Here is a 72,089-nt window from a genome sequence, read left to right as displayed (position 1 = left end):
TGCAAGGCCTGCTACCGCCAACTCGATCGCTTCCTTTCAGTTATACGAACCGAATAACATCGGTTCCTAAGATTCCCGAAGCGCCGGATGTATTCCGTCACCGTTTCCCCGCGCTTCGACGTAGTTGTGCTAGATCGGCAATGCCGGACTCGGAAGCTTCGAATGGTATTGCATATGGAACTGCTCTTCCAATTGCTTCCAAGACTCGGATGGAGTTTGCCGGCAAAGAGGTGTACCATCCAAAAGCCGATCCCGTGAGGGACCGTGAAAAGAGCCTCACGCGTAGCTGATCCGACACCGAAGCCGGTCCTAGTTGAGCCAAATATCGGCCGACGTGCTCGATGGAGCCGGAGCCATCTCGATCCACCGAATTTGGAGAAGTCGTGGAGCCGATATTTAGGTGGCAGCGGGATCATCTCGTAATCGTCGGGTACGGCTTGGAATAGCCGATCGCCTCTTCTTTTCGGCATCATGCCGAACCGGTCTCTCGCATGGTACCGATCTGATCCGCCGTGCTGGCCGTAGGAGTTGCACTCCGAAGATTCGCCGGGGTGGCGTACTTGGCCTGCCATGTTTGCTTTTCCAGCTCCGAGCCGCCTGCAGGAGCCGGGCTCGGGAGTTTCGTCGGTGTGGCGTATTTAGTTAGCCACGTCTCGCTCTGTCGCCGACGTTCCTCCCGTCTTCGCCGGAGTCCCCGATGTTGTGGCCTGGTTTGTGAGTGCCCGAGTCACCACAATCCGGCACATACATGCACGCGTATCCATGCGGGATCTCCTTAGGCGCCTCCATTAAGAACTGGTAGTCACTGGGGTCGCCACCAATTCTGTAGACGAGGAATGCCGGTGTAGTCGGCACTTCAGCAGGTGCTGCCAACGCAAATGGCAGCGGTGGACGGGACGGGAATGGCAACTCTCCTTGATGAGTCCCGAGAGCTGGTCCTGACGGCGAGTACTGGTGGCTCATGATCTCCGGATCACGCGCGAGCGACACGCTCCAAGCACGTTGACCAAGTTCTCGCAGTGGCGGTGTAGCGAGTGAGCCACCGGGTAGTTGATCTCCTCGCCGCGTACCCCCGGTGCGTTCCTCCGACGAGGTAGAGAGGTCTATCCCATCGAGTGCACCTTCCGGTGAGAACCCCTTCCATCCGATGCCACCGGAACGGGTTCTCCGAAAAGAGCCGATGAGGTCGGCTTCGAGGGTAGCCTTGATCTCGTTGTATTGCTTCTTGAGGTCGTCGAGCGGATCCTCGTAGGTGACCGGCGTGCCGTCCGCCATCTCGGATGTAGATGGCGATGTGGTTGATGTAGACGATTGTCCCACCGGGCGTGCCAGAATGTGTTGACCGCCAAAACCCACCGGCGGGCAGCGGCCTTGTCAACACCGTAGAGCCGGGGGAGCCTAGAGCTGCGGCTGGCCGAGACCCCTCCGAGCGACGGCCCGCAATGCTCTTCTCGGTCACACGCGGCGTTGCGAAGTGCAAGGGCGTGCCACCTGACCTATACCCGGTCGGGAAGGTGATGAGGATGCCTCGCTTAGTTTCCTCGCAGGGCATACATGTAAACGTTAAATACGAGCCTCGATCGGCTCTCGAGTTATCCTGTGAATCGGCTCAAAGAGCCGATCCACCCATGATCCGTACGGGGTGCACGAATACTTGGTGGTCCTGCTTGGTCAAGATGAAGCTAATGAGATCTACGACGATTTAGGGTTTTCACCGCATAACCGGATCATCCTACTCCAGGTTGGGCCTTGCGGCCACGCACGGTGCTCGTAAGCCGATCCTAAACAAGGCCAAAAAACCAACATGAAGTTGATCCTAGGAACATCCCGTTTAGGACTTGCGAACGCCACCCTACGTGCCACCGGATCCTCCCCCCATTGTAAGGCCAAACTATTGCAGATATTAAACTAATCCTTGTAGAACAAGGAGCAATCGTAACGGATCAGATCTACTAAATAATGATCAAGCGGGTGCCGCCCCCACACCCGAGATAGGCGTGAGGGCGGCTAGATATGCAAGGGTTGCACTACGTAAGCATGCTTAAACGAAGAACAATGCTAACCCTAACACATCTAATGATAACTACGTTGCTCGCCATCAAAAACGCTTCAAGTACGAGCAACGCATGAACAACGTGGGGCTTGTGCTGCCTAGATCGCAAGATGCGATCTAGGCAGCATGTCGCTTACCCGATAGAAACCCTCGAGACGAAGGAGTTGGCGATGCGCCGAGATTGGTTTGTTTTTGGGGTTGAACGTGAGTTGTTGTTTATTCCATAAACCCTAGGTACATATTTATAGTCCAGGGGACTTTCTAATGTGGGCATGCACTAAACCGTGCACGACTAAGATTCTATCTCTAAACTAAAATAGATCTAATATGTTACTGATACACGGGCAATTAAGCCCAACAGGCCGATTCATATAATTCTCCACGTATATTTCCTTAAGCCCATCTTGACTGCGGCCCACCTCCGACTCGGTCAAATCTTGGTGATAACAACTTTGCACCCATTAATGAAGAAACACCTAGAGCTTGCTAAATTTGGTTTGCATATTTGGTCTCTCTAAAGTCTAGATAATTTCTAGTATTGAGTTTTGAACAACAAGGAAGACGGTGTAGAGTCTTATAATGTTTACAATATGTCTTTTATGTGAGTTCTGCTGCACCGGTTCATCCTTGTGTTTGTTTCAAATAAACCTTGCTAGCCTAAACCTTGTATCGAGAGGGAATACTTCTCATGCATCCAAAATCCTTGAGCCAACCACTATGCCATTTGTGTCCACCATACCTACCTACTACATGGTATTTCTCCGCCATTCCAAAGTAAATTGCTTGAGTGCTACCTTTAAAATTTCCATTCTTTACCTTTGCAATATATAGCTCATGGGACAAATAGCTTAAAAACTATTGTGGTATTGAATATGTACTTATGCACTTTATCTCTTATTAAGTTGCTTGTTGTGCGATAACCATGCTTCGGGGACGCCATCAACTACCCTTTGTTGAATATCATGTGAGTTGCTATGCATGTCCGTCTTGTCTCGAAGTAAGAGAGATCTACCACTTTAATGGTTAGAGCATGCATATTGTTAGAGAAGAACATTGGGCCGCTAACTAAAGCCATGAATCATGGTGGAAGTTTCAGTTTTGGACATATATCCTCAATCTCATATGAGAACACTAATTGTTGCTACATGCTTATGCATTTAAGAGGAGTCCATTATCTGTTGTCCATGTTGTCCCGGTATGGATGTCTAAGTTGAGAATAATCAAAAGCGAGAAATCCAAAATGCGAGCTTTCTCCTTAGACCTATGTACAGGCGGCATGGAGGTACCCCTTTGTGACACTTGGTTAAAACATGTGTATTGCGATGATCCCGGTAGTCCAAGATAATTAGGACAAGGTGCGGGCACTATTAGTATACTATGCATGAGGCTTGCAACTTGTAAGATATAACTTACATAATACATGTGCTTTATTACTACCGTTGACAAAATTGTTTCTTGTTTTCAAAATAAAAGCTCTAGCACAAATATAGCAATCAATGCTTCCCTCTGCGAAGGGCCATTCTTTTACTTTTTATGTTGAGTCAGTTCACCTATCTCTCTCCACCTCAAGAAGCAAACACTTGTGTTAACTGTGCATTGATTCTTACATTCTTGCATATTGTACTTGTTATATTGCTTTGCATTGACAAACTATCATTGAGATATACATGTTACAAATTGAAAGCAACCGCTAAAACTTAATCTTCCATTGTGTTGCTTCAATGCCTTTACTATGAATTTATTGCTTTATGAGTTAACTCTTATGCAAGACTTATTGATGCTTATCTTCAAAGTACTATTCATGAAAAGTCTTTGCTTTATGATTCATTTGTTTACTCATGTCATTACCATTGTTTTGATCGCTGCATTCATTACATATGTTTACAATAGTATGATCAAGGTTATGATGGCATGTCACTCCAGAAATTATCTTTGTTATCGTTTACCTGCTCGGGACGAGCAGGAACTAAGCTTGGGGATGCCGATACGTCTCCGACGTATCGATAATTTCTTATGTTCCATGCCACATTATTGATGATATCTACATGTTTTATGCATACTTTATGTCATATTTATGCGTTTTCCGGAACTAACCTATTGACGAGATGCCGAAGGGCCGGTTCTCGTTTTCTGCTGTTTTTGGTTCCGAAATCCTAGTAAGGAAATATTCTCGGAATCGGACGAAATCAAGGCCCAGCATCCTATTTTTCCACGAAGCTTCCAGAACACCCGAGAGTCGCCAGAGGGGGGCCACTGGGCCCCCAGACGATAGCCCAGCGCGGCCTAGGGGGGGCGCGCCCCCCTAGTGTGTCGTCGCCTCGTCGCCCTTCCGACTCCGCCTCTTCGCCTATATAAAGGTCCCTGACCTAAAACTTCGATACGAAAAAGCCACGGTACGAGAAACCTTCCAGAGCCGCCGCCATCGCGAAGCCAAGATCTGGGGGACAGGAGTCTCCGTTCCGGCACGCCGCCGGGACGGGGAAGTGCCCCCGGAAGGCTCCTCCATCGACACCACCGCCATCTTCATCAACGCTGCTTGTCTCCCATGAGGAGGGAGTAGTTCTCCATCGAGGCTCGGGGCTGTACCGGTAGCTATGTGGTTAATCTCTCTCCTATGTGCTTCAATACAATAATCTCATGAGCTGCCTTACATGATTGAGATTCATATGATGATGCTTGTAATCTAGATGTCATTATGCTAGTCAAGTGGGTTTTACTTATGTGATCTCCGGAGACTCCTTGTCCCACGTGTGTAAAGGTGACGAGTGTGTGCACCGTGTGGGTCTCTTAGGCTATATTTCACGTGAATACTTATTCACCGTTATGAATGGCGTAGTGAAGTGCTTATTTATTTCTCTTTATGATTGCAATGTGTTTTGTATCACTATTCATCTATGTGCTACTCTAGTGATGTTATTAAAGTAGTTTATTCCTCCCGCACGGTGTAATGGTGACAGGTGTGTGCATCGTGTAGTACTTGGCGTGGGCTATGATTGTGATCTCTTGTAGATTATGAAGTTAACTATTGCTATGATAGTATTGATGTGATCTATTCCTCCTTTCGTAGTGTGAAGGTGACAGAGTGTGCATGCTATGTTAGTACTTGGTTTGGTTATGTTGATCTGTCATGCACTCTAAGGTTATTTAAATATGAACATCGAATATTGTGGAGCTTGTTAACTCCGGCATTGAGGGTTCGTGTAATCCTACACGGTTAGTGGTGTTCATCATCCAACAAGAGGGTGTAGAGTCTAGCATCTATCTATTTATTCTGTTATGTGATCAATGTTGAGAGTGTCCACTAGTGAAAGTATGATCCCTACCTAAATATCGCTATCGCTGCTTGTTTACTCGTTTTACTGCATCTTTACTTCCTGCAATATTACTACCATCAATCGCACGCCGAGCAAGCACTTTTCCGGCGCCGTTACTACTGCTCGCATTTGTTCATACCACCTGTATTTCACTATCTCTTCGCCGAACTAGTGCACCTATTAGGTGTGTTGGGTACACAAGAGACTTCTTGCTTTGTGGTTGCAGGGTTGCTTGAGAGGGATATCTTTGACCTCTTCCTCCCTGAGATCGATAAACCTTGGGTGATCCACTCAAGGGAAACTTGCTGCTGTTCTACAAACCTCTGCTCTTGGAGACCCAACACTGTCTACAAGAATAGAAGCTCCCGTAGACATCAGCAAGCCAGTCGGAAACCAACCTTGGGCAACTGACTGTTGCTTCTTCAGATCCGCGTTTTCCTTCTTAAACATTTGAATTTTCTCCCCTGGCTCAAAGTAACACGGCGCTGCAGGGCAATGTTCTTATGTAGCTCGTAATGCAGAGCCTGTTGTTCCTGTAAGTAGAAACAGAGCAGGAGTAAATTCCGGATATTCTACAAGTAAGTCCTTCTGAAGCATTGTGCCGGAAACGTTTCCGCCATAATGCTTGGGGGCTACTACAACATTTTAAAAATCTTCTTCAGTTTGAGTTTTCTCTAAGTATTTAGGTGCTAACTAATGACTAGTTTCCGCCTATATACTTGGGGGCTACTGGGAAGTACCTTCGGCTTGCAGAGGAGCTTGTCGCAGAACTGACCAATCTCCTTCTTGAAGTCCTGAATTTCCGACGTCTCGGCATCAGGCTTTCCCCAGGCATTGTTCAGCATGGCGTTAAGCAGATCTTGTTCAAGATCCCACTTTTCCGCCTCACTAAGCTTGTTAAAAAACTTAGTGGCATAGGCTTTGGGGGTGGAGGTAAGATCAGTCGGATCTCCGAAGTTCTTCGGAAAAACGACAATGTCACTGCTTGCAGCTTCAGCTTTTTCCGAAGAGTTGACTTCCGCCTTCTCTCGGCCTTGTACTTCAGCTTCTTCTTGGGCATGTTGCTTTGCCCCGGAGCTTTCTCCCCCACATTTTCGCTACTCACCGGAATTATTTCCACGGGAGTTCCGGTAGCAGGAGGGGGAGATCGCTCAGCTTGAGGTGGAGATGGTTGGGGAGTCGCGTGTGAGGTGCTTGGCGGAGCTGGTGTTGTAGGGCCGATGGTCGGAGACTTCTTCATGTACTTGGTGATGGGCCCTTGGACGTTGGTCCGCGTGGTGGCGGTAGTCGGATTCTTGCAAACAAACGAGGAAATGAATAAATAACAAGTTCTATCAAAGCAAAGATGCGCCGTACTCGGAGACTCACGTGGCGCCGGGAATGATAGGGCGCGAGCGCTTTCCTGCTGTTGACATCAGTTTAATGCGCTCACGCTCCGCCTTCTTGGAATCCAGTGGGGGGGGGGCTTCACTGTCTTGGCCTTCTTGGCGGAGGCCTCGCCGCTAGCTCCGGCTTCGGAGCCGGAAGCTTTGGCGCGGGGATGCTTGGTAGGTCGAGGGGTAGCCTTGCGGGGTACACGCTCCTCTTCCTCGTCATCGTCCTCCGGATCCTCCTCCGCCGCTTCGCCGCTGACGGGAACACGGTGTATGGCGCGGAAATTCTCCTCCGCCAAAGTATCGAGCTGGAAGAGGAATTAAAAGTAAGTTAGAACACATACAAAATATGTGAAGTTAAGAATGACAAAGGAACTAGAGCTTACCGGAGGACATTGGTCGTTTGTCTGGATATCCTTGATTAACTCCGGGACCGGTTGGCCCCGGCCAATCTTCACGAGCGTTTTGATTCTCCTCTTAAGGGAATTAGCCGGAAGGTCGTGGCGGGTTACTCGGAGAAGGTCGTCCGCCCCGGTGTATGCGCAGATTAAACGCGCGTTGTACCGAAGTGGCTGGATCCGCCGAGTGAACCAGCTTAGAGTGAGATGAGTTCCGGTTAGCCCATCGTGGACTAACTAAGAAATTCTTCGCGTTGCTTTCTCCAGTATCGGAAACTGGGCAAGCGTGGGAACAAAGCTCCAGCTGTCGCGCTCTTCCGGGGGCTCGTTGACGAACTTGGGCAGTCCCTCGTGGACACCCGGAACTGTGATGTTCTTCTCGTAGAACCATCCGGCGTTCCAGTACCGGACGGATTCATGGGAGTCATGGGGTGGATACATGCGACCAGGTCGGAGCATAAAATTCATGCTCCCGCAGTTCACCATGGCCTTGTCCTTCGTTTCTTTCTTCACCCGGAAGAAAAACTGCCATAATCGGACATCTGGTCGGATTCCGAGGTGCCCTTCGCAGAGCGTGGCAAAGTTGAAAAGAAGGAGCTATGAGTTTGGGCAGATGTTGTGGGGCTGAAGTTCGTATGTGTTGAGGATGGAAAGGAAGAATTCCGAACAGGGGAGCGATAGACCGCACTCGACCCAGGATTTTGTCAGGACCCTTTCGTCCGCGTCTGGTTTGGGGACGTCGGAGTCACGCATGAAGCTCCAATGTGAGGAGATCATGCCCTCGTTCTGGAGATCCCTAAGCTCCGCATCCGTGGTTTCATAGGGCCACCACTGACCCCTCTCGCCTTCACGGTTCCGGGCCTTGGAAGCCTTCTTCGTTTCCGCCTCCTGCACCTTCGCAGCCATCCTAGCTTGTCCCTCGAGTTCTTCTTGAATTTCTTTTACGGTGGGGATCCGGCCTAATGCGGTGCTGGAAGAGGCGGAGAATGGTTGAGCTAGTCCGATGTCGGAAACATATGGTGGCAAGTATGCAAGGGGTTCCGGGCAGCTTGGTTCTAATGTGCTGGGTTCCGTGCTATTCGGAGAACTACCAGTACAATTTGGTGAACCATGTGACATGCTTCCGCCTGCACCCATGCAAAACTAAATTGAGTAACTGGATCTACGCTAGACTAGTCTTTCTTCTACAAGGCCGGCGCACATACCGTTAATGGCGCGGTGGTCCTGCGGTACTCCGGCGAAATCGAGGTCGCCGAACTTGAAGAAAACTCCACCACTTGACCACGAATCGGCGGCGGGGTGAATTTCCCGCTCAACTGTGATGATCTTGGTGTGAGGGGAGGCTTGGAACGGTGGCAAATGGAGCTTCCTGCGGGTGAGCTCGCCGGAGTTAAGATCCGATCGGCAGCGCGGTCGAAGGAAGAAGATGAAGTTGGTGAGATGGTGAAAGAATGAAGAAGTTACCGCGTGCGGGGGTATTTATAGACCTCGCGCGGAGATTCGCGTTTCGGATCCGACGGTGGAAACGGAACAGTCACGCCGTTGGATGCGTGACACGTGTCTTAGGTTAAAAGCGGTGAAACGACGTGGATGTAACTTGACTGCGCGCTCCCGAAATTTACGGCTAAAGATTCGCATCTCCGAAAATTTAGCGCGGGAAAATAGGAAGTTGTGCGCGAGAAAGGTGGAAATATGCTACGTCGCCATTACTGAAGAACAGATGATTTCCGAGAAGATGACATTGGAAACGAGTAAAGTTTAGAAGCTCTTCGAGATTCTCTTCGGAACCGAGTTGATTAAAGTCGGAGGAATGATGAATCTCGGAGAATTTCGGGGGCTACTGTTGTGGGTATACTTTATGTGTAATATCAACGGCATGGCTTAGATCCGACAAGCCCGGGTGGCCCACAGATGGTGATGAGGCATGTGGCCCATCGGGCGGCCCAGTTGCTGTAGATCCTGAAGGATGAAGTCCAGCCCAGGAACGAGGAGCCGGATCCCAACGACCTACAAAGGAGGCCGGATCCGTGGAGGCCCATGAAGTATCCGGATCCAGCAGTACATAGATGGAAGGCGGATCCTTGACGTACACGGCAAGACATTGTACCGTAGTTAGGCAACTTGTATTCCGGCTAGGACTCTCCATGTAAACCCTAGATCTGTGCGCCTTTATAAGCCGGATCCCGGGAGCCCTAGAGGCACAACCACAACTCATTGTAACATCGCGAAAGCGCCCAGATAATACCAGACAAGCAGAAGTAGGCCCTGTCTTCGAGCAGGTGTTCCGAAGCTGGGTAAATCGCGTACCACCGTCCCGAGGACTCGCCCTATGGCCCCTACTTCTTCTCCCCTCCATGAGGATCCCTCCTCTGGAGTACCGTCGAATAGGCAACGACACTTAGCGCTCCACTAGTAGGCATGTTAGAGTGGCGCACATGTCAGCAGTGCGCCACCACTATGGCTCTGCTAGACCCACCCCCTCCCACAAGCTTACCAGTGGCGCACAACTTCCTGGTGTGCCACTGCTATTTAACATAGCAGTTGTCGAGGGTACTCCTCGGCAATGCCCACCTTTTGGGGCTTAGGATTGACGGAACCCTGCAGGCTAACACGAGACATCAGATACCAAACAAACAGGGAGAGAGATTTACCCAGGTTCGGGGTCCTCGGTGAGTTAAAACCCTTACTTCCTGCTTGTCTGATCTTGATTATTGAGAATATCGTGTTCCAATGCGGTGCCGAATGTTTCGACTATGATCTCGGCAAGAGGCTAAGGTTTTGTATGTCCTAGCTCTAGACTTACGGTGGTTATGGCTAAATTGATTGTCCCTCCCTCGGCAGACCCTCTCCTGGCCCTTATATTGCGAGCCAGGTCTCGAGAGGTTCGTCCGGGTACGACTAGGTTACAAAGAATCCTATGTCTAAACTTTCCTTCTTTATTCGTCTTCTTGCCTTGTTCTTCAAGAATCCTTCTCTGGAACCGACATAATGGCCCACCTCGGTCGATGAATAATCTTCATAGGCCCCTGATCGGGCTGTAAGAGGTAGCATTATACTAGTTACCTAGTTGTGGTGCGCCAATGGTAGTTGTACACCCATAGTTATATTGCATTGGTACTGATGCGCCATCGCCGCTCGTTCTAAAATACAGAACAAAACAACCCCTATGCAGCAACCGGCGGTGGACACGTACATTGCAACCCCCGGTCATCGGTCGACACGTACCCTGCAAACCCTAATCCCAACCGCGCGTCCACTTCTCTCTCCCTCTCTGCGTTCCAACTGCCGCCGTTGCCCTCCACTTCTCTCTCCCTCTCCGCGTCGTCCAAGTCCTCCACTTCTCGCTTCCTATCCCTCTCCTCCACTTCTCTCTCCACGTCGTTCAAGTCCAACCCTCTCCCCCCCCTCCACTTCTCCCTGGGGAGCTCTCGACCCGCGCCGTTGCGTGAGGGCTTAGGGAGGAAGTGGAACTGGTCGTGGGACGAGCACGCCAAATTGACCGTCGCCAGGAGAACTCCGTCACATGGGAGGAAGGGGCTATGGTCGTGGGACGAGTACGCCATCGCCGCACCACTGCCGAAGCTGATGGTGACCGCGCCCAGGCGTGCCTCACGGAATTGGTCGGCGGGCCCCTCCACGCTGTTCCCGGATTCGCCCGGCTGCCGCAGTCCCTCTGGGCTCAACGCCACCTCCATGTTGAACGGCGCGAGCATGGTGGATCCCGAGCCGAAGCCTCGTCGGCGCGTGGTGCAGAGGTGGCGCGTGGTGAAGAACTAAACGCCACCGAGCACCACTGCCGGCGTGGAGGATTACGACTGCCTCCAACACGCACCAGGAGATTATGCAGGTCGAGATCTGGCCCAATATCTTCCTCTCCAACACGCTGTCGAGCACCTCGCGTTCAACGCCATTGAGCACCACCGCCAGCGTAGAGGATTTGATCCGATCTGGATCTAACTTCTTGCATCCAGGCCCTGTAATTTTGAGATTAGATTAGAGTTGAACTGATGTATTAGCATCCAGGCTCTTGTAATAATTAAGATATGGATTAGATATGGATCTCACATTTTTACACGTAGACCCTGTAATATTTGAAATCAACCCGCAGTTCATAGGACGTGGTGGCCAGCATATATTTTTTTAGTGAAAAAAAGTACCACGCTGAAGTAATGCGCCATTGTAGTTAAAACTTACCTATAGCACATGTTGGATGCAGTGAGCCACTGTTAGCAACTACTAGTGGCCCACCACCTAGTGTGCCATTTGTGTGTCACATATGAGTGGCGCACTAGTGCTGTTAGCAGTGGCCACTGATAGCCAAAACCAGTGTGCCACTAATAAGTTTTTTTTAGTAGTGCGCAACATCGTTGTTTAGAGCCAGGCCCCTCCGGTGGCGGAGAAGGCCCCTCCTGTAACAGAGTAGGCGCCTCACATGGCGGAGCAAGCGCCTCCAGTGACCGAGGAGGAGCGATCTTTCCAACTGACATACAACCAAGACAATGAAGAAGGACAAATGAATTCAGAGGACATGGAAGAGCGCGTGGAGATGGGCGGAAATTCTGCAGCTGCCAAATATGTGCACGATGAAATATCGCGAACGGTTTGTTCAAAGAGAATCGTACGCGGAGGAAGGTATCGCAAACAATGTCAGCTATACTGTGCAAACAGTTTTTGTCTGCAAAATCGTTTGCGAATACTTTGGTCGCGAAATGTTCATGCAAGTTCACTGATTGTGTTCGATGCGAAATCAAAATCTTCGCGTCGTTTAGCTCCTTGCCTATAAAATGTGTCGCTCACTCTTCGGTCCAGCGGCTTACCCACCTTTGCACCATGCCTCCCTGCGAATCCACTCTAGGTTGCATCGATCTTGCGCCGTCAGATGCGGAGGAGGAGTATTCCTCACAGCACAATGGTGTTGGGGGAAGCCTCATCGACCTCATGAGGTGTGATTTGGAGGAGGAGCATGCTCCAGAGCAGGAGGAGCACGCTACAGAGGATGATGATCTAGTTGGGGGTGGAGGACTTGGAGGAACACATGGTGTTGCAGCAGTCCATCAAGTTGGGGCGACATGAGGAAGAAGACGTGCTTCGCATGGTGGATGAATCCTTCGAGACTCTCCGCGAGGACCGGCTGCGTGGATTGCTGCGCACCAGGAAGAAATGTAAGAAGGTCGGCCGCACAACGCGTGTTCCTCTATTTCCTGCTGAAGAGCTTGCTGAGCTGTGGATGACCGCGCTGGCAAGGCGCAGGGCCACCTTTGAAGAAGAAGCATCAGACACTAGCGGCCTGTGCGTCGATGATGGTGAGGCATCAGGCTCCGGATAGGGCATAGTCGTCGATGATGGTGAGGCATCAGGCTCCGGATAGGGCATAGTCGTCGATGGTGGACATCCATCAGGCAGCATCGTCTCGAAGATGAATTATGAACTCTTCTTAAAAGATAAATTGTGTGTGATCTAAACTTATGTGGGTGCAAACGTATAGCAAACGATTCAGTTTAAATAAATCGTGTGTGAAGCATCTGGAGGTGCAGGTGTAAAGCAATCGTGTGCGAAGAACGCATATGACCTTGCGCAATATGGTCGTGTGCGAAGGTACATAGCGCACACAACTTTCCTTGTGCAAACCGGGTACGATTAGGGGCCAATTTGGGCCCATCAATCGCAGCCCTACCATCTTTTTGGGATATATAAGGATCACTAGGGCCCCGTCCGGACTCACTCACGATAGCCGCCACTCCAGATTTAGGAAAATGTAGATCACCTTGCTCCCCTTGAGCATATGGTCGGCGTGGCAGAAGCTGCTACCTAGCTTATGTAGTCCTGCCTCGCCGAAATGGAGATGCCGTCGCCGGGGGTTTGTTCATCGATTTCGCAGGCCGAACCTCACCGTCGAACTCCAATACTGCCGATCAAGCTGTCTCGTCCTCGGTAGCTCCACCATCTCCTGGAGGTATATGTTCTTTCTCATAATTTTTTTTGTTTAAGTTGACCCCAAATCTGATGTGTAACACATTTAGCAAGGACGCACTCATTAGAATATTGTGTTAGTATCGGTGAGTTTCGGTTTTTTAATCACTACCACAGTTAGCAAGGATGGTTTCATTAGAATATTGTTAAACCTGGATGCTGGGTCATCTGATGTGTAAGGTACCATGTTCTATATGTTATGTTGTATGCAGTGCCGGATCTACTCTTAGCTAGGGGATGCACCATGTTCTAACTAAATTAAAATAATTTGTTAAATAGTAATATTTTTCACCACTTATGTCATTTGTGTATTGTTTAATCTATGTGTTCATGTGTATAGCATAGGTTCACTGGATCCATTTTGTAAGCACAATTAGTTTTATGTGTTAGATCTACACATTACTATTTTTCACTCAATTTCCTAGTTAACTATAGCTATCATCGTATAACAGGGATTGTATTTTGGTGACAGTGCATAAGAAGTCAATTAGTTGATTAGGGCCAATGGTGTCTCATGTTTCACTCTGACTCAGTAAGACCTCAAATCATTTTTTCGTAGCCAGTTTAAGTCTAGCTATCATGTGTTTGGTATGTTCATATTTTAATTGAAAGATTTGTTTGTGCAGTTTGTTTAGGATAAGATACTGACATCGTGTCATAAGGACTGCAAACCGTCGCTATTGCGATGTTTTGGTGCACTGCATAAGATATTTTTTTTAGTTAAAAGTGCCTTATGCAGTGTTGTCATAATATCAGAAAGGTGACGAGAAGACTACTAAAGGATCTCAATGTAGGTTGATCATTTGTAGCAGAACCTTCTGTTGCATGAAAACAACGGCGTAACCAAGAACTATTTCTTAGAACCTTCTCTCTCGTTTCCGCGGTTTGTGAATTAACTGTCTCGGAGAACGAAAGAAAGAGAGGCGAAGCGATTTGAGAATTAACTCATCATGCATGTCGGTGTAGGACACGGATACGAGCGAAGCCGGCTGTCTCCGGCTCAGACTCCAAAATATCGAGCCCCCGCGCTGCCTGTATGTATATATGTACATACACGGGCCTCCCTTCCAGATCCCAAACACCACCGCCAGCCATCCAATATTTGTACACCGGCGATGATTCCCGTGCGTGCCGTATGTGTTGGCAGTCTACTTCTTGTTTTCCTGTACGCGCGCCTGCTTTGCTATTTCGATATACTTCGGCGGGTCCTCGACGTCGTCTGCTCCTCCTGGCACGCCGGGGATGCCTGGTTCCGCAGCCCCGCCAAGCCGTGCCTACTGCACGCCCAAGCCGACGACCAACGGGACTGGTCGGGCCTGCCGGAGCACCTGCTGCTGGCTGCCATGGCTTCCATGGAGGCCCTAGACGTCGTTAACTCCGGTGCCGTCTGCTCTTCCTGGCGCTCAACATACGTCCGGTGCCGCCGCCCCAGTCTCCCTCTCCCTGCTCCACATCCGTCGTTATGCGCCGCTGACATACATCTACTCCCTGACCCGATGACTTCAGCAAATGCTACATGGAGACGCAGAGAAAGGGTTTGGAGTATTACGAAAGCTGAAGTACCGGGTGATTATTTAGTACTCACTCACTCAGATCGGTGTATAAATAGATATATGAGGTTTATCTAAATCAGATGTATCTAGACATGAAATATTTTTTGAAACAAGGCAAGACTTGCCATTTTCATTGATAAAGAAGAAGACGGCCGATTTATTAGCGGGAAAACCGGCCAAAAATCGATACAAATGCACCAATATCATCATGGGAGATGACAATATTGGGCACAAACCCCCGACCGACCTGGCCAAATGCCAACAGTCGGACACACACGCCAACGAGAGACAGCTCCGACTTGGCCGTCGAGCATCACAAGAGAACTATGCTGGGCTTGCGCCGACCGAATCATCCACCACACCACCGGTTGCTGGTCATCGTTGCCGCAGGGGCACCCTCCACCGCAGCTCCGACTCCACAGCTCCACAGCGAGGCACGGGAAGACCCGTCGGCTATCGAAGCCCAAGCCGCGACCCAAACTCTTCTTGACGCCTCATCGTTGCCAAACTGCCCGTAGCGCCCCCAGCAAGGCAACTCAGCAACCATCCATCCTCGAGTCCCCCGGACGAAGCCCACTCCGAGACGATGCCCTCAACAGGGAGAGAGACGCAGAAGCGCCTCCATCATCCGATCCCAAGAATCTGAGGTTTCCCTCCGGGAGGCAGAACTCCGAGGTGACGAGAGGAGCCCTGGACGACGCTTCCAAGAAAGTCAACGGCACCCACAGGTGTCGCCGTCGCCAATCCGAACCAAATCCCGGACAAGGATTTCTCCCAGGATCCTTCACCTCGAACCACCCGAGCTGCCAGGCGACGACCTGCAACCGCACATCCGCAACCAAGAGCGCCACAGCACCGCCTCCCTGCCGCTGTCAAGCACCAACGGATCCAAGATGGATCGAACTGGGGCCAGCATGCAGCACAACCACCCAATCCACCACCTCTCCAACCGACGACGCCGCAGCCGCCGCACCGCCGACCTGGCCAAGCGCAGGGATTGGAGCCTGGGGCTCCAGATCCGCCACGATGGAGGCTCCCTGGGCCAGCCGGCAGCGACGCCACCCCCGTGGCCGAAGATGCCGGGCCCCATCCGCGGGGACGCGCCGCAGCACATCACCGCGGCCACCACCCGAGCTCCCGCCACCGAAGCGCCGTCGGCCCGTCCGGGGCCGCCGGCCCGGCCTCCACTCGCCGGACAGCCCGCCGCCGCCTCACCCGGCAGAGCCAGCCACCAGCGCCGCGCAGGAGAGAGAACCCCCCACAACCTTCGGCGGCGGGGCCCGCCGCCGCCGCGGCAGAGGCCGGCGGCAGCGGCGGCGGAGGGACACGGAGGGGGGCGCGGGGTTGGGGGCTAGGGTTTCCCCCTGGCGCCGCGTGAGGAGCGACGCGAGGGGGTCGTAGAGCTTCAATCCTCTAGACATGAAATAGATTCAGAAGTTAAAATAAAGTACTCCTCTCTATCCTTGCTTTTGTCGAGTTGTGCGCCCTGCAGATCCGGATCTGATTGGTTTTTGTTTTTATTAGTGTAGTTTCATATTAGTCTCTTTTCATATCTATTTTTATTATTATTGGTGATGGTTGTTACTCTGGTGGGAAAAAAATAAAAGGAAAATCCTTGTGTGAAAAAAATCAGTGTCCTCGTGGCAACCAGACCTCGATAGGGAAAAGGCAAGACAAACATACACAACCCATTTCTGCTCGCACGGACTGCCAGAAAACAAAACAACGTAAACACATGCAGTCAACCCAACAATTTCCAACATATCTAACGGTTGTGCAGTTAGCTTCTTTTTTTTTTTTGAGCGGGGAAAACGGCCTTTATTAATCAGAGGTAATCGATACATGGAATCCCTCTGGCGGCCTAACTAGCCACACCCGGCGGCCTGGTTCATCATAAACCGTGACTTCTAGCTAAACAGTGTGCTTCTTTATTTGAAATCCTAGCTTCGTGGCGGAACTCAAGAGCATCAAAATCACCCTTAGACTCCTTGATCTCTCTCACAATGTGAGCGTAACTTCCGAGTGTCCCCTCGTCCAGGCTAGTGACAACATTCTTACAGTCCGTTGCCACCATAACCCTGCTGCCGTGTATGTCTTTGGCTAGGGCGCATGCCTCCCTGCACGCCAACGCCTCCAGGATCTCAACGCTAGACTTTCCAGGGAACACGAGCGTCGATGCCCCAGCGAACACTCCATCCTCCGTTCTGGCTATCGCCGCCACCGTGCTGTAGCCTCCATTCTTGCCCACCGCAGCGTCAACATTGATCTTGATCATCCCCCTTGGTGGCGGGATCCATCCCAGCGCCCGCTGCTCAGTGACGGTAGCTGGTTCCTTCTTCCTAAGTTCCTTGCACTGTTTCAGGTCCGTTACAAACCTCTCCACGAACAAGTGAACCGACACAGGGCTCTGAAAAATCTGCTCGTGGATCGCCTTCCTTCTGGCGTGCCAGATGGCCCATAGCATAACCAGCACCGTCGTGAGATCATCATGCTTCAAGGTTTTGATCAATCCTGCAATCCACGCCCTTGCATTGCCATCGTCCGAACTGCTGACGTGCTCCGTCACTTCTTCATCTAACAATGCCCACACACATCGGGACATAGAATAATCCAGCAGAGCGTGCCTCCAAGAGTCACAGGCGCCACACAGCTGGCAGCGGTCATCGTCCGCCATACCCCGTCTATGCCTCAACACATTCGACGGCAAAGACTGCTTGGCTAGTCTCCAAAGAAAGACCCTAATTTTAGACGGAACTTGGGTTTTCCAAATCGAGCTCCATTCCTTCGTTATTCCCGCCTCATTCGAGTTCGTGGCCCTGCTATCCAGCCACGCCTCTCGCTTCTCCCGTGTATCGACCAACATGCGATATGCCGAACGCACGGAGAATACGCCCTTTTGCTCGTAGTGCCAAGCCCAGAAGTCATCGTGTCTCCTGCTGGATATAGGAATCTCCTTGATCATGTCAACATCCATCGGTAAGAAGCATTCCCTGAGCTTCTCCTCGTTCCAAGTTGCAGAGCTCGAGTTGATAAATTCGGCCACTGCGTGAGGCGGATTCCTGGCCAGACAAGCCATAGGTTTTTTTTTATGTAACCATATATTTCATTAGACAATCTTTTTACAGAGATTACACATATGGTCACCACACAAGACAAACATTTGCATCAAGCAACTTTGCACAAGAAAACTCACAAGAAGTAAAACTACAAGTACACCCTTGGAGAAACATGTGCCTCGCCGAAACATCGTCCATCTTCCTCCACTGCCATCATGGTAGTGCTGGAAAAAGAGGCGAACAACCACCGCACCTAGATCTGGGAGAGCACCATCGTATTCAATGATGCTTTTTGAGCCGATGAACCGGGTCGTCGCAGAGAACGAGCCTGAGACTTTGTGGCCCGTCGGCCGAGGATCTTCCCCGTGGTCACCAGATCCCAGCACCGTCATCTTCTTCAGACTCAGTCGAAGAAGACAAACGCTGCCGCCTGCCATCATCCTCACACCCAACTGCAAGACGCCAGACATAACTGCAGCAGCCAACGCAACCGTCACCCGCGAGAGTGCCGAACGCCAACCGCCAGACACGAATCTCACCAGATTCGAAGAACGGCGAGAAGACCAGGCCACCTGCCCTCCGACATCACCGGTTAGAGCAACGCCGAGATGGAGAAAGCGCAAATGCAAATTATTCCGACGCGACGCAATCTTCACCATAGAACGGCGCTCCAAGAAAACACTTGCCAACCCTAACTACTGGCCGGAGCCGATACTCCGGGGTCCTCACCCCCTCCCGTCGCCGGAACGGCCGACGGAGGAAGCAGGGATCAGCGGCTGGCCGGTGTAGTTTGCCGGCAAAGATCGCCCGCTGTCTTTTCGTGGGAGCGGTTCCTGGTTTCGTGTGGGAGCGTTTGCAGACAAGCCATAGGTTGTGCAGTTAGCTGACATAAGAAAACCTGATGGTTGCCTCGTTGCCTTTCTTCGCGTTAAAAGACGGGAGGTGTTGTACACCGACCCGATCAGTGGATATCGGTTGCCGCACACCCTTTGGTAGGTATTGGGCTGGCCCAACGATTTTTTTTTTTGCCTATTTCGAATTTTCGTAATTTCCTGCTGTTTCTTTTCTGTTTTTTTTTGTGTTTTTAAGTTTTGAATATTTTAAAATTCTGAACTTTTTTCAAACTTGATTTTTTCAGAATTTGAACATTTTTCAGATTGGAACAATTTTCAAATTGGAACAACTTTTAAATTTGAATAAATTTTGAACATTTTTTAGAATGAACAATTTTTTCAAAAATTCGATTTTTCCAAAATTTGAACATTTTAGAAAATGAACATATTTTAAATGTGAACATTTTTCGATTATGAACATTTTTTGGATATGAACAATTCTTAGCTTTGAACACTTTTCAAAATTTGAATTTATTCGAATTTGAACTATTTTCAAATTTGAACTTTTTTGGTTTTGAAAAAAAATAAACAGAAAAGAAAAATAAAAGGAAACAAAAAAGAAAATAGAAAAAAAGGAAAAAAGAAATAGAAACAGAACAGAAAACGAAAAAATAAAGAAAAAAAAGTTAAACTAGGCCAGGCCCAATACCCGACCAGGATGGGTGTGCTGTGCCTGGTAGGCACCGACCTAGTCGGTGTATAGGATTTTCCTAAAAGACTAGCCCGGTCTTTCGGTTCAAGGACACGGGCTGGGCCGCTTGTAATCCATATTTTCTGTGAATTTTACATGGAATGTACAGGTACTACGTGGGCTAAGACCTAGCCCGGGCTGCCCGGGCCCAGATCCACCCCTGATTAGAGACGTAAATATAATTATAATTTCTAATATAATCAACAGTCAAAATTCAAATAAATTAAATGAAATATTTAGAATCATTACCCACAAAAATCAGTACAATTACTGTTATGAGTTCGTGACCGAACTCTCGAGCTCGAGAGTATCTCTTCTTTTTAATAAAATAGAAAACATATTTATAGTTCAATTTTTTTTAAAAAAGGGACATAGTCAATGATGCAACCTACAAGTATGCAAATTTTGAGTACCAAATTCTTTGGATTGTGGGCTCCAAAAACTGACAAAAGCTGATAAAAAAATAAAGATTTGAAAACATATGTACTCAGATCCACGGCTTGTCATTTTGTGTAGCTAAAATGCAACATACTTGAAATTCATATTTTACATGTTTTTGAGATAAACCATTGGCTACATCCGGATTTTTGTCAATTTTTATAAACTCGTAAATGTGATTTTCGAATTTTTTAAACAAGGATTCACTGGTGTTCCACCTTTTTTTAAGGGAAAGGTGTTCCATCCGTTCGTAAGGGCATCTCCAACGAGGCGACGCAAACGGGCGCTGAGCGACCGTTTGTGTCCGCCGTGACCGAAAATACGCCTGACCCTTCTCCAGCGTGGCGACGCAAAGTGACCGGGCTGTCGCAGCGACGCAAACCTGTCCCAAATATGCGCCAGGTTTGCGTTTCCGCGGACGCTCCGCGGTCGCGCCGAGCGTCCTGCTTTTCTTACCCGGTCCCGCAAGTCAGGGATAGCGAAATCGACCTCTTCGATTTGCTTCTTTTTCCTATTCTTTGCTGCCCTAGTGCGACACCACCACCCTAACCCTCCCCGCCGTTGTCCCGCCCCAGCGAGGTACTCGTCGTTGGCTCGGTTCTCACCGCGCGGGAGAGCAGGATCGTACTCGGGGTTGGCTAGGGCGCGTACCTGCCAGCAATTTTGGGGCCAAACGTTGCTGGTTGCGCCGCCCTTGCGCGCCGCCCACGACCTGTTCGGTCAATTGCGCCGGTAGGTGTCTTCTCCTGTTTTCGGCGCTATTGTGCACGGCCATTGATCCATAGTTCGTACCCACGCAGATGGACATGTGGCAGATGCTGGAGAAGTTCCACGCGAAGATCGTTGACTCCTCTTCCGATGAGGAGTTCGATCAGTCAACGCAGACATTGGCAACTACTGCGGCCTCCATGATCCACGAGTTCAATTCAAACCAGAGGCTGGTGCACCGGGGCTCTGTCAAGGGCCGCTTAAAAAACCTGTCGCGCAACAGAGTGGAAGGGCAGCTTCGGCTCCACAAGACTACTTCTCACCGATCCGGTGTTCAAGGAAAAAATGTTCTGGTGCCGGTACAGGATGTCAAGGGAGCTGTTCATGGTCATTCTCCGGGCCGTTAGACACTACGATCCCTACTTCCAATGTAGGCCCGATGCAAACAGGTGCGCAGGCTTCACCTCTACCAAAAATGCTCCGCGGCTATTCGCATGCTATCATATGGAATGGCTGTTGATATATTCGATGAGTATCTACATGTTTTGCCGAGCTGTGATTGCCGTGTTCGGATAGCATTACTGTAGGGAGCCAAATGTTGAGGATACAAGGCGGATGTTGTCTATCAACGAGTTTAGAGGGTTCCCAGAAATGATTGTCATCATAGATTGTATACACTGGGAGTGGAAGAACTGTCCATTTGGATGGCAGGGTCAGTACAACGGGCATGCGGAGGGACGAACTATCATTCTTGAAGCTGTCATATCTCAAGATTTATGGATTTGACATTCATTCTTTGGCATGGCCTGTTCCAACAATGGCATCACTGTGTTGCACCGATCACCGGTTTTCAACAGACTCATGCAAGGCAAAACTCCCCGGGTGAGCTACGAGGTCAATGGAAATGAATATGACAAGCTATATTATCTTGCTGATGGCATCTACCTTGACTGGGTCACACTAGTGAAGACTGTCTGTAATCCAAACTCCAAGCAGATGGGGAGGTTTGCCAAGATGTAAGAGGCTTGCAGAAAAGATGTGGAGCGTGGATTTGGTGTGCTCCAAGCTCGGTGGGCAATTGTCCGTCACCCGGCAAGAACATGGTCGCTGAAGACCATGCATGCGGTGATGACATGCTGCGTGATTATGCACAACATGATCGTTGAGAACGAGCGTCCTGATGGCCGCAATAAGAACCACTGAGAATTCCAAGGTGAGCTGATTGCGCCACTCCCTGGAACTTTATCTTGGGAGAACTATCTGCATATAAATGTAGAAGTCACTGACGAGAACGTGCGCAAACGGCTGCAGACGGATCTGATTGAGCATCAGTGGGCATTGGCTGGCCATAAAGACCATGTCTAGAGGAATACCATCTTATTTTCATGTAGCCTTTTTAAAATTTGGATGTAGAGTAATAACTTTGATTTCGTTAAAACTCTTTATTTTGTTGTTTTCAAACTTCATAATTCATGCCCACGTGAAAATATGTCGGACCGCTGGAGGTACCCCAGGCGCAAACGGAGGCGTAGACAAAAAACGATCTTTCTGGCTTCCGTCGCGCGGCGCAAACGGATCCTCGCGGACACTAATTTGCGGCGATGCCCTAACAATGCATTGGGCCAGGACAATCTTGGGCCAGTGTTGATGGAAAGCCGGGCCAGAACCGTGGCCATAGACCATCGTCGCGCTGCCTCGATCGCGGCGGCCGGCGGGTGGCCGAGTCGCGGCGCAACAGGCATGGACCAGGCAGCTGAAACGAGAGCGAGCTGCCTGCCTGCCGGTGCCGGCGGTGCTCGTTTGCGTCTCCACCCCACCATTCCTTGGGATGAACTTGGCGATAAGGAAGGTATAAAATAGCACCGCGCAAAAGCCGAGATTCCCTGACTCCCCAGCCATGCCATGCCACACCCCACTCGGTTCCTGCCACCGGTGGGCTTGGAATCTCCCGTCGCTTTCGCCCTATACAAGCTACTCCTCCTCCTCCTCCCCTGCCCCAGCCCTTGCGCGCACCATCTGCTCGATGCATTGCCCGCATGGGTCTCCCACACACTGCTGTCCTGATCTTTGGCTTACTTTGGGTGCTCCAGCTGTCACACTCGTCATCAGGTCAGAATTTACCCCGCCCCATGTGATCTATCTTGCCGTCATGGTGGTGCTTAAGAAGTTGCGTGCTTATCTTTGCAGACAACGACTTCACCAAGGTCAGGGCGGTGAACCTGGGAGGCTGGTTGGTCGTCGAGGGGTGGATCAAGCCTTCCCTGTTTGATGGCATCCCGAATGGGGACATGCTGGTAGGTCATCTCTGGTTCTCAATCGGAGCTACTCATGCTTTGTACGCTGCTGCGTGTTTTGCTTTCTTGTCATGTGGCTAGTGTTTTGCTTTCAGGATGGCACGCAGGTGCAGCTCAAGTCTGTTGCACTCCAGAAATACGTGAGTGCAGCTGGTGGTGGTGGCGGGAGCGTGGCTGTGGATCAGGATGCTGCTTCATCATGGGAGACTTTCAAGGTGAACTATCTAAGAAAACTGTTTTTACATGAAGAATTCGAAAAGTGAGTTGATAATTGGTGCCTATACGGGAAGCTGAATGGTTGGACAAAACAACAATAAATAGACGCATTGGGATCACTATTTAGGCCTTCATTGTTTTTTGAAAGCCACCATTTTCTGTTCTAAAGAGTTGAGGTAAAAACTGCACACAAAGTTGCATTTGCTTCAACAATATAAGGCTCTATTTCATTCCTGGTCTACAGTCCTGAAGTTCATCAGGCCTTTAAGTCACTCATGTGACTCGGGACGCCCTAGTTAATTTAGAACTGCCACAATGTTTAAGGGCCATTGTATAGTACCCATGGACTTGAGGGAAATATTATTCTGTTTTTTACACAGGTTAGAGAGAAATATCGCTTCACAATGTGCACATGAGACAGTTCTAATTTGTATGTGAATGTGAGTTTCTCAGTGGCAGAAACTACACTTCAGTATATTGAACAAGTGCACTACTTTTTTTCCATTCATTGTGTTCCGCAGCTGTCTTCCGTCTTCATAATTGACAAATAATTATTGTATTCGAGGCTAAATAAACACAATTGAAACAAATAATATTTTATAGTGGAGACTGGGTAAAGGCTAAAGTTATTCATATGTTAGTTTGATCCTAATTGCATTTGTATTGGCGTTATTATCAGCTATGGAGAGTTTCTGACAGTGAATTTCAATTCCGGAGCTTGAGCGGCCAGTTCTTAACAAGAAGTAATGATGATGTAATCTCAGCAACTACAGATTCACCAGGAGACTCGGAAACATTTTTTATTGAAAGGAATAATTCATTGCTTCATATCAAACTTTTAAATGGGAGCTATTTGCAGGTATTGATTGTGCTCTCAATATAGTCTTGAGATGTCAGCAGTCATGCGCTCTCATCAGATTTCTTTTATGAAATGAAACAAATCAGCTTAAGCATCAGCATTTCCACCAGGATAGTTGACATATACTCCATTGTTCAGGTCACAAACAATAATCAGCTTACTTCGAATTATCGTTCCCAACCAGGATGGGGTGATGACATGGCAACATTTGAAATGACAATAGTTGCCAACTACTTGCATGGAGATTACCAGCTTGCTAATGGGTATGGACCTGTGCAGGCAAAATCTGTGTTGACGGTAAGTTTCATAGTTTCAGAGCTGTGTCATCTCCTCCCCAGTTTGTACTGCAGAGTTTCTATCCCATGTGTCTTGGCATGCTCTGCTAATTTGCTGTATTACACAATTTACAGGAACACCGAAAGAACTTTGTTACTGTAAAAGATTTCCATCTCCTGTCACAAAGCAAAATAAATGCAGTCAGGATTCCAGTTGGATGGTGGATTGCATATGATCCTGATCCACCTGCTCCATTTGTCGGTGGCTCCCTCGATAACCTTGATAGAGCATTCCACTGGGCACAGTAGGTCTAGCCTCTGAACTGTTCTTGATTTTTGTGCAAATAGTTATCCTGCTTTTTATGGTTTTGAGACTGCATTGTATGGTGGGTCTGATTTTTGGATCAGGATTTTTGGTTTAAAGTGCATCATCGATCTTCATGCGGCTCCTGGATCTCAAAACGGAATGGAACACAGTGCTAGCAGGGATGGTTCAGTAGATTGGCCTTCAGAGGCTAACATACAAAAATCATTGGATGTCATTAATTTTTTAGCTCAAAGGTAACATGAACTGTTTCACTCTTTTTTCTTGTTTGTTATAGGAGACATTTTTTCTTTGTGTACACGAAATATTTCTTGATGCGTCCATTTGTAACATAAGGTGCATCAGCAAGTGGAAAAAGATTTTGAGTTCTCATTCTCAATATTGTGAAGGATTTATTTCTTTCATGCTTGACAGATCTTACAAATAAAAAGGCGGTGGACAATGAGCAGTGATAGACACTACATTTCACACGTCCTGGATTTGTCCCTTTCACCAGTATGCACTCTTGGTCACTAGAATAATATGCAAAAGGCAACTTCAAACATACGTTAACAATGTATGATCTGTTCACTAATCAGGAGATGCATGAAAGTAAAGAGCCGTGTTTTTTGAGTCACTGACATTTTTATAACATTAACAACTAGATTCCACCTATCATTACTTTCTCAGTTTTACAGGACGCATTGTGTCTTTATCTGCAGGTATGCAGACAATCCCTCTCTCCTAGGTATTGAGCTTCTCAATGAGCCTTCCGCAGGAGGAGTCCCACTAGACATTCTAGTTTCGTATTACAAAAGAGGATACAAAATTGTACGAAGTTATTCAGAGACAGCTTATGTTATATTCTGCCAGAGGATCGGAAATGCAGACCCAATGGAGCTTTATCAGGCTGATCTGGGTCCAACTAACACTGTTGTGGACTTGCATTACTACAATCTGTTTGATCCTTATTATGAGAAGCTTAATGCAACAGAGAACATACGGGTCGTTTACAAGAACAGACTGCCTCAAGTGCAGGCTTTGAATAGTGCAAATGGACCTCTTGTTTTCATCGGTAGGTTCTGCAATGTAAATTGTAATTGTTCTTTTATATGTAATACATCTTATATCTACTTTAAAATAATCCAGACATGTCATTTGGTTTTATGTATCATTAAACGGTAGGGGTTTCTTAGTTTACGTACTGGTTACTTAGTTTATCTACTCTTTACAAACACTTGCTATGTCATTATTCAGGAGAGTGGGTAAACGAATGGAACGTGGCTAACGCTTCACAAGGTCAATACCAATTATTTGGAAAAGCTCAATTGGAGGTCTTCGGGGAAGCCTCCTTTGGCTGGTCTTATTGGACAGTCAGGTGCAACAGTGTCCACTGGGATTATGGATGGAACCTTAGAAATAGGTATCTTATTATTGGTAAGAAGTTTGTTCTTCAGAATTTACTATCATCATATAAATGGAGTTACATGACAATTAATTTTGTCTGGTTACATGTCGTAATCCTTTTATCAGCATATGCATATGTTATGTATCACTATCACGTTCCATTAAACTCGTTCATTTCACAACTTGTCCTGATGAGTGATGACGATGACAAATGTCTTATGAACTTGGTGACTCTGCTAGAGCTACGGATGCGAGTGGGATAAATCCATTTACCAGTCGAGTTTAAAGTAATTTTACCAGTCCATCCCAGTTCATTTGCCTTGAGAAAAACTCAAGCACGCGTATAAAATGAACTAACAATTCGGTTGGAAGCATCTACCAGATTTTTTTTTTGGGAAGTAACATGATTTAACTAAGTAAGGTGGCCCAATGTGCCGACCCACTTGCATTCCTAGCTAGAGTGTAGATGAACTGCGGCATCCTCTGCTATTGTTAGCGAGACACCTGTGCTATTTTTTGTTGTTGCAAAGCTTTTGTTGCTTATGCAGCTATTATTTCCTTTTGCAGTTTGATTCAGTATAATTTTGCGTCTTTAACGTTATATATACTTTTTCTCTTCAGGCAGTTCAACATTGGGAAGGCCACACTACATGATTCTTGTGACAGGATGCCTAGTGTATCTTTTGTCTATATTAACATGATACAGTAAAACATACAGCAAAAAATAGTTTAATACCCATTTAGAAAAAGGAAGATGTCTGATAGTGTCTCTCTAATTTTGAGGAATTTATTCGTTCACACAAGTTGAAGTAAAGAGTTCCGGGTGTACATGTAGTTTTTATTTTATTTTCGAACATTACGTGTTCTGTTCAGTCTTCAGCAAATCCTTTGGAACTTTTACTACCAGTGCATCGGTGCAGCCTTTGCCGAACCTCAGAAAGTCTCGGACCTTATCTGAACTCTGAAGCAACCAAGCAAAACAACTCGTATGGTTTGGTGGACAACGAACGGGGAGCTCCCACCGCCGCTGGTTAGGTTGCAAATTGTTTGTTCGTAAGGAAGTAGTCTCGTTGGTGTTTCTCGTTTCTAGAAGCGAGCTTTGTGCATGCCGACCTAATAGTTTCAACGAAAAACGCTTCCTGAACGAAGAAAAAAAAGGGCTGGCTTTCCGAGTCCTCGCAACTCATATACAGTGACACGCTGGACGTTGGTGATGCGGCAAGCATCAAACAGCAATCACTTTCTGTCTTGCTCGTTGGTTTTGAAAAATATAAGTAGCAGTTGCAGACTGGCAGTACTAGTCAGCAAATTACTACGGCAATCGCTGTTCAGCTAGACACATCCGTGCATGGCAGGTTCTTGTTCAGCTCGATGAAAAGCACGTACCAACGGTAGATATCTCGGTACACAGCCGCGATCAGCGCATCGCGCTGCCCGGTCACAGGCGTGACGGACCCTGGCGAAGAAAACGCACCACACCATCCGAATTTTCGTTTCTTTCCTCAGCTGTCGGCTTTGACCCCGCTCAAAACAGTGGACGTCGCCGTTCTTTCATGCCCACGCAAAGGTCGTGTAGTTTGTCATCAGTCATCGCCGCCGGCTCATTATCTCCAATCCACTAGTACCACTGGTTCAGTCGACGGTCGTTATTTATATATAGATATGTCTAATTAGCACAGTACTTTTTCTGTTCTAAAATGTAAGAGCATCTCTAACAGAGCCCGTAAATTCCGGCGGAACCGAACTTTTCCGGCGGATTTACGGATTCGGGTGAAATGCGCGCAGATCAGAGCTCGTAAACATGGGCCGACGCGAACTGGAAGTTCAGGGGCCTGAGAAACTCACCGCACGGCCCCTATTAAAAGGGTTCGCGGAGGGGAGTACGGTTCGGAAACCCTACTCCCCTCCCGCCGCTCCTCTCCCGCCGCCGCTCCGACGAGCAATCCCGGGCGCTCGGACGCCGCTCCACCGCTACGGCCACCACCCCGCCGTCTGAAATGACGTGTACAAGACGCGTGGGTAGGGGCGGCGACCGATCCGGCGCGGAAGGGCAAGTCGCCGTCCGCCGGGCGTACGGGCGGAACGGAGCGCGCCAGGCGGTCGCGCTCCGACGCCGCATGGAAGCGGGCGGGCCTCAAGTGGCCGGACCTAATGGCGTGCCGCCTTGAAGCGCGCGCGAAGGCGGCTGCGGCTGGGGAAGCGGAGGCGCCCTCCGCTGCCGGCGCGTGCAGCCCGCCGCTGCTGCCGTTGCCCCCGAGCGGCGACGATGACGACGACACAGACGGACCACCTCTGCTCTGCGGGAGCGCCTCTGGCGCGGCGGCCATCGAGTTGGTGGCGCTCGTCGTCGCCTAGCAACCGCCGGCGACCATAAACCCTCCGCCGACGCCCAGTGACAGTATAGTCTCCGGGAACCTTAATTTCTAGTCTAATTAGGTCCGTAGTACGTAATGTAGGTCCAATGCGGATGTATTTTGCCACCATTATTGTGAATTATGAACAAATTAAGCTTGATCGGATGAAATCGACTGCAATCGCGAAAATCGATTTTCCGCGACGTTTGATTTTCGCGAGTTCGGTTTGGGTTTACGGTTTCTATTCTGCGCCGTGCCCAAATGCGATCTCAATTCGTTTTTCGAGAGACTGAACTCAGTTTATTCGGTTCCGATAAATACGGGCTCTGTTAGAGATGCTCTAAGGCGTCTAAGTTTTAGCCAAAAGTCAACATCTTCTAAATTTGACCAAGTTTATACGAAAAAATATAGATATCTACAACATCGAATGGATATTTTGAGAAACTATACTTTCTGCTGAATCTATTAATATTGATTTGGCATTGTGAATGTTTATATTTTTACGTATAAATTTGGTTAAACTTAAAATAAGTTAACTTTTAACTAAAGCTTGGGCGCCTTACATTTTAAGATAGAGGGAGTTTTTTTTAATGGGGTGGCAGAAGATTCATTAATTAAGTAGGAGTGTCTTGACAAGACAAAACAAGCGAACAAGAAAAAATGTTGTTTCTAAGGGATTACTCTCCCGTTGTTGCAAAACTCAAATGTTTAGCCCCACGGCAATGCAAAGTTTCACCTTGTTCTTAATAATCTCAAGAATAGTAGTAGGAGGCACGGCTTGTTGTTGAATACTCTTGCGTTCCACTCCTTCCAAAATGTCCACGTCACAAGCATAGTGAGGGAAGCCATTGCCTTTCGATTTGGGGAAGCCCTACAAGTCATCATAGTCCACCAAGATTTGAGCGAGAGGTTGACCGTCCACGCATGGGTTTGCATGGGTTTGGATGGAGGAAATACCAATCCAATACTTTACCATAACTCAAAGCATTTTGGTGAAACGATAATGGGAGAATAGATAATCTGCCGCCTCTTTTGTTTGCTTGCAAAGCGGACAAAGCCTGCAATTGTTTTACCCTCTCCTCTCAAGATGGCCCGCCATCCAAATCTTATTTCGGATAGCCAACCATGCAAAAAAATTGATATTTGGAGGCACCTAAGCTTTCCAAACCAACTTGTGTTCATGGTCGCGTGAGTGGCACCCAAGAATTGTGCATTGTATGCCGAGGTCGTGGAGTAGTGCCCATTAGGTGTGAGGTTCCAAGAGATGTAGTCATCGGCCTCGTTGTTTAGGTGGATGTCATTTAGTTGCACCCAAAGCAAGATGTATTCATGAATGTGTTGCACAGTCAAACTTATGTCCATCCTAATAATTGCAATCCAACCATTGTTGAGCAAAGCGCGGTTGACTTTCCATTTCTTTCTTGTAGAGACCTCATAAATGAGCGGGGCAATATCCTTGGGATTCCTCCCATTGAGCCAAGAAGAGTCTCAAAAGGGGGCAATTTTCCCATTACCAATGGTCATGGTGGACGCCGCAGAAAATAGATCCATATCAACATCATCACAAGGAGAGCCCATACCGACCCATAGCTTGGGTTTGGGTTTTCATGTACTCATATCCACGAGGACTAAAACGGGAAGTCACGACCCGTTTGAGTTAGGCAGCTGGAGATGCCTTGATAAAATATATAGAATAAAACCACATGCTTTCTATTTCTCGTTTATATGCGAATAAGTTTTTTACAAAATCATGCGGTATCTACACCAACCTCAAAAAGTAATCCTTACCAAGGTCAATCTTGTAAAAGCAACTCGCATGGTAATACAAAAGGTGTGTTATGTCAGAGACAATTAAACAGTGCAAATATTTGGCAACTGATTACATAAATCGATTATAAGTATACAGATTTTTTATCTGGATGAGAGAGCTTACAATTATAAGGTGGCTTTGGTTATGGAGGAGTAATGATAGGTTTTCAATCGTAAGAATTTTTTTTCCTGTATAGATGATCTACTATGTACTAGTTTACGTCTTTTACGGTCGGCTCTATGATGTGTGAAGAATATATACCTATTGATGTAAGTGTCTATACAGCTGAAAAATACGATGAATATATTTTTGTTTATCTCACATGGATATTAGCATGATCTACGAATTGATCCTCAAGAAACAAGACACAATATTGATTTTATGTCAACCTTTTCAAAAGGTCATTATTTACCTACGAGCATCACCTCTCATAGGAGCACTGGATATCTCTCGTACGGGACACTTTTTACGGTGGATTTAAGGATTCTTTGCCAGGCATTGCAGCTCATTTGCTCAGCTCATCAGTCATCACCGCGGGGTGTCCTTTATCTCTTCCCTCCCACGTATGAATATGAACACACTCGTTACTCTGCAGTTTCCCGCCGGCCGCCTCCGTTAATACTCTCACCCAAAAGGAGAATCGAAGAAAACCACCATCGATGGCCCGGAAGGGTGGCCGCGGTAATGGCTGCAGCTCCTTTCTCGTCCTCGTCGTACTCGTCGCTGCGGCGTCCGACATCGCGGCGGCGCAGGGCGGCTCAGGCCGGGGACCGAGCTACCCGCAGAACTTCAACCCGTCCATGGCGGTCATCATCGTCGTGCTCGTCACCGCCTTCTTCTTCCTCGGCTTCTTCTCGATCTACATCCGGCGCTGCGCGGGGGGTCCGCTCGGCGGGCCCGGCGAGCACCTCGGCGCCGGAGCCAGGCCGGGCGGGATCATGTTCCTCAACGCCTCGGCCGCCGCGCGGTCGAGGAGGATGAGGGGGCTGGACCCGGCCACGCTGGAGGCGTTCCCGACCATGGCGTACGCCGACGTGAAGGCGCACAAGGCCGGCAAGGGCGAGCTCGAGTGCGCGGTGTGCCTCAGCGAGTTCGAGGACGACGATATCCTCCGTCTCCTGACCAAGTGCTCCCACGCGTTCCACGCGGACTGCGTCGACGCCTGGCTCGCGTCGCACGTCACCTGCCCCGTCTGTCGCGCGAACCTTCTCGTCGACGCCGAGGCTCCGACGGCGGCCGAGAGTGCTGCTGCTGCGTCGACGACCCCGGAGCAGGATCTTCTAGCTGCGACGTTGCCGGTGCCGGCGCAGGAAACTCCCACGGCGCCGCCGGAGCAGGTGATGGTGGTGATCGCCGACGCCGAGGAGACGGAGGAGGAGAGGATTAGGCGGGAGGAAGCGGCCGAGCTTGTGCGGATCGGCAGCGTGAAGCGCGCGCTGCGGAGCAAGTCCGGCCGGACTCCCGCGCAGTTCCCGCGCTCGCACACCACGGGACACTCGCTCGCGCCGCCCGCGGAGAGCGCGGATCGGTACACGCTGAGACTGCCCGAGCACGTCCTGCAGGAGGTCGTCGCGGCGGGGAAGCTGCGGCGCACGAGGAGCCTCACGGCGTTCCGAGAGGGCGGCCGCGCCGGCGGGAGGAGCGTCCGGCTCGGCCAGTCCGGCCGGTGGCCCAACATGCCGTCGTTCTTGGCGCGCTCGTTAACGTTCTCGGCGTGGGGCTCGACGAGGCGTGGCGAGGCCGACGCGCCCGGTAAGGGCTCGACGAAGGTCGCCGGCGACGCCATGGGCAAGGCCGCGGAACAGGCGTGCGAAGGCGGGGCGTGCCCGCTGCCACTTGGCGGGCGTGTTTGACGTGGCTTTTTGACCTGAGAAAAAGTACACTGAAATTAGGAACTTGCTTTGCCAGACAAAAAGATTAGGAACATGTCCTTGTCGCCGCCGTTAATCCGCTTTTCGGCGGCCGAGTTTAGAGCAGGTTTTGTACAGAAACACTTTTCAGCTGTCGGTAAAACTCCATTTATTGTTTGGTTTCTTGTACAGTAAGTAATTCGAGAGGTGTACATTTTTCTTTGAACAAGCTTTGGCATCTGCTCCTCCATCATCGTACACCACTAAATAGAAGCCGTGTAAAATGAGTAGTAAATGGGCGTGCCTTTCACGCGCCGTGTCACTTTAATCATCTTGATAGACGATGAAATTACTGTACCATTGCGTTGACCGCCATACTAACCTTTACCTTGTGAACAGGTTAACAAACTTCATAAATGCAAGCAAGGACTAATCATCGTTTACCACACGGCCGGCTCACCTGTCGTGTCCGAACGTTTCCTTTTCGGTTTTGCCCGTCAAAAAACAAAAATGTGAACAAGAGATGTGAAATTATATACGGACGAGGACATTATTTTGTGAAAAAAAGTCTAGTGTTATTAACACTTGTTAGAGATATATTCCGTGTACGTATAAACGGATAGTCTAGGATAGAGATAGGACTCTCGTGTCTTGTCTTGCACTCCAAGATGATCCCTGTACGCCTATATATACTCGCCCATGAGGCTCAATAATACATCCAACATATTCCGCCAATCTCTCTCCCTCTCTATCGTTCTACATGGTATCAGAGCGGCGCCGATCCTAACCTAGCCGCCACCCAAGCTTCCGCGCCGCGCCGCCTCCGGGGAGGTCGATCTCCATGATCTACTCCGGGGGCCGCGCAACCCGTATGAGGGTTCGTCCGCCGATCCGTTGATCTGCTGCCCTCGAGTTTTTTTTTTCCAATCCGTAGATTGGTTTTCTTTTTGCTCCGGCGGTCGCTCGATCGGCGTTTTCTTTTTTTGTTTTGCCGATCATCGATCGGATTGAGTCGCCCACCGCCGTCGTCATCACGCGCCTCTACTCCAACCTCGGCGTCGACTGCATCGGCCATCTTCATCAACCGCGTGGCACGGCCGCACGCGTCACACACGGGACGCCTATGTGCGACGCAGCAGGCTGTCTCGCCCGTGCGGTCTCCATCGCTGGTCCGTCTTCACCGTCATCGCCCGGGACATCACCGACAACGTCGCCAACGACTCCAATCTGCGGCACGTCGTCCACGCCATGGCGCGTACAACGCCGCCATCGGTCTGATCAACCGACCGCGCGCACGTCTCCGCCAAGCACGTCCCCGAGAACGCGCCTACCACCGATCGAGCTACGGGCTGCCGCTGCGTCGCCCCTTCGGGCCGCAGCGCCGCCGCCTTTGGTCCACGCTACCGGCCTTCGACGCGCCTTCCGAGGCATGTACGTCGCTGGTGGCCTCCCGCCGCTGCACCGACTCGCGACCTGCAGCTACGCCGGCCCCTCGAGCCGAGACGTCGCCGCACGCAGTCTACTTCGCCGTCACCGCGCACCGACGTCCCAGGCAACCTCCGCGCCGGCTCCCTTGGCACGCTACGCCACCGTCAGCGCAAGGTCTACGTCAAGCCGCCGGGTTCTTCCTCGCCTACTTCGAGTACCGCCACCGCACCTCCACAGGTAACCACCTGCATGACCACTTTCGGTCGTTGCAGGCCTCGCCGACCACCTCTACAGTCTAGTCATCCAGCATGGCCACTCCTCGCCGCTGCTGGTTTCGCCGCCTTCTACGTCTCCGTCCACCACGACCTCGTCGCCAGGGTCATCGACAACCGCGGACTGCATCGGCACCTCTCCCTCTTCGCCGCTCTGCGTCTCGCCACCGCTCTGGAGGCCTCCTCTGCTGGTCCCCCTGACACTGGCGCATGGTCCATGATGGTCCCTACCCCCGCACGCCCGGTATTGGCAACACCGACGCGTGCCTTCTTCCCCGACGCGTCCCTGAGCCTGGCAAGCTCGGGCCAGCGCCTCGTCTTCATCGGCTTCGACAACGTCTTCATCGGCATCGCCTCTTCTACGACTGCCTCGACCGTGTTGCCGACTTCGTCTTTACGTACTCGGTTCTGGCAAAACCGGAGTATGCCTTCGTCCCCGACGTGCGCCTAGTTCTGGCAAAACTAGGGCAGCACCTCGTCCTCGACGGCTCGGACTGCATCGACTTCGGCATCGACAACCTCCACGACTGCCTCGACGCGTCTCCGTCACTCTCCTCGCGCACTATGCGCTTGCGGCTTCATGTGCGGCTACCTCGACACCGGCACCCGACCACGACATCGACCACGGCATCCCCTTCGCGCGGCTACCCCGACCAAAGTTGCAGCACCCACACGCTCTCGGCTACCTCGACATCGGCACAAAGGGCTATCACCTCGCATGAGCACATCGGCTTCTTCTACAGTCCAAGCATCCGCGACGTGACACCGTCCACGACGCTCCCGCTACGACTGCGGGGGAGTGTCAGCCTTCTGGGGTCCACTTCGGTTTATCTCCAGTCTGACCGTCCCGTCGTTCATGTTGTTCACGACGCTCCCGCTACGACTGCGGGGGAGTGTTAGAGATATATTCCGTGTACGTATAAACGGATAGTCTAGGATAGAGATAGGACTCTCGTGTCTTGTCTTGCACTCCAAGATGATCCCTGTACGCCTATATATACTCGCCCATGAGGCTCAATAATACATCCAACATATTCCGCCAATCTCAGTTAACTAGTGTTGTATCATCTCATGACCTACAAAATAATGATATGTATTAAAATATGGTGACATGGAACATGCATATGAAAAAGACAATCCTTAGTATGCACCTCTTTTGTTATTTAAAACTAAGTGTATGTGTTTTCTTCCAAAAACATCACATTACGTCCGATGTTAGGGAGCTCTTTCGGAGCATCAACAATATCTTTTTATGTCTCGTCCATGCCCTATAAAAGTGAAACATATATAAAAGTACAAAATTAAATATAGTAATATAAAACATGCATACAAACAGGAACTGAACTTTTTTGTTTCCAAGCAGCATCGTGTCATGTGATGATTTCCAAGCAACAGCATCGTGTCGAGGTCTATTGTCTTCATAAGTGAATATGATCTAAAAGTTATATATTGAAATAACAATAGGAACTAAACTTTTTGTAGGCCCGAAATAATTAAAATAGAGACAATATTCATTGATCTGGAAATCGCGACATTGACCACTTATTAGACTGGAGGGGTTAAAAACCAGGTCCTTTATATAGAAATAATAAATATAGGAACTCAGAAATGAAGGATGAGCTACATAGAACCATTTATTTTTTAAAGAAATAAAAATCATATTTTAAAAACTTTAAAAAAATCAGTGAAGAGTAATTAAAGTGTACGGAGACATGATCCCGACCAACCGAATAAATGAAGACAAAAACGACCACATGCGGAAGTGAAAATACTGATCCAGGAGTAACTATAGTAACTCTTAGTACTTCGATAGTAATTCCAAATCAGACACTAATAGAACAACAAGAACCACTAACAAAAAAATAACTTCGCTTGCAGGCTCACTTCTATAGTAATTCCGTAGAACAGATGATAATGTGGAACAATACAACATATATGATGCGAGGAAAATGAGAAAAAACCTTAGCCTGAAAAGCGAAAAAAATGTACAGTGTAGTACATATACCATCCGCCACTTCCTGGGTGCCATATTTCAGCTACCGACTTTATCTATAATCACAATAACCTGGGGCGTTGTGGTTGCATCATCGGCACCAGGTTGCATTGTTGTGTTTACATATATCACATAAAATTTATCAGAGGAAAAGGTAAATCGAGTAGATAAGAACTGACAGCTCCATTTCACATGCATAATTAATGTTCTTGCATTTCCATATGAATTCAGCTTTTCAAGGCGTATCAAATATATTGTACTCATGTCCAAGATGAATGTATACATACTATTGGTCTTCACGTTACTTTAAATGGAGATTAAAGCATATACTTGGCAACCATGATATACTTTTCGAGAAAATTTCTTATTTGACACTGCCTTAAAATTGCCTTCCTTATTTGGCCCTAGAAAAATATTTCTTCCCAATTTGACACCTAAAATTGATTTCCTTCCTCAGATGGCACTGCCGTTATTCCTTCCGTCAATTATTTTTCTAGTGTACCAAAATACCCCTTCGTAAGTAGTACTACTAGAACAGAACGAACAAGAGACTAGGAATACGCAAAGTCCATGTAAAAAAGCAAAATCCACCGATGTGCCTTTACCCATAGGCTGGCAACCGTGTTGAGAATGTACAGGCGGCGCGCGGGACACAGGGCTGCTGGCGAGCATGCCCATGGGACTCCGGTCCGGTGACGGGCGGCGCGTGGGACGTCGGGCTGAAGGCGGGAGACGCGAGGGACCCCAGCCAGAAGCTATGCAGGCGGCGGCGCGAGGCCTGGTCTGGCGGCAGGACCTACTCCGGGGCGTGGTGCGGTGACAACAGGGGCAGAGCTTCGTATGGCGATTGGGAAGGATGGGGAGAAACCGTGCGGGAGGTAGAGGAATATGTCCGTCGGGAGGTTGATTCCGGTTTTCAGATAATAATGGGGTGTTCGTTCTGGTTTTGACGGTTTCCAATCTTTTTCTTTTGTTGCACAATTCATCATGGGTAAAGTAGTCTTTTCATATTCCTATTTAACACCGTAACTGCTGAAATGCACTAGAGTGTCACTTTAGGAAAGAAATTTAGATCATGTGTCAAATTGGGAAGAAATTTTTTTCTAGGGCCAAATAGGGAAGTTGATTTTAAGGTAGTGTCAAATAAGGAATTTTCTCATACTTTACAGCATGTACCGTTTTGGTTTGGACAGCAGAACCTATATCCATGGATGCTTAGATTTTTTTTTTAGACAACCTGCTAGATTTTATTCATCAACGAGAATGTTTACAAAGATATTAGTAGAATATATGGAGTACCCTAAATCACAAAGCAAATGCTAGAAAACTTAGACCAGGAGGTTTTAGTCTCTTTTGTTTATTGTCTTCTACTTGTTTCAAGTTCAGGCAACCAGGTAGCACACGTTGAGGGCAACCATCGGCACAAAGGATTGGATATCATCATCGATTGAGATATGAACGCCATGCTAAAGCAATGAAAACCTGTTGAAAAACGAACCAAGACAGGAAACACATGAAGATCCAGGGGCAAGAAATCCGGCAGCATGTACCCTGGGAAGATCCAAGACAGCAGCCCGGGAGAACAAGTGGTGTGGTGACGGGGCGACCAAGCTTGCCTCAGGCCACTGTATATAGGAGGCCGACGACGGCGGCGACAAGTCGTGCACGAGCAGAATGATGAGTCGGGGACGGGATAGAGACGCGATGGGGAGGGGATATTGCCGCGAATAAACATGATTTTGCTTTTCGAGTTTGTTGGCAGTGATTGCTTTCCAAGTTTGTTGAGGAAAATAAGGAGCAATGTAATTCCCGTTGGAATTATAGCTACTAGATTTAGATGTGCGCCTTGGCGCACGATCCCGTGAAACTCGAACCGATCTACGTCTAAATAGAAATGCGTTTTATTGAATTTAGAAAACAAAGTTAATAAGGTGAAATTAGACCCAACCACACAAAAACAAACGGAACAACAATACTTATATACAATCATGAAAATAGTTTTAAATATACTACTTCCACTGATTTGAAAAAGTGCCAGATGATTAATACAATTGTCGTTTGACACTTAAAACCTTCTAGAATCAGAAATTTCATCTTTACTGATTTTTCAAGTTCCTCGGCACTAACTGGGTGCTAGGCAAGCTCGATGTGGATGGGATCAGAGCCTCCATCACAAGCGCCAGCTTCAGATCTGCTTGGGCTTTCTGCCGGTGCCATATGGGTCCGCCATCTCGAAGAAGGTAGATCCACTGGAGGTCAACCCTATCAATGGCGTGGTCGCAATATGCATAAGACAGTAGATGCAGAACATGTTACGTCACCATATGCTTAGCAACACTGGCTTAATTGCACCAAAACAGATCATTATAATAGGTGGTTTAGCCAGAACTTGTTTCAGTAGCTTGGTAAAGTTGTAAATATAGTTACTTGAATCAACTGAAAATTATACATGGATTAGTCTAATCCAATCAACCAGAATCAATGAATGAATTCTAACAGCAGATCGTGGTACCAAAACACCTAAAATCCATCAAAGACATTCCAAGGAAACATGTTAAACCATATCTGAAACTAGTATTAGACAGTTTAGATAGTGCAGCAATCAAGTATCCCGGCAGCGCTTTCAGTTTTAGCTAATCGTTTCAGCCATCTGCTTATAAGATCAGGATTGCATAAAGAGCTCACCGCTGAGATAGTTAGTATCTCTCATAGCATCAGGCCAACCTCATACACCCCGTTGCAGTGGAAGGTGAAGGTATCATACGCAGAATATTAAGCTAAATCACATGGGAGTGGCTCCATACCTGGAAATGTCAATTTGTTATCATCATCTTTCCAAAAAATAGAGGTAATGAGCACATTCATGATTAGGACTTGGAAGGACAGAAGCAAGACAAAGAAGAAACTAACAACTCTGAATCATCTTGTGATCATAAGAAAAATAATATCTCTTCTTTCAATAGCATGTTATATTAAAGAAAAGGAGTGCACAAATATCGTACAATTTCAACCTATATGTGAATAAAATAAAAAACTCGAAATTGTCCCCAATATAACCTAAGGTGCCTTTGAACTTTCCCACTGCTTATTCCATCCAAAGGATATAAAAGCATTGATAATTATTTAAGAGCGGAAATTTTATATGGTGAAAAATCACAAAATCAGTTATCATGTAAGCACGGAAGAAACAATAAGCCAGCGCAAATCCGACATGAGCTCATATATTCATGAGGAAAATCATAAATTAGCAACCACCAGTAATATAAACATGAAAACATAATGCTAAATGGGAAGAAGAAATCAAGCAGATACAGACTTCCAACATACAATAAATGAAATAAATAAACACAAGCATCTATATCTTCTTCCGCCTGTGCTAACGCAAAAGACACAAGGAGTATTGGGAGAGGACAAAGCCAGAAGCAAAGGAGAAGAATCAATTACGCTCTACAGGAACTACATTATTCTAAGTTGTCTATTTGTACGGATAGTAAATTATATTACTCTTCAATCCATTAGGGTCTGTGTAGATACATACCGCTATTTAGCACTACAACAACAATAGTGTTCATCATACCTGAAAAAATAATGGCACACCAGATGCATGTATTCATAAATTTTCCCATAGATCTACCTATCTGTCTTCTCTTCTTCTCCCCACGGGAAATCAAATCATATATCTCAGCGGCTGCCAAAAAACATATATCTCTCAGTGCAGAGTTGAAACATAAACAATCTTGAATCATTACATATCTTATGAAACACTACTCCACGACACCATAAAGCATGGTAATGAACATACATAATGTTTAAAGGCAGAAACAATCTTCATAAAAAATTATAACCACTGCATATCAAATTAATGTGTACTAAATAATATGACTATTTTAGGTGCAGCAGCATTTCAAGCACGGCTAAAGTAAGGATGATAACCTGACGCTCAATATACTACTGCTTGAAAGCACCCAGTTCCTTACAAAGTGCACAAGACTTGAATATCTACTGCCAAAAAATAACTGAATGGTATTGTCTCGCTTTAACATTTTGCCTATAGCACGATACACAACTGTAAGGATATGCTAGTTGCAGGTGTATACAAATCATGGAAAAAAATAGAACGCTATTCCAACGCTAATAGCACGCTATAGCATATCTGGAGAGCCGACGCTACGCTATTTCGGTGCTATAGCGCACTATTCACGTTAATAGCACGCTATAGCATGCTAATAGCGTATTTTTACACCCACGCTATTTTGTTATAGCGCGCTATTTTTTTCCTTGATACAAATCCACACCAGCTAACATGTATAAGTTGTCGTGACTTTTCCATTTTTTAGAAAGATAATTTGCCCCATCTTATTGACATATGGGAAGGCCTAAAGATAATAAGGCTGAAGCTGGACCTAGAAATGAGCCATGGATATATACGTAAAAGAATTTCTCCAGGCATTGTTGTTACTCGAAACTAAAATCAGAACCAAAAAATTATTCCTAAACATTCACACACAAAAGAGGAAACCCAAAGCTATTGGATGTTAATTATCTATCGTTTTATATAAAGCTAGAGAGATTGTCATCATTACTTATGAATAAGTTCTTTGAATTAAATCACTATATTTTTTAGAAAAGTGAAGCTGATATGGTTCCCACTTCCCCCATGTTGTTCAACTGTTACCACCTTACATGAATTGGTGTGCAGCTGCACCACTATTGAAGTATTTACTTTTGGGTACAGTTAACCTAGTAGGAAAAAGAGGGCTTGAGCTTCTTCAAAGGCTATGACATGAAAAAATAATGAACCGCCCAAAGCTGAATTGATTTGAATAACCCGGGGATGATCAATACAATTGCGTTTGATAATTAAAACCTTCTAGAATGAAAAAATTCATCTTTGGTGACGTTTCAAGTTCCTTGGCACTAACCGGGTGTTGACGTCAGAAACCCACTGGCGGGCAGAGACGGGCAACACCGTAGAGCCGGGAACAACTAGGGCTGCGGCTGGCCCTAGTCCCTCTGAGCGACGGCCCGCAAAGCCTCCCTGGTCGCACGCACCGATGTTTATCACAAGGGCGTGCCACCCGACCTATACCCGGTCGGGAAGGTGTGGATGATGCCTCGCTTAGTTTCCTCGCAGGGCACACACGTAAACGTTAAATACGAGCCTCGATCGGCTCTCGAGTTATCCCGTGAATCGGCTCAAAGAGCCGATCCACCCATGATTCGCACGGGGTGTCCGAATATATGGTGGTCCTGCTTGATCAAGGTAAAGCTGATTAGATCTACGACGATCCGGGGCTTTCACCGCATAATCGGATCATCCTACTCACGATCGGGCCTCGCGCTCGCGCACGGTGACCGTAAGCCGATCCTAGACGAGGCCTAAAAACCAACACGAGGTTGATCCCCGGAACATCCGTTCTAGGACTAGCAAACGCCACCCTACACGCCGCTGGATCCTCCGACCCCTTGTAAGGCCTAACTATCGCAGATATTAAACTAATCCTTGTAGAACAAGGAGCAATCGTAACGGATCAGATCTACCAAACTATGATCAAGCGGGTGCCGCCCTACGCCTAAGATAGGCGTAAGGGCGGCTAGACATGCAAGGGTTGCACTACGAAAGCATGTAATATGAAGAACAATGCTAACCCTAACATGTCTAAGATAACTACGTTGCTCGCCATCAAAAAGGCTTCAAGCACGAGCAACGCATGAACAACGGGGCAGGCTTAGTGCTGCCTAGATCGCAAGATGCGATCTAGGCAGCATGATGCTTACCGGTAGAAACCCTCGAGACGAAGGAGTTGGCGATGCGCCGAGATTTGTTTGTGGTTGAACGTTGGTTGTTGTTTATTCCATAAACCCTAGGTACATATTTATAGTCCAGACGGACTTTCTAATGTGGGCGTGCACCAAACCGTGCACGAGTAAGATTCTAACTTCTAAACTAAGATGCGATCTAATATGTTACGTATACATGGGCAATTAAGCCCAACTTGGTATAAAAGGCCGATTCACGTATCTCTTCTATATATATATTCTTCAAGTCCATCTTGATCGCGGCCCACCTCTCGACTTGGTCAAATTCCGGTGATAACACATGCCCCCTCGGTTTTGGAAATGACATTTCCAAAATCATTACGCTTTCTTTCGTCGGGTCATGTCGTGGCGCAGCGTAACTGCCGCAGAATCTTCCATCATTACGCCTCGCCTCCCGGGCTTCTCTCGTATGAACCGTCAATCCCGGCCTCACGTCCTCGAGAACCGTCATGGCATTAAATCTCCACTACACTCTCTTTATTTATTCGTGCCAAACGGTTCACCACTCCATCGCCTTGCTCGCTCTCGTTCACCAAACCAAAAACCCTTCTCTCCTCGCAGCCATGTCTTCCTCTTCCTCCTCTCGCTTCAGTGCACCTCTCTCCAACCGTTGCCGAAGAACAAAGAAAAGGACGATCTCCGCTCCGGGCGCACCCCATCTCCTCTCGACAAGGAGAAGAAGGGAGGAGAAGCGGAGAAGACCAAAGCCTCCCCCTCCACCAGGCTCCCGCCGAAGAAGCGCTCACGCATGTGGGCGGACAGCGAGGACGACGGTGATGACGAGGAAGAAGAAGAAGATGAGGAGGAAGATGATTCCTCCGCCTCCATTGGGTATCCTCCAACGAAGCGCTTCCGCGGCTGGGCGGACAGCGAGGACGATGATGATGACGAGGAGGAGGAGGAGGCTCCAGCCGACGGCTGGGGCAGCAGCGGCGAGGAGCTTCCTGGGAGCAGCGCCGACGACCTCGACGACGGCGACGATGAGGACAGCGACGACTAGTAGAATAGGACTAGCGTAGCGAGTGCACTAGGCACTAGATCCCTCTTTTGAGAGCCATCGGCTCTTCTTGTAAAGCTGCTCCTTTGAATTAATGAGAATTGTTCTTCCAATTTCTCCTTTCATTAATCCAATTTCCATCCTTCCGCCCGCCACACCAAGACCGATAGTGACGAATCGGGTTATTATTGTCTTTCTCGACCGTGGCGTTTTGCAGTCCCGCAGCCGATGACTATTCATCGGCTAATTTGAGGAACCAATCTCTTCTTTCCTTGCAGCACCAGTACGGTCCAAACCTCGTACCAGACGACGGCTTTTCCTTCCCGGCTTCCTCCCCGAGACGATCATGATGCAATAACAACCGAGGTAACTCCAATCGGCTCTTAAACACGGGGCACCTATAGGCCTGTTGCCCCCGAGTCTCAGCCAAAACAAAACGAGAGACGAGGATATGCGAATTAGCTGTATGGACTCGGGCTTGATCATGTCCGAGGGAGCTTCTTATGCGAGCCAGCCGATTTGAACATAAATCGGCTTCTCAAAGCAGAGAGCCTTCAAGGTGAGCTGCCCCCGAGCTTCTTCGGTTCTTCCTGCTAGATCGGCTCCTTTCCTTGATCTGCACGTCCAGGCTGCTCCTGGCATTGTTCTTGAAGAGAGGATCTGAGCCTTTAAACTACTCCATTGAGGAGTTCTATTAAAAATCTCCTTTTGTGCTCTACTGACCCTCTGATCGTAACAGTTACTCTCCTCTCGAGTCGATGGCCATGCATCGGCTGTGCTCGAAAAATTCGAATTTTCAGATTTTTTTTTTACGGCCGCATCGGCCCCCATACTCCAATACCCATCACCAAAGATGAGATGGGATAATTCTACTGCATATCCTCGTGTTCTATCCACCTGGGTGCCCCCCCGAGCCGATTCTGTCAAAAGATTTGATGGTATCGGCTCTGTTGGATAACATGTTGAACCCAAGCAGAACGGTGGGTGAGGATAATTTTGGCCGATTGCTGGAATCGGCCTCCACGTTGCTTGCTCGGTGAAGGTTTTGTAAGTTCCTTTCACAAATTTTTGGGGCCGATCACAAGGATCAGCCTCGCCATGTTTTCTCATTGACATGCTCTTGTTACTCGTTCGGGCCGGTCGATAAGACCAGCCCAATCTCTCGACTTTATCATGTTGGCACGCTTGCTGTCGCCCACCTTGAATGCATCGTGTGATCGTGGAGCGCTAAGCTTTGCCGGAAGAACGAGCACCATGTTTGTGCCAGCCGATACTTCATCATCGGCTTTCCTTTGCTTGGGGCGCCACTCCATCTTCCGTGGACGACCCTCTTCATCCAGGGTTCGCTGAACCTTTGCAGCCAGATCAGGCCTTGCCTTCCTCAATGTATGCAAGTATAACCTCTCGGCTTCTTCCGGGCCGCGCAATCGTTGAACCCTGCGTTTCGGGAACGGCTGAGTCCGTCGGGGCACCACCGTGGCCGGTGATACCTGTCTTCTTCTTCTCCCTCGTCTTCCGAATCTTCGAGATCTTCCAACCGAGGGGCTCAGCTCGTTTGCTCCGTGGCGGGAGAGGTCCTAAGCGCTCGAACACGGACACGTTGGCTGCCTCCTTTTTCTTCCGGTTGCATTCTGGGCAATTGCCGATTGTTGGCAATCGGCTTATTCCTGAATCCCAGCAGTGCCTGAAGAAAGGACAATCCCAGTGCCTGTCCTCGCCGTCTCGCTCCTTTGCCTTTCCCTTGGCACAACGCTCGTGCTCCTCCTCACCGCGATTCTGCCGACGATGCCTTCTGGCTTCTCTGGCCAGACGATCTCTTTCATCATCATCACTGGACCGTCGGCGTTGGTCGTACTGACTCACATACTTGTTGAGGAGGTGATCAGAGAGAGGTCGCTGATATCTTATGTTCTTCACTTCTCCCTCTGTTACGTAGCGCTTGCCGTCTTGGCGGAGCCGATCGCGTGGAGCGGCTTCCTCCGTATCTTTGCTATGAGAGCAGCTGCCCTCATCTCCATCCTTGCCAGCGTGGTGTCCAAGATCTACCATGTTGATATTGCACAGGAAACCCGGTCGGCACCCTGCATGGCAAGCATACTCCACCATGTTCACGGCGGGGAAGGGCTGGGTATCGACCTTCATGGCGTACTGGTTGAAAATTAGACGCCCGTTCTCTATCGCCGCTTGGATGTGCTGCCGCCACACCCTGCAGTCGTTGGTGGTGTGGGAGAACGTGTTATGCCTTTTGCAGTATGGCCTTCCGTTTAGCTCTTGCACCGTGGGGAACTTGTGGCCTTCGGGTACCTTTATGTGCTTCTCCGCGAGTAGGAGGTCAAAAATCTGCTCCGTCTTAGTCACGTCGAAGTCGAACCCTTTTGGAGGGCCTTGTGGCTTCACCCATTTGCAGGTCACGGGGCCCGTCGCTCGAGTCCATTCAGCCACTGCTACCTCCTGATCTCCCATGGCACCTTCATCTTCGTCTGCCTCAACCACAGCCACCACCCGCTTGAATTTGTCCTGGTAAACATCTGGGTGGCGCTGTTCATATGCGGTCAGCTTCGCACCATGTGCGCTAACGAAGGGTAGTCCGCTTGGGAGGCCACGTCCTTGATTGATGATGAGAGACCCACCACCGCCGGCTCGATCGCTTCTTTTTCACTTATACGAGCCGAAAAGCATCGGTTCCTAATGGTCCCGAAGCGCCGGACGTATTCTGCCACTGTCTCCCCGCGCTTCGTCGTACTTGCGCTAGATCGGCAAAACCAACATCGGAAGCCTCTGAGTGATATTGCTCATGGAATTGCTCTTCCAATTGCTTCCAAGTCTGGATGGAGTTCGGTGGTAGCGATGTGTACCACCCGAAAGCCGATCCTGTGAGGGACTGTGCGAAGAACCTCACGCGCAACTCGTCCGACGCCGAGATCGTGCCCAGCTGTGCCAAATATCGGCTCACATGCTCGATGGAGCTGGAACCATCCGATCCACTAAACTTCGTGAAGTCGGGGAGCCGATATTTGGGTGGCAGCGGGATCAGTTCGTAGCTGTTGGGGTACGGCTTGGTGTAGCCGAACGCCTTCCTTTTCGGCATCATGCCGAACTGATCTTTCGAATTGCACGGATCTGATCCGCCTGTGATGGCCGTAGGTGTCGAACCCTGAAGATTCGCCGGGGTGGCATACTTAACCAGCCATGCTTGCTTTTCTGGTTCTAAGCCAACTGCAGGAGCTGGTCCTTGGAGGTTCGTCGGGGTGGCGTACTTAGCCAGCCACGATTGCTTCTCAGGATCGGCTCCTGACGTTCCTCCTGCCGTTCCAGAGGCCGCTGATATTGCAGCCTGGTTCGAGAGTGCCCGGGCGTTGCGATCCGGTACGTATGCGCACGTGTATCCGTGCGGGATCTCCTTAGGCGGCTCGTGTAGGAATTGGTAGTCCCTAGGATCACCACCATCCTTGTAGACGACGTATGCCGATGAGTTCGGCAATTCCGGTGCTGCCCATGCGAACGGCTGGGGCTGGAGCGGCATCTCTCCTTTGAAAGTTCCCAGAGCCGGTCCCGACGGAGAGTACCGGTGACTCATGATTTCTCGGACGACGCGCAGAGCGACACGCTCCAAGGTGTTCACCGAGGCTCTCGGAGTGGCGGTGCAGCGAATGAGCCACCATGTAGTTGATCTCCTGCCGCAGCCGACTCGGTGCGTTCTTCTGACGGAGCGGACAGGTCCACTCCATCGAGCGCGCCTTCGGGTGTGAAACCCTTCCACCTGACGCCATGGGTGCGGGTTCGGTGGAAGGAGCCGATGAGTTCGGCTTCGAGGGTTGCCTTGATCTCGTCATGCTTCTTCTTGAGCTCATCAGGCAGATCCGCGTACGTGACCGGAGTGTCTTCCGCCATCTCGGATGTAGATGGCGATGTCGTGGATGTCGTCGACGGTCCCACCGGGCGTGCCGGAATGTGTTGACGTCGAAACCCACCGGCGGGCAGAGACGGGCAACACCGTAGAGCCGGGAACAACTAGGGCTGCGGCTGGCCCTAGTCCTCCGAGCGACGGCCCGCAAAGCCTCCTGGTCGCACGCACCGATGTTTATCACAAGGGCGTGCCACCTGACCTATACCTGGTCGGGAAGGTGTGGATGATGCCTCGCTTAGTTTCCTGCAGGGGCACACACGTAAACGTTAAATACGAGCCTCGATCGGCTCTCGGGTTATCCCGTGAATCGGCTCAAAGAGCCGATCCACCCATGATTCAGACGGGGTGTCCGAATATATGGTGGTCCTGCTTGATCAAGGTAAAGCTGATTAGATCTACGACGATCTGGGGCTTTCACCGCATAATCGGATCATCCTACTCACGATCGGGCCTCGCGCTCGCGCACGGTGACCGTAAGCCGATCCTAGACAGGGCCTAAAAACCAACACGAGGTTGATCCCCGGAACATCCGTTCTAGGACTAGCAAACGCCACCCTACACGCCGCTGGATCCTCCGACCCCTTGTAAGGCCTAACTATCGCAGATATTAAACTAATCCTTGTAGAACAAGGAGCAATCGTAACGGATCAGATCTACCAAACTATGATCAAGCGGGGTGCCGCCCCTACGCCTAAGATAGGCGTAAGGGCGGCTAGACATGCAAGGGTTGCACTACGAAAGCATGTAATATGAAGAACAATGCTAACCCTAACATGTCTAAGATAACTACGTTGCTCGCCATCAAAAAGGCTTCAGATACGAGCAACGCATGAACAACGGGGCAGGCTTAGTGCTGCCTAGATCGCAAGATGCGATCTAGGCAGCATGATGCTTACCGGTAGAAACCCTCGAGACGAAGGAGTTGGCGATGCGCCGAGATTTGTTTGTGGTTGAACGTTGGTTGTTGTTTATTCCATAAACCCTAGGTACATATTTATAGTCCAGCGGACTTTCTAATGTGGGCGTGCACCAAACCGTGCACGAGTAAGATTCTAACTTCTAAACTAAGATGCGATCTAATATGTTACGTATACATGGGCAATTAAGCCCAACTTGGTATAAAAGGCCGATTCACGTATCTCTTCTATATATATATTCTTCAAGTCCATCTTGATCGCGGCCCACCTCTGACTTGGTCAAATTCTGGTGATAACACCGGGCGAGCAGGCGCTAGGCGAGCTCGACGTGGACAGGATCGGAACCCCCATTTCAAGCACCGGCTTGAGATGCAGCAGGCTTTCTGCCGGTGCCGTATGGGCCTGCCATCTCGAGGAAGGCAGAGCCACTGGAGGCTAGGGTCAACCCTATCACAGGCATGGTCGCAATATGCATAAGACGATAGATGCAGAACATGATACATCACTATATGCTAAGCAACATTGGATTAATTGCACCAAAACGGATCAATATTATAGGTGGTTTAGCCAGAACTTGTTTCAGTAGCTTCGTAAAGTTGTAAATATAGTTACTTGAATCAACTGGAAATTATACATGGATCAGTCTAATCCAATCAACCAGAATCAATGAATGAATTCTAACAGCAAATTGTGGTACCAAAACACTTAAAAGCCATCAAAGACATTCCAAGGAAACATGTTTAGCCAGATATCTGAAACTGGTATTAGATGGTTTAGATAGCGCATCAATCAAGTATCCCTGAACCTTTTAGTTTTAGCTAATTGTTTCAGCCATCTGCTTATGAAGATCAGGATTGCATAAAGAGCTCACCGCTGAGATAGTTAGTACCTCTCATAGCATCATGCCAACCTCACACACCTCGTTGCAGTGGAAGGTGAATGTATCGTACATAGAAGATTAAGCTAAATCACATGGGAGTGGTTCCGTACCTGGAAATGTCAATTTGTCATCATCATCTTTCCAAAAATTAGAGGTATGGCTCCATTGAGCTATATATGCTGCAGAACTGCAGCAATCAGTTAATGAGGTCTTAACTTGGGCCTATAGCCTTACGTGATAAGCATGAGACCTCTGTCAAAAGGAGTTTCCATCAAGTCTGAGATGTTGCCATCAGGTGAAAGCTCTCTCAAAAAACACAGAAAACAAATTATTTGATACTACATTGACATAGGACCAAATTAAACAACCATAAGCATAGCCGGCTGGAAGTACACTCCAATTTATAAGTTCTATAAAAGAAACAGCTAGCAACTTCAGATATACAGAGAACCACTGAAGTATGACTGACAACTTAATTCTGATGTTAGTCTGAACCTTATTAGCGTCTTTTTGACATGTACTAGAGCATGGCTTTACTCACCATTTTGGCATCGGAGGTTTCTCCAAGATAGAAAGAGAGGAAGTAAACACTTGTAGAGTCATAGGCATGTTTAGTTCAAAGTTGGAGTGTTGCATTCTCAAATATAACACCGCCACTTGCGACCCAAGTGAATGGGTAACACCGCCATCCCCATCCACCAGCTGCTCGTCCACGCACCACCCAAGAAAACCCTCAAACTCATCGAGAAGATCCAGCGAGGATTTCTTTGGGCTGGCCGCAAGGAGGCCAATGGTGGCAGTTGCCATATCAGCTGGAGCCGCGTTTGCCGCCCCATCGAGCACGGCGGGCTGGGAATCAGGAATATGGACAAGGCCGGCCTTGCCCTTCGTATTAGATGGCTTTGGCTCAGCCGGACCGACCCCTCCCGTGCCTGGCAAGGCCTGGACCTGCAATTCTCCCACGAAGAGCGTGCCCTTTTCTTCGCCTCGACTCACATGTCTGTCGGCAACGGCCGCGCGGCTCTCTTCTGGGAGGACCGCTGGATTGACGGGCGCTCGATCAGCGAGATCGCGCCACACCTGTACGCCTGCATCCCCAAGCGCCGCCGCCGCACCAGGCTTGTCGCCGACGGCCTCCTTGCCCATAGCTGGGCCCGCGACATCCACGACACCCTTGGCATCGACGAAATTGGCGAATACCTGCTGCTCTGGCGTCGGCTCGATCGCGTCCAGCTGACCAACCAAGCCGATACCATGACCTGGAAGTGGAATGCCAGCGGCATCTACACGGCTGCATTGTGCTACAAGGCCACCTTCCTCGGCTCCACCCTTTGCGAGGCTTGGCGCCTAACCTGGAAGACTTGTGCTCCCTCGACCGTCAAGTTCTTCCATTGGCTCGCGCACCTCGACAGATGCTGGACCGTTGCTCGTCTTCAGCGACGAGGCCTGCAGCACCACCCCCGCTGCCTGTTGTGCGATCAAGAGATGGAAACCATCCAACACCTGCTCTATGGCTGCTGCTTTGATGTCTACGGGTGCTTCTATTCTTGTAGACAGTGTTGGGCCTCCAAGAGCAGAGGTTTGTAGAACAGCAGCAAGTTTCCCTTAAGTGGATCACCCAAGGTTTATCGAACTCAGGGAGGAAGAGGTCAAAGATATCCCTCTCATGCAACCCTGCAACCACAAAGCAAGAAGTCTCTTGTGTCCCCAACACACCTAATAGGTGCACTAGTTCGGCGAACAGATAGTGAAATACAGGTGGTATGAATATATATGAGCAGTAGTAACGGCGCCAGAAAAGTGCTTGCTGGCGTGCAGTTGATGGTAGTAATATTGCAGGAAGTAAAGATGCAGTAAAACAAGTAAACAAGCAGCGGTAGCAGATATTTAGGAACAAGGCCTAGGGATCATACTTTCACTAGTGGACACTCTCAACATTGATCACATAACAGAATAAATAGATAGATGCTAGACTCTACACTCTCTTGTTGGATGATGAACACCACTAACTGTGTAGGATTACACGAACCCTCAATGCCGGAGTTAACAAGCTCGACAATATTCGATGTTCATGTTTAAATAACCTTAGAGTGCACGATAGATCAACATAACCAAACCAAGTACTAACATAGCATGCACACTGTCACCTTCACGCTACGAAAGGAGGCATAGATCACATCAATACCATCATAGTAATAGTTAACTTCATAATCTACAAGAGATCACAATCATAGCCTACGCCAAGTACTACACGATGCACACACTGTCACCATTACACCGTGCGGGAGGAATAAACTACTTTAATAACATCACTAGAGTAGCACACGGATAAATTGTGATACAAAACACATTGCAATCATAAAGGGATATAAATAAGCACTTCACTATGCCATTCATAACAGTGAATAAGTATTCCGTGAAATATAGCCTAAGAGACCCACACAGTGCACACACTCGTCACCTTTACACACGTGGGACAAGGAGTCTCCGGAGATCACATAAGTAAAACCCACTTGACTAGCATAATGACATCTAGATTACAAGCATCATCATATGAATCTCAATCATGTAAGGCAGCTCATGAGATTATTGTACTGAAGTACATAGGAGAGAGATGAACCACATAGCTACCGGTACAACCCTTAGCCTCGATGGAGAACTACTCCCTCCTCATGGGAGACAGCAGCGGTGATGAAGATGGAGGTGGTGTCGATGGAGGAGCCTTCCGGGGGCACTTCCCCGTCCCGGCGGCGTGCCGAAACAGAGACTCCTGTCCCCCAGATCTTGGCTTCACGATGGCGGCGGCTTTGGAAGGTTTCTCGTACCGTGGCTTTTTCGTCTCGAGGTTTTAGGTCAGGGACCTTTAAATAGGCGAAGAGGCGGAGTCGGAGGGGCGACGAGGCGGTGACACAATAGGGGGGCGCGGCCTAGGCCCTGGCCGCGCCGCCCTATCATCTGGGCCCACCAGGGCTCCCCTCTGGTGGCTCTCGGGTGTTCTGGAAGCTTCGTGGAAAAATAGGATGCTGGGCGTTGATTTCGTCCGATTCCGAGAATATTTTCTTACTAGGATTTCTGAAACCAAAAACAGCAGAAAACAGCAACTGGCCCTTCGGCATCTCGTCAATAGGTTAGTTCCGGAAAACTCATAAATATGACATAAAGTATGCATAAAACATGTAGATATCATCAATAATGTGGCATGGAACATAAGAAATTATCGATACGTCGGAGACGTATCAGCATCCCCAAGCTTAGTTTCCGCTCGTCCCGAGCAGGTAAACGATAACAAAGATAATTTCTGGAGTGACATGCCATCATAACCTTGATCATACTATTGTAAACACATGTAATGAATGCAGCGATCAAAACAATGATAATGACATGAGTAAACAACTGAATCATAAAGCAAAGACTTTTCATGAATAGTACTTTCAAGACAAGCATCAATAAGTCTTGCATAAGAGTTAACTCATAAAGCAATAAATCAAAGTAAAGACATTGAAGCAACACAATGGAAGATTAAGTTTCAGCGGTTGCTTTCAACTTATAACATGTATATCTCATGGATATTGTCAATGTAAAGTAATATAACAAGTGTAATATGCAAGTATGTAGGAATCAATGCACAGTTCACACAAGTGTTTGCTTCTTGAGGTGGAGAGAGATAGGTGAACTGACTCAACATAAAGGTAAAAGAAAGGCCCTTCGCAGAGGGAAGCATTGATTGCTATATTTGTGCTAGAGCTTTGGTTTTGAAAACAAGAAACAATTTTGTCAACGGTAGTAATAAAGCATATGTGTTATGTAAATTATATCTTACAAGTTGCAAGCCTCATGCATAGTATACTAATAGTGCCCGCACCTTGTCCTAATTAGCTCGGATTACCGGGATTATCATCGCAATACACATGTTTTAACCAAGTGTCACAAAGGGGTACCTCTATGCCGCCTGTACAAAGGTCTAAGGAGAAAGCTCGCATTGGATTTCTTGCTTTTGATTATTCTCAACTTAGACATCCATACCGGGACAACATAGACAACAGATAATGGACTCCTCTTTATTGCATAAGCATGTAGCAACAATTAATGTTCTCATATGAGATTGAGGATATATGTCCAAAACTGAAACTTCCACCATGGATCATGGCTTTAGTTAGCGGCCCAATGTTCTTCACTAACATTATGCATGCTCTAACCATTAAATGAGTGGTAAATCTCCCTTACTTCAGACAAGACGGACATGCATAGCAACTCACATGATATTCAACAAAGAGTAGTTGATGGCGTCCCCGGGAAACATGGTTACCGCACAACAAACAACTTAATAAGAGATAAAGTGCATAAGTACATATTCAATACCACAATAGTTTTTAAGCTATTTGTCCCATGAGCTATATATTGCAAAGGTAAAGGATAGAAATTTTAAAGGTAGGACTCAAGCAATTTACTTTGGAATGGCGGAGAAATACCATGTAGTAGGTAGGTATGATGGACACAAATGGCATAGTGGTTGGCTCAAGGATTTTGGATGCATGAGAAGTATTCCCTCTCGATACAAGGTTTATGCTAGCAAGGTTATTTGAAACAAACACAAGGATGAACCGGTGCAGCAAAACTCACATAAAAGACATATTGTAAACATTATAAGACTCTACACCGTCTTCCTTGTTGTTCAAACCAATACTAGAAATTATCTAGACCTTAGAGAGACCAATTATGCAAAGCAAATTTTAGCAAGCTCTATGTATTTCTTCATTAATGGGTGTAAAGTATATGATGCAAGAGCTTAAACATGAGCACAAAAATTGCCAAGTATCAAATTATCCAAGACATTTTATCAATTACCACATGTAGCATTTCCCGTTTCCAACCATATAACAATTAACGAAGCAGTTCAACCTTCGCCATGAACATTATGAGCTAAGAACACATGTGTTCATATGAACCAGCGGAGCGTGTCTCTCTCCCACACAAGCATGTATTTATTCAGAGAATGAAAATAACAAAACAAAAAAATAAAAGCACACAGACGCTCCAAGTAAAGCACATAAGATGTGACCGAATAAAAATATAGTTTCAAGAGAAGAAACCTGATAATTTGTCGATGAAGAAGGGGATGCCTTGGGCATCCCCAAGCTTAGATGCTTGAGTCTTCTTGAAATATCCAGGGATGAACCACGGGGGCATCCCCAAGCTTAGACTCTTCACTCTTCTTGATCATAGTATATCATCCTCCTCTCTTGACCCTTGAAAACTTCCTCCACACCAAACTCGAAACAAACTCATTAGAGGGTTAGTGCATAATCAAAAATTCACATATTCAGAGGTGACACAATCATTCTTAACACTTCTGGACATTGCCCAAAGCTACTGGAAGTTAATGGAACAAAGAAATCCATCCAACATAGCAAAAGAAGCAATGCGAAATAAAAGGCAGAATCTGTCAAAACAGAACAGTCCGTAAAGACGAATTTTATTGAGGAACCAGAGTTGCTCAAATGAAAATGCTCAAATTGAATGAAAGTTGCGTACATATCTGGGGATCACTCACGTAAATTGGCATAATTTTCTGAGTTACCTACAGAGAATTAGGCCCAGATTCGTGACAGCAAGAAATTTGTTTCTGCGCAGTAATCCAAATCTAGTATGAACCTTACTATCAAAGACTTTACTTGGCACAACAATGCAATAAAACTAAGATAAGGAGAGGTTGCTACAGTAGTAACAACTTCCAAGACTCAAAATAAAAAACAAAATTACTGTAGTAAAATAAACACATGGGTTATCTCCCAAGAAGTTCTTTCTTTATAGCCATTAAGATGGGCTCAGCAGTTTTAATGATGCACTCGCAAGAAATAAGAGTTGAAGCAAAAGAGAGCATCAAGAAGCAAATTCAAAACAAATTTAAGCCTAACATGCTTCCTATGCATAGGAATCTTGTAAATAAACAAATTCATGAAGCATGATGCAACAAGCATAGAAGGATAAAACAAGTGTAACTTCAAAAATTTCAGCATATAGAGAGGTGTTTTAGTAACATGAAAATTTCTACAACCATATTTTCCTCTCTCATAATAACTTTCAAGTAGCATCATGAGCAAACTCAACAATATAACTATCAAATGAAACATTCTTATCATGAGTCTCTTGCATAAAATTATTACTACTCCCAACATAAGCATAATCAGTTTTATTAGTTGTAGTGGGAGCAAATTCAACAAAGTAGCTATCATTATTATTCTCATCAAGTGTAGGAGGCATAGTATAATCATAATAAAATTTACTCTCCATAGTAGGCGGCACCAAAAGACCACTATCATTATAATCATCATATATGAGAGGCATATCATAATCAACATAAACTTTCTCCTCAATACCCTGAGGGCTAAAGAGATCATTTTCATCAAAACCGACCTCCCCAAGCTTAGAATTTTCCATATCATTATCAACAATGGTGTTCAAAGCGTTCATACTAATATTACTACTAGCATGCAAATAAGATTTCATAGGTTTTTTAATTTTCGCATCAAACCATCCATGTCTTAAATCGGGAAATAGAATAAGAAGCTCATTGTTGTCCATTATGCCAAACTAGTGTAAACAAGAAACAAAAAGATGCAATTGCAGGATCTAAAGGAAATAGCTTCGAGCACACACACAACAGCGCCGTGAAAAGTACTTTACCCGGGACCGAAGTATGAGTGCCTTTTACCTTTCCTCCCCGAGCAACGGCGCCTTGAAAAGTGCTTGATGTCTACGGGTGCTTCTATTCTTGTAGACAGTGTTGGGCCTCCAAGAGCAGAGGTTTGTAGAATAGCAGCAAGTTTCCCTTAAGTGGATCACCCAAGGTTTATCGAACTCAGGGAGGAAGAGGTCAAAGATATCCCTCTCATGCAACCCTGCAACCACAAAGCAAGAAGTCTCTTGTGTCCCCAACACACCTAATAGGTGCACTAGTTCGGTGAAGAGATAGTGAAATACAGGTGGTATGAATATATATGAGCAGTAGTAACGGCGCCAGAAAAGTGCTTGCTGGCATGCAGTTGATGGTAGTAATATTGCAGGAAGTAAAGATGCAGTAAAACAGTAAACAAGCAGCGGTAGCAGTATTTAGGAACAAGGCCTAGGGATCATACTTTCACTAGTGGACACTCTCAACATTGATCACATAACAGAATAAATAGATAGATGCTAGACTCTACACTCTCTTGTTGGATGATGAACACCACTAACTGTGTAGGATTACACGAACCCTCAATGCCGGAGTTAACAAGCTCCACAATATTCGATGTTCATGTTTAAATAACCTTAGAGTGCACGACAGATCAACATAACCAAACCAAGTACTAACATAGCATGCACACTGTCACCTTCACGCTACGAAAGGAGGCATAGATCATATCAATACCATCATAGCAATAGTTAACTTCATAATCTACAAGAGATCACAATCATAGCCTACGCCAAGTACTACACGATGCACACACTGTCACCATTACACCGTGCAGGAGGAATAAACTACTTTAATAACATCACTAGAGTAGCACACGAGATAAATTGTGATACAAAACACATTGCAATCATAAAGAGATATAAATAAGCACTTCACTATGCCATTCATAACAGTGAATAAGTATTCTGTGAAATATAGCCTAAGAGACCCACACGGTGCACACACTTCGTCACCTTTACACACGTGGGACAAGGAGTCTCCGGAGATCACATAAGTAAAACCCACTTGACTAGCATAATGACATCTAGATTACAAGCATCATCATATGAATCTCAATCATGTAAGGCAGCTCATGAGATTATTGTATTGAAGTACATAGGAGAGAGATGAACCACATAGCTACCGGTACAGCCCTTAGCCTCGATGGAGAACTACTCCCTCCTCATGGGAGACAGCAGCGGTGATGAAGATGGCGGTGGTGTCGATGGAGGAGCCTTCCGGGGGTACTTCCCCGTCCCGGCGGCGTGCCGGAACAGAGACTCCTGTCCCCCAGATCTTGGCTTCACGATTGCGGCGGCTCTGGAAGGTTTCTCGTACCGTGGCTTTTTCGTCTCGAGGTTTTAGGTCAGGGACCTTTAAATAGGCGAAGAGGCGGAGTCGGAGGGGCGACGAGGCGGTGACACAATAGGGGCGCGGCCCGGGCCCCGGCCTCGCCGCCCTATCATCCGGGCCCACCGGGGCTCCCCTCCGGTGGCTCTCGGGTGTTCCGGAAGCTTCGTGGAAAAATAGGATGCTCGGGCGTTGATTTCGTCCGATTCCGAGAATATTTCCTTACTAGGATTTCTGAAACCAAAAACAAGCAGAAAACAACAACTGGCCCTTCGGCATCTCGTCAATAGGTTAGTTCCGGAAAACTCATAAATATGACATAAAGTATGCATAAAACATGTAGATATCATCAATAATGTGGCATGGAACATAAGAAATTATCGATACTTCGGAGACGTATCATGCTTCTCCCGCCAGGTCTGGCACGGCACCCTGTCTTGGCTGCGTGCAACCTGCAACCCACCTGAGCAGAACGACACCCTCCTTACCTGGTGGCACAAAGCCAAGCCCGCCACGCCTAAGCCCCATGCGCAAAGGACTCGCCTCAATCGCGCTCCTGACACCTTGGGTTATTTGGAAGCACCGCAACGACATCGTCTTCAACGGCGCCGAGCCCTCCATCACCAACACCATCGCCAAGATTCGAGACGAAGCCGCGCTTTGGGCAAGGGCTGGGGCCCCAGGCCTACGTGTTCTGCTGCCCCAATATTGGGATGTACACTAAAGTGTTTTGTTTCCCTTTTCTGGTTTCTGCCTCCTAGAAGGATTGTAACAACAAACCTATTTCCCTCTCCTTTTCAATGAAATGAAACTCAAAGGCTTTTTGCGTTTTCTCGAAAATCTTATGGTAGCTACTAATCATCTATTTGCAAAGGCGCACAAATGCATGAAACAAATAGCTGTATCAGGTTACGTACTTCCAAGCAGCCCTGCATGATGCCACCATGGATAGGAGGGAAGCTCTCGTTTTATGTGTAGGTAGCCAATGGAGCTATTACTTTTGCAATACAGATGGATGCACACCTGAATAATTGATATGTAGTAGTGTTTCTCGGTTAATAATTTCTTATACGAATCCATAATTAAATCTAATCTGTTATGCCATGATATGTAAAAAAAAGCTAACCTTACAGAGTTCAACCGGACAGCTTCTACAAAAAATGTACAAGTGTTTCATGCGTAGTATTTATATCCATAAGTCTATTTTCTGGCCTATAATTAAATGTTGTGAACAATATTACTCACTTCAGCTTATATTTAAGATTTTTGGACCAACAAATCACTTGCTTGAACTCTTAGGTGATTGGCTGTGTCTTATGACGATCCATGGCAGTGCAGGTTCGAAAGGCTTTAGCTTGGATTAGGTTGCTTGTTTCCATTGGCATCGAACGCATGCATAAGGAAGCATTATTGATGCAGCTAATAGAGAAGAACTTCATGGAAACGGAATTACCCCTCAGGGTCCAGTGCAATACGCTCTTCACAACAGGGCGTGATTTCTATGTAAATAAACAATCTAGTGCTTCATGAATAAAGAAGACCACATAAGTAAGAACAAAGCAAACTGGTAACCACTGAGAAAGGGATTTTTTTTGGGTAAATCAGTATAAAGAATAAGTAGTTAAATGAAAATGCATTATATGTCAACTGCAACTCTGCTTTGAAAACAAAATTTCTTAAATTCTAACACATGACTTCTTCGGTGGTATTGGAAGGCATACAAAAAACAGACCAATATTTTCCATTTTTTACATGGATAAAGCGTGCACCCAATCGTATTGCAGTTCTTTAAGAATATTCTTCATATTGCATTATTAGATGCCTACTCTAGTAGTAAAAAAGTCCAACGAATGAATAATATACTTATATAGCAGCAAGTGAAGGAACAAAGTAGAAGCTGGTAACACAAGTGGTAACGGTGGAGTTCGGTACCTTACCTAGATAACATCGTTGGGTTCAGGCTCAGTGACCATATTGCACGGAGCTTGCATCAATTAACGAATCCACGATCCATCAAACACTTCAGTATTGTACCATCAAAGCCGAGTTTAAGTTCTGAAGGTGTAAGAAATAAATATTCAACTAAGATTATCCAGGAGGATCTAAGAAATAAATATTCAACCGAGTCTCATGATGATGAATTACATGATGTATGCTACCCAAAGGGAAAATTTCGTGAGCGGAAGATCTGAACCTGGCAGTAAACCTATCAACCTGTATACAATAAGATTAGATGAAAATTGATTTTCAGATCACGTGCTGCAAAATATACATGCTTAGAAGTTGCTTCTGGTCCTCTTAATTTTCACAAAAAAAAAATCAACATGCTAAAAAAAGAAAAGCTGGGAGAAGACCAATGCTCGAGTAACAACCCATAGCAGTCTTCTTCCTGGCATTTCTTTGCCACATGTGCAAGACCACCATCTATTGGCTGAAGCATCGCAAACCATGCAGGAATCAGTATGCACTAAGTTGTTCCTAATTCCTAGCCAAGTGACTTAGCTTGGATTATCTCCTAATAACTAACAACACACAAGATTCAACTATTTATATGGACTGGATGTTCAGATTTTCTCTCGTGCAATATGACTGGTTGCTAGAGAATATAAACGGAGGGAGAATGGATAGTTAATTCCAAGCCTAGTGAAGGAAATCTAATAGTTATCACATGACAGCGGGTGCGCGACAAGCAAAACAAAACAACCAGTAGCAACATTGTTGGAAGCCCTTCCAACCTTAGCAGCATCAGATTATGAGATTTTGACTATTCATGTACATAATAGAAAGGTTAGGGAGACAAATACTTCTTTATGAACGTATATCTTAAAAATAGATGAATATATGTATGTAGCATCGCATGTAACAGAATTTGAATGGCACAACAGTGAGATGAGAAATTACATCAGGTAGGGTAATCTCATGCTAGTGTACATCTGGAACTATGTCATCACATTATTAACCTCATTTTCCAAATAAAATCGCACAATGAGTTATTTGCAATATTGCATCATCTTTCAAACAATGCCTTTTTGTTAATTCAGTACGTTTAAAAAGAAATGCATCACATATTAAAAATCTCAAATACTATGTCCTTACACTGAATTATTAATGAGATGGGATCGACTTTCAGACTTCTAATCAAAGTAGTTCATAGGATCCAAGCTAATAAAAATCTGTTCTAAGTGTTTCTGTCTTTGATTGATCACCAACAGATTTCTGCCTATCTTCACAAAGATAAAGAAACTCATGCCTTTAATATGGTGGATACTGTTCAAAAGGCATGTGAGCACACCAGGAAACCATTATAGCGTAAGTATGTTTGCTAAATATCAATAGTAAATACTACTTTACTTGGTACCTGTTTATTGATATCCTTCACGCCTGCATCTTGATTCCCTGGGTTGAGCACAAATCCATGAGAAAAAAGCTATTCAAAGAAAATAGTTAAAGGAATCCATCCTGGATTTTTGTGTCTGGTACCTGGGGTGAGCAGCTGTGGAGATAGATCGTGAAGCTGGGTTGTTATCGGAGAGATCCCACGGAGATACTCCAGCTGCACCAGCCCAGAAGCAGAGGAGGTGAGGCGGAGGAGGGCGGCGTCCTCCTTATCAAATTGGGCCAAGCAGCGCGGATCGATGACCTTCGCCCCTGCGGTTCTCCTCCCCAATCCCATCCATCTCTCTGTAGGCGCAGCAGGATGGCAAAGAAGCCCGCCGCCGCGGCCTTTACTGCCGGAGAAGCGGAGGCAGAAGAGCGGCAGCGCCAGCGCTGAGGCAGTTGCAGCCTGATTGAGCGCCGATTGATGACCTCCACCCCTACTGCCGCCGTCGTCTCCAGGCACGCGCTCGCCGCCGCAGTCGCCCAGGTGCGCGCTCGCCTTCACCGCCACCATCTCCAGGTGCGCGCTCGCCGTCGCCCAGGCGCCCAGGCGCGGAGAGGAGATCACGAGGGAGGCAGAGACGAGCACGCGAGGAGGGGACGGCGGCGCTGGGGCAGAGGAGGAGGCGGGGTGCGGCGGCGATGGGGCAGAGGAGGAGGCGGAGCTCGGGTGGCGGCGGGATTTAGCGAGCGAGGGGCGCGAGCAGAGAGGACGACGCGCCAACGCCGGGCCGGGTGGACTTCATCGACCCATGGATAAAAAGTGGGTTCGCGCGAGGGCCTCCACCAGTGAAAAATGGACGGACAAGATACACAGGTGGGGAGATCTGACGGTCTAGAAGCGCAAATCGCTGTGAAGTCCCCTATGGGGGGCATCATATACAACTTTAGATTCCGTGATTTGTTTCTATTGATTGTGTCGATGTAATTGGTAGGCAATAATTCTAACATTTTTAAATGTGATCTATGGATATGATTTCTTCCTGATTGTTACGATATCGTGATTACCGCTCCTATCGTTTTATTTTTGGAAAGTGAACTGCGGTTGTTCGGTTGTGGCCATGGATGGCTAGATATCAAGCGGGAGACGTTTAGTAAGATTGGACGGTTAAGATGTCTCCAATCTTTGACATCAAACATTTTTGACGACGTACAGACTCACATATAATGGTAAAGATTATTACATGCAGAATAAACCACAGCGGGGTATACTGCATGAACAAAATCACACAATATCTCACCCGCACATCAAAGAAAAAACGCCTGAATCAAAGGAACTGAGAGAGTAATTTCGTTATCGGAAAACAAGAGGAATGTATCCCTAATTGGTATGTAAAGACGGAAAGAGAGGATTGTATCCATATATGTGTTTCCCCGCGATTGGATTAAGGATGGTTCAGATGAGTCGCATGTCATTGTACGGTCAAGATGTCTCCAATCCTTGACATCAAATGTTTTTAACGATGTACGGACTCACATATAATAGTAAAGATTATTACATGCAGAATAAACCACATCGGAGTATACTGCATGAACAAAATCACAGAATATCTCACCCGCACATCAAAGGAAAAACGCCCGAATCAAAGGAACTGAGAGAGTAATTTCGTTATCGAAAAACAAGGGGAATGTGTCCCTGGTTGGTATGTAAAGAAGGAAAGAGAGGATTGTATCCATATATTTGTTTCCCCCCGCGATTGGATTGAGGACGATTCAGATGAGTCGCATGTCATTGTACGGTTAAGAGGTCCCCAATCTTTGACATCAAACATTTTTTACGACGTACGGTCTCACGTATAATAGTAAAGACTTTAGGTACAAAACTCTCAGTTTTTTTTTGTAAAATTTCTTTAGAACAAATTGAGAGGGTCGACAAGAGAGGTGTATACAATCCAAAATAATTTCAGTCCAAATACGATATAGACATATAGAAGCAAAAAATGACAAAGTAAACGGTAATAGCGCAAATTAATGTACTTCCTCCAATCCATAATAACTACTACCTCCATACCGGTTTAAAGGGCAATTACGCATTTCGAGAAAGAAATTTGACTATAAATTCAGTCAATAAAATATTAAGATATATGCCACAAAAATAATACCGTTGGATTGATATTGAAAATAAGTTTTCAATGGTATAATTTTTGTAATATATATCCCATATTTTATTGACCAAATTGTTAGTCAAAGTTTTTTCTCGAAAAACGTAATTGCCCTGTAAACCGGTATGGAGGGAGTATCATTGACTTAGTACCAATTTATACTAAATCAGCGATATTTAATATGAACTAGAGAGAGTATTTTGAGGCACTCTTTATAGCTGATATTTGTCCTTTTTGTTTCTCTCTGTGTAGGTTAAATTTAAATTCAAAAATCCCGTAGAAACAAATATTGTCAACCACCTAATTCTTTTAAATCTATGCCCCTGTTAAGGGTGCTACCGTACATTGGCAGTAGGGTTGAAGACGCATTGGAATTTTTTTGTCCTTATCCAAAAAAAAAAGGAAATGAAGAGTAAAAAATGGAAAAAATGGCATTCTACAAAAAACAGATGGAAACAAAAAAATCATAAACAGAAACAACAAAGGAAACGGGGAACCATATCCTAGGGAAACGGAAACGGCAACGAAATTCCGGAAAAATAAATAGGAAAAGTTTCCATATAGATAATCCAGATAGGTCCATGCTCTTGATAGGCCCATGTTTGCACATGAAACCAGGCCAGACCACGTATTAAGTCCACCAAATATTAACCCTAATTACTCCAGAATCCATATTCGTTTCCGGGGTTCCTGATTTTGTTTCCCAATCCAGCAAGATAGGCGGAGTAGAAAACGATAAATCATGTTTCCACCCGTTTCTGTTCCGTTTTCAACCCTAATTGGCAGCATAGTAGCACCCAATATGCTTGTAGCACTTGAGATGAGCACGTGTTAGTTTTGTCGATTTTACAATGATGACACAAACACACACTACACACAGAAACACCCACGCCACATCGACTACTACACCAAGATTGACCTATACCGGAGATGAAAGTACATACCTTGCTAAATTCCCAATAAAAGCAACTTGTTTATGTGAATATGAGACACATGTCTATTCCCACCAAAAGGTTGTTCTCGATCATGAGGTAAGTTATAATGCCCATGAATCAACTACAACATCGTAAGATTGAAAATATATCCAAATATTTAAAATACGATAAGTATAGATGTTGTCAACACTATAGTTGGCACCAACTGAACAAAATATACATCTAGTCTGAAACCACGCATCGAGAAAATATGTTTCATAGATGGAGTTGGTAGTTTCATAGATGGAGTATTATTTCAGTCACATGATTCAAGATGTTTGAAACTTTCTAACACTAGATGGTATCTCATATGTTGCTTCAGAACTGCATGCTAGGAAATCAAGATTACAAAAACCAATCAAAACAAATACACATGGAACAAAAGAGTTCAGTTTTATTACTCCCTCTGATCCAAATTAATTGACTCTAATTTATCTAGATGCGGATGTATCTAGTCAACAAATGCATCTAGATACATCCATATCTAGACAAAGTGAAGTAAATTAATTTAAATCGAAAGGAGTAATGCAATTGAAAAGTGACGTCGATAATATAGTGTGAAGCATGAGCAACAATGATATATATGGAATAAACAAAGGAGACCTAATTGTATATTGAAAAAACATCGCTTCATTGACAGTTTTTAATATCTCCGAAGTAAACACCTAGCCTTAAGACCGTGGAGCAAAACACAAGTCCATTCGAGCTTAAGTATGATGAGTTTCACCAAAATTATAGAATGTCATCAAAATGAAGATATGAGGATTTGCTAGGGTTGCTCTAACTATTTCCCATTTCACTATCCATTCAGATAGTTGTACTTGATCATATTAACCACTTATAGTTATAACTATTACTCCCTTCGTCCCATTTGGCAAAATTTGGATTTAATCAACCTTCGTGGGACAGAGGGACTAGATAGTATATGATTTTTGAAATCCAACATACATTGTACAACTCACTCCATTAATATATAGATGAGGATTTAGACAAGAAAATTGTTTCAATATCCAATTTTGACGGTTACTTATACAAATTCAAACCATAGAGAGGTTTGGCGCCAGAGCAGTATGTCCATTAGGACATGTCAAAAGACACATACCCGTACTTGATTAGAAGGAACCACTAGTGGAAAACGGGGCTATAGGCCCGGTTCATTTGGGCCTTCAGTCCCGGTTTCCAAACCGGGACCAACGAGGCGGGACTAAAGGGTCTACCCTTTAGTCCCGGTTTAAAGTTGCACCGGGATCAAAGGCCCCGCCACGTGGTGCGGCCAGGGGGCTCATGGTGGAGGACCTTTGGTCCCGGTTCGTGGTACGAACCGGGGCTGGAGGGTCTCTGCCGCGGCAGAAAATTGCCGTTTCTCTGCCGCGGCACAGGTTTAGGGTGGAGCAGCGTTTCTCTGCCGCGGCAGAGAAACTGGGCGTTTCTCTGCCGCGGCAGAGTTTCAACAATGCATATATCATTCAAGAAACCACAAAATATCGTCGTGAATATATATAGACATCGTCAACAGTAAACGTAATGCATGCATATTTACAATATAAAGTCGGATCTCTTTACTAAATCTATTTGCCTTTACGAAGTTGTTCAATACATAGCTACGACCTTCCGATAGTGCTCGCCAGTTGGGGCAATGGCCTCGTTAAGAAAGAATCCCGCGATTTCCTCTTGAATTGCTCGTATGCGATCCTCCGTTATGAGAGTGTCCCGCAGGCGTATCATCTATATTAAAAAAGGAGATCAATATATATGAATGGAACTCAATACAATTGATGGTAATAAGATTAATTGTGAAATATTGTTCACGTACACGAGTGTGGTGTATAGCATCCTCCGCATCCCTGTGACAGGCCATCTCACGAATGAAGTCGCAGACGTAGTATCTACATAAGTTATTCCCGGGTTCCTGCCTCATACACTTTACGAAAAAATAGTTCGATAAAACTAATAATCAAGCATCGTATTGAAAGAAAATATCATAGAGTTTCACGGACATAGCTATATATATAGTACTACTTACAGGGTAATCTTTAAATGTAAGATCCGGTTTCCATTTACCCGGAACAGTATTGATGAACCGTTTCCAAGCCCTGCCCGGCAAAGAAAAAATGAGTAAATGAGTTATTGATTAGTTGATGATATCGTCGAATTAGAACAGATGAAGATGCCGATACGAAATTGATTGAAATTACCTCTGGAGCAGGGCAGCCATGTTCGTCCATTCCGCATGTTCTTTACATTTCGAGTCCATGACATTTACGACTCCTTTGTGAAGATCAATGATTAGGAGAATAAAGTGGAATCTGCACAAACATAGCTCAATGATTAAGAGAATAAAATGGAAGTTGCACAAGCATAATGTATGTTATAACACTCACTTGAAGTTGTAGGGAAAGAATATATCCTCTTTGCTTCACTAAAAACATTAGCATGTTGTCCTATGTGTCCTTGGGGAAGTCTCGAACCGTAACTTCATGAACTGTGTCTGGGTCAATGAACCCCAGCTCGTGGAGCTTGCCTCTTTTGCATTCGAGCTTCTTCATTCTGCATAATTAATATATAGCGTACACAAAGAATATAGTGAGGATAATTTTTAGTGCAAATGAATGAGCTGAGCTACAGACTTAATTACATAAATAAATCACTTACAGGCAGTAGCAACTGATGACAGCTTTGTCGAGGGCGTCTTGATTGAATAACTGAAATAGTTCTTCTAACTCAAGGTTTATCTCCTCCCTCCCCCGGAAGTAATGCTCATCTCTAAGATACACCGTGAGGTAGCGATCACCTCTTCGACAGGCTCTCAGGTACCATTCATGCAACCTTCGCATCTGAGTCCCTAGACGCGCGAGCTCGCCAGGTTTGACGAGATTATTTCCATATCTATACTTGTTTACGACTTGAGCCGTTGGATAGTAATCTTGGTACTGAACATCTGCTCCCTGACCTCTAGCTTCCCGTTCGATCATAGATGCCGTCTCTGGATCATCATAGGATTGCACGACGAAGTGGGGTATGGACTGAATGACCTGCTGTCCAAGCTAGGCGACATTTTTCGCTCTGCTCGCTCTAGAGGACTGTCCAAGAGAGCGGTCATAATCACTTCTCAACTCAGCTCTCTTCATTCTCGTCTCGGAAAAGTGCTTCACTGTATGCGGTGGAATAAACATCTTCTTCGGCGCAAGAAACGCCTTTTGCTCATCAGTCTGCTCATGTGGTAACAACTCTGGAGTTTGTGCCCTCATCGGAGTTGATGATCTCTTCGGAGCTGTAGGAGGTGTCGCGGTTAGCTTCCTCTTTTGCTTAGGTGGAGGCGGCGGAGACTCCTGACGAGGAGGAGGAGGAGACGGCGGACTAGTATTTTCACGCGTGGGAGCCGCTCGTGATTCATGAGGAGGCTCGCTCATGCACGGGGGAATCATCATCGCGCATAGGAGAATCATCACGCGGAGGAGACGCACAGGTGGCGGAAGAGGCGGACGAGGTGGCCTGCTTGGTGGCTTCTCACCTGGAAACACAATGTTCTCCTTCCGCCATTGCACGGTGGTTCTACGGGCTTCTCCCAGTTCTTTGATTTCCCCATCTTCACCTGCAGGGTGCTTGATACGTCCAAAACGTATCTACTTTCCCGAACACTTTTGCTATTGTTTTGCCTCTAATTTGTGTATTTTGGATACAACTAACACGGACTAACGTTGTTTTCAGCAGAATTGCCCTGGTGTCTTATTTTTGTGCGAGAAAATCAACTTTCGGGAAAATCCCCGGAAATAATTGCAATGGGCCTATTTTCACGAGAACACCCACGGAGCCGGAAGATGTGACGGAGGGGGCAACGAGCGCGCACACCACGTGGCGGCGCGGTGGGCCCATGGCCGCGCCGCCATATGGTGAGGCCGCCTCGGCCAGCCCCCGACGCTCCCCTCTGGACTACTTAAAGCCCTTGACCTAAAAACGCACGGGGGTTCGACCAATTTTCCAGAAGACATCCAGAACTCCGCCGCCATCGCGAAACCCAATTTCGGGACCAGAAAGTCCATTCTGGCACCCTGCCGGGACGGGGAATTGGAGGAGATCATCGCCATCATCACCACCGACGCCTCTCCATCGACCATCCATGCTTCCCCCATCCATGTGTGAGTAAATACCCAGCTGTAGGCTGAAGGGGATGGTAGGGATTGGATGAGATTGTTCGTGTAATAGCCATAAGATTGTTAGGGCATAGTGCCTAGTATCCGTTGTTGGTACTTTTATGATATTGTTGCAACTTGTTATGCTTAATGCTTGTCACTAGGGCCCGAGTGCCATGATTTCAGATCTGAACATGTTATTGATTCATGATGATATTCATTGTTTTATGATCTTACATGCAAGTTGTATACACATATTGTTGTCCGGAACCCGAGGCCCCAAAGTGACAGAAATTGGGACAACCGGAGGGGAAGGCTGTGATATGAGGATCACATGTGTTCATGGAGTGTTAATGCTTTGCTCCGGTACTCTATTAAAAGGAGTACCTTAATTACCAGTAGTTTCCCTAGAGGCCCGGCTGCCACCGGCTGGTAGGACAAAAGATGTTGTGCAAGTTTCTCATTGCGAGCACGTACAACTATATACGGAACACATGCCTATGGTTATTTAGTACTTGGATACTGTTTTATTATTATCTGCAAATGCCTTGTCTTGATTATTACATGAGTTATCTTATCCATGCAGCGTCCGTTCATCCATCCCTATGCCTACAGTATTTTAATCCTGCTATTTACTATAATCACAACTGCTGTCCTTATTACACTGCTGCTTATATTTCACTACTGCTACTGCTATAAAACTGTTGCTACTGATAAACTATTGCGAGCAAGTCTGTTTCCAGGTGCAGCTGAATTGACAACTCCGCTGTTAAGGCTTACAAATATTATTTGGCTCCCCTTGTGTCGAATTGATGGCGAGTAAGACACACGTCCGTTGGGAACCCCAAGAGGAAGGTGTGATGCGCACAGCAGCAAGTTTCCCTCAGTAAGAAACCAAGGTTATCGAACCAGTACGAGTCAAGGAGCACGTGAAGGTTGTTGGTGACGGAGTGTAGTGCGGCGCAACATCAGGGATTCCGGCGCCAACGTGGAACCTGCACAACGCAATCAAAGTACTTTGCCCCAACGTAACAGTGAGGTTGTCAATCTCACCGGCTTGCTGTAAACAAAGGATTAGATGTATAGTGTGGATGGTGATGATTGTTTGCGAAGAACAGTAAAGAACAATTGCAGTAGGTTGTATTTCAGATGTAAAGAATTGGACCGGGGTCCACGAGTTCACTAGTGGTGTCTCTCTCATAAGATAAACGGATGTTGGGTGAACAAATTACGGTTGGGAAATTGACAAATAAAGAAGGCATAACAATGCACATACATATATCATGATGAGTACTATGAAATTTAATCGGGGCATTACGACAAAGTACATAGACCGCTATCCGAGCATGCATCTATGCCTAAAAAGTCCACCTTCGAGGTTATCATCCGAACCCCTTCCGGTATTAAGTTGCAAACAACGGACAATTGCATTAAGTATGGTGCGTAATGTAATCAACACAAATATCCTTAGACAAAGCATCGATGTTTTATCCCTAGTGGCAACGAGCACATCCACAACCTTAGAACTTTCCGTCACTTGTCCCAGATTCAATGGAGGCATGAACCCACTATCGAGCATAAATACTCCCTCTTGGAGTCACAAGTATCAACTTGGCCGAGCCTCTACTAGCAACGGAGAGCATGCAAGAACATAAACAACATATATGATAGATTGATAATCAACTTGACATAGTATTCAATATTCATCGGATCCCAACAAACACAACATGTAGCATTACAAATAGATGATCTTGATCATGATAGGCAGCTCACAAGATCTAACATGATAGCACAATGAGGAGAAGACAACCATCTAGCTACTGCTTTGGACCCATAGTCCAAGGGTGGACTACTCACACATCGATCCGGAGGCGATCATGGCGATGAAGAGACCTCCGGGAGATGATTCCCCTCTCCGGCGGGGTGCGGAGAGCGATCTCCTGAATCCCCGAGATGGGATTGGCGGCGGCGGCGTCTGCGGAAGGTTTTCCGTATCGTGGCTCTCGGTGCGGGGTATTCGCGACGAAGGCTTTAAGTAGGCGGAAGGGCGGAGTCGGAGGAGTCACGGGGGACCCACACGCTAGGGCCGCGCGGGCCCCCCCTGGGCCGCGCCGCCCTAGTGTGGCGGCGCCCCGTGGCCCCACTTCGTTTCTCCCTCGGTCTTCTGGAAGCTTCGTGGAAAAATAAGACCCTGGGCGTTGATTTCGTCCAATTCCGAGAATATTTCCTTTGTAGGATTTCTGAAACCAAAAACAGCAAGCGGCTCTTCGGCATCTCGTCAATAGGTTAGTGCCGGAAAATGCATAAATATGACATATAATGTGTATAAAACATGTGAGTATCATCATAAAAGTAGCATGGAACATAAGAAATTATAGATACGTTTGAGACGTATCACGAATCAATAAATTGGGTTTTACTTCCCTCGAAGACTGTTGCGATCCCCTATACTTGTGGGTCATCAAGACTATTTTCTGGCGCCGTTGCCGGGGAGCATAGCTTTATTTGAAAGTTCACCCGAATTGACATTGTTCGCTGCAAATCCTCCATCATGGGTAAACCTCGCGATACTAAAGTCGCCATATTACCATCCACTACAAGAAAAGGTATAACTCTGAGTACCTCAGCTGCTCTTGATTCACCATCTGTGATAAGTCAACTAGTTTCACCACCACAAGCTTCACGTGTTGGTACTTCTGCTGAATCTGAAAATTCCTCTGATAATTTTGATGATGCTTCTACCGTGCTTGATGATAATGGTTCATTAGTTCCTTTTCTAGATGCTACAATTGCTAGGTCTAGACAAATTGAAAATACTGAAATTCCTAATGAAAATACTGTTACACCTGTTAATTCACCTGAGTGAACACTCTAGTGATGATCCTGATGAAGATTATGTGGAACTTGATGATGATTTTATTGATAAATATAATGCTACTACTGGTGTAAGTAACATTAAAAAGCTTCTTGCACAACATGCTGTTAGATATAAACTGTCTCCTGATCCTAAATTTGCCACATCTCCTATAAACATTAAGGATAAGGATTATCTTGATTTATCTCATATATCTATTGTTGAGAGATCACCTTTTTGTGGTACTGAAAAAGATAGTGTTGTAGAGCACATGAATGAGCTTTCTACCTTGAGTAGCTTGTTTTCTGATGATATCAAGAAGCGTACTTATTTTGTTGCTAAATTTTTTACTTTCTCATTAAAGGATGATGCCAAAATTTGGTATAATAGTTTGCCTCCTGATTTTATTGATAGTCCAAGTTGTTTGCTTGATGTTTTCTTTCGAAAATATTTTCCTGCTAGTGCTCAACATATTGCTTTGCAGAAAATTTATAATTTTGACCAGGAAGATGGGGAGAAATTGCCTGAAGCTTGGGCAAGGTTTTTCTCTCTTCTTAGAGCTCGGCCTGGACATGATTTGGAAAAGCATGACTTACTTGATATATTTTATAGTGGACTAACCATTGAGTCTAGGGCATACCTGGATAGTTGTGCTGGTTGTGTTTTTAGAAAAAGAACTCCAGACGAAGGTCGAAGAATTATTGGCTAGAATAGGCCAAAATCATGATGATTGGACTACACCGAACCAACCCCAACACCAATATTGAAGAAGATGGGTATGATTGAATTAAATAATGAAGATATGAGGGAAGCCAAGAAATCTCTTAAAGAGAAAGGTATTAAATCTGAAGATGTGAAGAATTTACCTCCCATAGAAGATTTATGTAAGATAACTCCCCTTCATCCACGATTGAGGTACATTCTCTTCAATGCTTTGATAAAGGAGACATTCCTTACTCAAAACCTCATGATCAATGTTTAGATGAATTTGATAATTATGTTGAAGCAAGAAAACTTTAATATGAGAGTAGAGAATCATCTAATGGAAAATTCTCAAGCTATTAGTAAATTGCATGATATTGTGGAGAGAACCTCCAATGATGTTAAGATGCTTGTTAAACATTTTCATATGGTTCAAACTCAAATTGATCAACTCACTAAAGTGCAAAATGACTTGTTAAAAAATACTCATAAAGAAAAACATGCTTATGAAGTAACAACTAGAGGAGGTGTTTCTACTCAGGATCCTCTATATCTTGAGGGGCATCCCAAAAGAGTTGAATAAGATTCTCAACGAACTAAAGAAACTAGTGCCTCTTCTAAGAAAAAGAAGAAGAAACATAAAACTGTTGTAGAATCTTCTGAACCTGCTAATGATCCTAATAGTATTTCTATTTCTGATGCTGAAACTGAAAGTGGTAATGAACATGATAAAGATAATGATAAGAATGATGTTTCTGATAAAGAAGAGGTTGAAGATGAACCTGAAAAGCATGCGAAAAATAAAAAGTACACTAGAGAGGATTTCATTGCTAAGAAACATGGTAGTGAAAGAGAACCTTGGGTTCAAAAGCAAATGCCTTTTCCTGTTAAGAAACTAAAATCAAAGGAGGAAGAACACTATAATAAATTTTGTGATTGGATGAAACCTTTGTTCTTGCAAATCCCTTTGACTGATGCTATTAAATTGCCTCCTTATTCAAAGTATATGAAAGATATTGTCTCTAACAAAAGGAAAATTCCTAATGAGGAGATTTACACTATGCTTGCTAATTACTCTTTCAATGGCAAGGTTCCAAAGAAGCTGGGAGACCCAGGTATACCGACTATCCCTTGTTCCATCAAGAATAATTATGTTAGAACTGCTCTATGTTATTTGGGAGCAGGAGTTAGTGTTATGCCTTTTTCTCTTTACAAGAGACTTTATTTAGATAAGTTGATACCAACTGATATATCTTTGCAAATGGCTGATAAATCTATTGCTGTTCCTGTTGGTATATGTGAGGATGTTCCTGTTCAAGTTGCTAATAATTGCTTAATATTAACGGATTTTGTTGTGTTGGAAATGCCTGAAGATGATAATATGTCTATTATTCTTGCAAGACCTTTTCTTAACACTGCAGGGGCTGTTATTGATTGCAATAAAGGAAAAGTTACTTTCAATGTTGATGACAAGGAGCATACTGTTTATTTTCCTAAGAAAATTGATAAAGTATATGCAGTTAATACCATTTCTAATTTGAGATCTATCAAAGTGGGAGTTATTGATTGTCCTATATATGAGCCTAAGGAAGGATATCAAAATATTATGATTGGATCCATATGAATGCAATATAAGGTAACATGATTGATTTGAGGTTTTCTTATGTCATGTAAAATTTATTTGGTGGCAAGACTTGATCAACCTTGTTAACAAGTACATTTTAAATGCACGGAAGAGCTAAACAACATTTCTTTCTTTCTCCACACTTGTTTTACTTGCTGTAGTACTACTTGTTTTGCAAGATGCTTTAGTTGTTTGAAATTTTGGAAATCTTTTTACGCCTTGAAACTGATTAT

The 72,089-nt window shown here is 46.5% G+C and overlaps 2 protein-coding genes and 2 long non-coding RNA genes across 5 annotated transcripts; 2 read left to right on the top strand and 2 right to left on the bottom strand.

Annotated features, from left to right (window-relative positions):
- The first annotated feature begins 22,368 nt into the window (after positions 1–22,368).
- On the top strand, positions 22,369–26,619 carry LOC124682273 (probable glucan 1,3-beta-glucosidase A). The gene is made up of 10 exons (XM_047216989.1): positions 22,369–22,556; positions 22,635–22,741; positions 22,837–22,956; positions 23,637–23,816; positions 23,955–24,113; positions 24,227–24,396; positions 24,500–24,652; positions 25,118–25,470; positions 25,653–25,832; positions 26,424–26,619. Exons 1-10 carry the CDS (start codon positions 22,484–22,486, stop codon positions 26,501–26,503), a joined length of 1,575 nt encoding a protein of 524 aa, XP_047072945.1. The 5' UTR covers positions 22,369–22,483; the 3' UTR covers positions 26,504–26,619.
- A 4,006-nt stretch (positions 26,620–30,625) lies between these two features.
- LOC124651594 (E3 ubiquitin-protein ligase ATL6-like) lies at positions 30,626–31,819 on the top strand. The gene has a single exon (XM_047190652.1). The coding sequence runs from the start codon at positions 30,626–30,628 to the stop codon at positions 31,817–31,819; it is 1,194 nt and encodes a 397-aa protein (XP_047046608.1).
- Positions 31,820–37,894: 6,075 nt separating this feature from the next.
- Positions 37,895–58,114, bottom strand: LOC124682254. Of its 2 annotated transcripts, XR_006996228.1 has the most exons (6): positions 58,030–58,114; positions 48,265–48,336; positions 48,022–48,140; positions 47,450–47,597; positions 39,087–39,197; positions 37,895–38,313 (listed from the first exon to the last, which is right to left on the bottom strand). It is a non-coding gene; the product is annotated as an uncharacterized LOC124682254 (long non-coding RNA). The 2 variants fall into 2 exon arrangements; XR_006996227.1 differs by lacking the exon at positions 58,030–58,114 and having other exon boundaries at positions 48,265–48,675.
- A 136-nt stretch (positions 58,115–58,250) lies between these two features.
- Positions 58,251–59,603, bottom strand: LOC124682266. The gene is made up of 3 exons (XR_006996230.1): positions 59,573–59,603; positions 59,451–59,488; positions 58,251–58,306 (listed from the first exon to the last, which is right to left on the bottom strand). It is a non-coding gene; the product is annotated as an uncharacterized LOC124682266 (long non-coding RNA).
- Positions 59,604–72,089: the final 12,486 nt, after the last annotated feature.

The sequence above is a fragment of the Lolium rigidum genome, chromosome 1 (assembly GCF_022539505.1).
Source record: "Lolium rigidum isolate FL_2022 chromosome 1, APGP_CSIRO_Lrig_0.1, whole genome shotgun sequence".
In the NCBI taxonomy this organism is placed as follows: domain Eukaryota; kingdom Viridiplantae; phylum Streptophyta; class Magnoliopsida; order Poales; family Poaceae; genus Lolium; species Lolium rigidum.
Note: the sequence above shows the minus strand (reverse complement) of the source record. Positions and strands in the feature narration are given on the sequence as shown.

Bases quoted from the DNA above. Each gene is read 5' to 3' on its own strand.
- LOC124651594 (XM_047190652.1), top strand. From the start codon at position 30,626: ATGGCCCGGAAGGGTGGCCGCGGTAATGGCTGCAGCTCCTTTCTCGTC.
- LOC124682273 (XM_047216989.1), top strand. From the start codon at position 22,484: ATGGGTCTCCCACACACTGCTGTCCTGATCTTTGGCTTACTTTGGGTG. The intron at 24,397-24,499 runs GTAGGTCTAGCC...TTTTTGGATCAG, and splicing joins AGAGCATTCCACTGGGCACA to GATTTTTGGTTTAAAGTGCA. The intron at 25,471-25,652 runs GTAGGTTCTGCA...GTCATTATTCAG, and splicing joins TGGACCTCTTGTTTTCATCG to GAGAGTGGGTAAACGAATGG.